General features: G+C 38.6%; 2 protein-coding genes and 1 non-coding gene across 6 annotated transcripts; all 3 read left to right on the top strand.

The window, feature by feature from the left end:
- Positions 1-35,450: 35,450 nt before the first annotated feature.
- NT5C1B (5'-nucleotidase, cytosolic IB) lies at positions 35,451-61,548 on the top strand. Of its 4 annotated transcripts, none has more exons than XM_032172291.2 (10): positions 35,451-35,680; positions 37,526-37,615; positions 37,945-38,124; positions 38,724-38,861; positions 40,132-40,593; positions 40,871-41,038; positions 42,149-42,278; positions 48,205-48,327; positions 48,732-48,916; positions 61,225-61,548. In XM_032172291.2, exons 1-10 carry the CDS (start codon positions 35,651-35,653, stop codon positions 61,546-61,548), a joined length of 1,830 nt encoding a protein of 609 aa, XP_032028182.1. In that variant the 5' UTR covers positions 35,451-35,650. The 4 variants fall into 4 exon arrangements, with proteins under 4 accessions (XP_032028182.1, XP_032028181.1, XP_032028185.1 ...); XM_032172290.2 differs by having other exon boundaries at positions 38,724-38,867; XM_032172294.2 differs by lacking the exon at positions 37,945-38,124.
- On the top strand, positions 41,672-41,776 carry LOC116481409 (U6 spliceosomal RNA). Its single transcript, XR_004251563.1, has one exon. It is a non-coding gene; the product is annotated as a U6 spliceosomal RNA (small nuclear RNA).
- A 3,116-nt stretch (positions 61,549-64,664) lies between the features above and the next one.
- On the top strand, positions 64,665-70,618 carry RDH14 (retinol dehydrogenase 14). Its single transcript, XM_032172296.2, has 2 exons — positions 64,665-65,145; positions 69,536-70,618. Exons 1-2 carry the CDS (start codon positions 64,753-64,755, stop codon positions 70,151-70,153), a joined length of 1,011 nt encoding a protein of 336 aa, XP_032028187.1. The 5' UTR covers positions 64,665-64,752; the 3' UTR covers positions 70,154-70,618.
- The last annotated feature ends 1,471 nt before the right edge of the window (positions 70,619-72,089 follow it).

The following is a 72,089-nucleotide window of genomic DNA, read 5'->3' as shown; positions in this document are numbered from 1 at the left end:
TGGTTTGAATGGAAAGAGTGGAGAAAAACATAAAATTTATTTTAAAATAATAATAATAAAGGGGAACTCCATTAAAATGAAGGAAGATCCAAACTTAACACAGTGATTAGCAGCTCAAGCCTCAAAGACAGGCTGAACAGGGTTCAGGCCTTATACTGACAGTTAATAGTTGTGACAAAGTCAGCCATTCAATTTAAACTCAATAAGTCTTGGTCTCCACATCTGTGAAATGGGAATACAATATTTGCTTCCTGTATTACTATGAAGATTAAATGTGTTAATCCATGTAAACAGCTTTGAAGCGTGTCTAGAACACATATAAAAGCGGGCTATTATGCTTACTTCCCAATGAACTAAGGGAGAGAAAATGAAACTGCAGCCATTACTTAGCTCTGCACTCTAAGGCCCACAGCCTTTCTCTCATATCCCCCACTGCCATCATTAAAAAAAAAATTGCATTTCCCTGAGGACAAATTGACTCACGTGCTTTAACCAGTTATTGAGGTCTGAGTAGCAGTTGCATTAACGGCAAAACCTTTCAGAAAAAGACCAGGAAATATATTGTTACCAACCTCCCACTGTAAAGTGTCAGTACTCAACAAGAATCATAGCTGGATAGAAGGCATCATCACAGATCAGGTAGAAACCTAGGCAACCTTTAATCAAAACATATTTGGCAAGTACCGAAAATGTCAGAAAATGAGGAGATAAGAAAATAGGATAAGGTAAGAAATATGCTTGGGCCTCAAATAGAAATAAGATGGATGGTTAATGATAGGGCTGTGCCAGAAATTGGTAGCATGGATGATTTGGCTTGGATGAACTTGTCTAAAACAATAACTCTTGTTTATGTGCATTTTTTACAACACTTTCCTTGGAAAACATGAAGGTTCTTAGCACAGTACCTCAAGTTCTTCCAAGGAACAATTATAACAAATAGTTTTAGAACTACAACAAGGTTGGCAAGGATGAGAGTAATCAGGGAACTACAAGGACAGTGGGCAGCGAAGGGAGAAATGGCACAGGAACAATAAACTCAGATGGATGGGAACACAAAGAGAGAGGAAAATCACTCCGATAGTGCTGGTCTTCCAAATATTCCCAAAAGGAACCAGTTATTTCTTGATTCTCCCCTCCAGCCTTCTTTCTATCACTTCTTCCTTTCACACCTCACATTAGGAGCATCTAGAGGGCAGGGATCATATCTTTCATCCTTGTCTGCCTGACCATAGGAACTCAGTGGATGGTTGTTGAATGAATAATTAAAATCTAAATAACCTCCATCATGTGGAAGTACCTAAACCTACAAGGTTACATTTTCCAGCTCCATCATTCTCATATACTACAAGTTAACATGGCTAAGCCTCACATTTTTTTTCTAGGAGCATAAACAATGTGGTCATAAATCTTCTTCACATGTTCAGGGTGAGTAGCTATAGAAACAAGTTCTGTGCGGCTAATGGTCTCAATATCCTTGGACTAATTATTTAATCCTTCTTAATATCTGCTGATCCTTATAAAACAATATTACTACAAATTATCTTGTTTAAAGTTTGAGAGGGAATACATGATCTATGTCCCTTTCCATCTAACAAGCCTGCTAAGCCCTCTGTGGTATTTAGTTGACTATTTTTAAAATAATGACATTTGCATAAAATTATATATAAGATTTTTCTTTGGGCATAGGAAAGAAGTCCAGCCTAGAATCTAAAGAAAACAAATGCTAGAGGCAAAAGGTAGTGTAGTTTATCAAAAAAGTCACTGAACAGAGAATTAAGACATTAGAGTTCTGCATATGTCTCAGCTTTAACTTGTCATGAAATGTTGGACACAGTTTCTGGACTTCTTTTTCATTATCTGTAAGTTAAAGTGGCTGGAATAACTTTGAAAGCTCCTTCACAGTTCTAAAACTGAAAGAGTGTGGTCATAATTTAACATGGGACCAAATTTACACTACACATACATACAATGCTCCTGAATAAGAAAGCATAGTATTTGTGCTATTTAAAATTAGCTATTACAAAAAAGATTTAACTTGATATCTGGGGAAAGAGATATCTAATGAAATAATACATAAAGGAAGAAAATAAAAATGAATTTGGATCTGATGAAATAAAAGAGGAAGGGAAAGATTTTGAGGACTTTCCAAAACTGAAGTTAAGCCAAGTTGTTCAATGAAAGTTTAGCAATATTTATTCAAGATAAAAACCACAAGACTTGAACAAGTTGTCCTAATTTTAATACCAAATAGAGGCTTAAAATAGAAATTAACACAATTACTCCAACAAGATGAAGAAATTTTAAAAAATCATAATTTCAAGCAGATCAGTGCTAAGTGAATTACAGAAGATATTAAGTTATTTATGACAAAGAAACTGGTAAGCCTAATACATATATTATAATTATTTCCTATAAAACACTTTGAAAAGATAAAATATGCTTGATTTCTCAAAAAACATAACTATATCTATAGTATTCTCAGAAAAATACATATTAAATAGTGCTCTTGAATTATTTTGAGAAATCTAATCAACCTTCACTTAGCACTGGATCTATGGGGAAAAGTTTTAGTTTCTTAATAAAACAGAATTATAAATGGATTACCTGGTTATGGCCCATTTTTTAAGTTGAGCATTGTAAATATCAGGGAATATTATCCTATAAATCCATAAAAGGAATCCACTTAGAGGCTGGGCGCGGTGGCCCATGCCTGTAATCCCAGCACTTTGGGAGGCCAAGGTGGGTGGATCATGAGGTCAGGAGATCGAGACCATACTGGCTAACACGGTGAAACACCATCTCTACTAAAGAAATATAAAAAATTAGCTGGACATGGTGGCGGGCGCCTGTAGTCCCAGCTACTTGGGAGGCTGAGGCAGGAGAATGGCGTGAACCCGGGAGGCAGAGCTTGCAGTGAGCCGAGATCATGCCACTGCACTCCAGCCTGAGTGACAGAGCAAGACTTCGTCTCAAAAAAAAAAAAAAAGGAATTCAATTAGACCATGAAATCTCCCCTATCACAAAACCCAGTCTCCCTTATAGCTGCAGGCACACCTGGTACAATGTAAAACAGGAGAGCTAGCACACTCTTATTGTTCGCTATGTCAGTTCTAAACCACCCTCATGGATCCCTTCCTTGAAGCTGATGCTCTACGGCCTTCCATCTGTCCATGAAACTCACCATCATTTCCCCATTTTTATCCTTACCTTTCTCCTGAATTTGTCACTTATCCTGCCTTTTAGCATTCAACCTTGGTTTATCTCAACAACACTGTTCTTCTTATAATACGATTCCTCTCACTATCCTGAATTAGCATCCTTGAAGCCTCCAGTTGGCCCCAAGACTGCCTGCCTCAGTGTACTCTATAGTTTGGGCTCCCAGGTGCTGTCCCCAGCCCATGAGAAAAAACAAAGTCAATATTTTTATAATATTCTGATAGGTAGGGTTTATAAACTGGTCTCAATCGCATAATGTTGAAAATGCCTCATCAATGCCTGATTATTTAAAATGTTGACTAAACATATGAAAATAAGAGCATATTCATGAGACAGGGTCATCAACTGTTGTTCATCTGGTCAATAAAGAAGTATTAAGCACGTGCTACATATCAAGCACTGGGCCAGGTGCTGAAATCCAGTGGTGAGCAAGATTCATGCCATGACCACAGACATTTTAAAATCTAGTGAGGACAAATTTTGACAGGTAATTATAAGTTAGGTGAGGCTTCTGAAGTAGAGTGCAAATACTATAGAAATGCATTTTAAAAGGAAATCTATCTTATCTTGGGATGCTAAAATTCTAGGTAAGGGAGTAAGTCAAAAGGGGACGTTATAAATTACTCCATCTTGAAGCCTCAACTTACAAATAAAGTCATTTCGAGCTGGAAAGAAAAAGTGGCCAGCTTGCTCGATGAATTAATGGCTAACTGGGTAATGGCTAACTTGATATACTAATCCCTCTACCTTGCTGTTTACTCTCCACATGGAACCTTCCAAATGAAACAACAGGTTAAGAGGACTGCATTATAGAGATTGGTACATTGTAGGCAAACAATAAAAAAATGTTATGGTAAATGAATATTTAGCAACATTTAATTCAACTGAATAAAAATGTTATAATATAAATAAAAGTAGACAGTATGAAGTAAAATAAATGTTATTATACACTGACAACACAGGTATCCCTTCTGATAGTTAAGATTCAGTTCATCTTCAAAGGACCAGCTAATAATTAATTTTCTCCAAGAAACCTTAGTCTGGTTACAGAGAGCTTCTCAGTACTCCTGCCACCCTGACTATTTGTACCACTCCTCTGGCATTTGATGTTGGCATGCACTGCTGTATTTTCATTTGTATACTGTTTTAAGCTTGAGTTCAGCAGGGACTTCACATCCATACTTTGTGCATAGCCTTTAGCGCTAAACAGTAATCAAGGAAATCATGTCCATGGTAGGCAAAAACCTAGAGTGGTCTCCAAGATTCTTACCAGATCCCCGTTGTGTACATCCTATGTAATGTCCTACCATTGAGTTTGGTAAGAATTTTTGCATATGCAATTAAGGGCCTTAATCAGTTGACTATGAATCAATCAAAAGGAATAGCATATAGGTGGGCCTGACCTAATCAAATTAGCTCTTTAAAAGAGACTACTAGCTTCAGATATTCTCTTGTTGAACTTGAAAGAGCCACCATAAGTTCTGTAGCTGCAAGGAAATGAATTCTTCCAATAGTCATATGAGCTTGGAAAAGGACTCTGTACCTCGGATGTGACTGTAGTTCCTGCTAACACCTTGATTGCATCCTTGTGAGACTATGGGCAAAGGACATAGCTAAGCTGTGCCTGCTTTCTTGATCCACAAAACTATGAGATAATCAATGGGCATTGCTTAAGCCATGAGGTTCGTGGCAAATTGTTATGTAGCAATAGAAAACTAACATAATATCTGTGCTGATTGTGCAAACCTGTGCAGGATGGTCTGGAAAGAGGGGAGCTGTTTCCTTCAAGCACACAGTGACAAATAATATATTAGTCAGCTAGTGCTGCCACAACAAAATACCAGTATGGATGGCTTAAACCACAGAAATGTATCTTCTCAAATTTTGGAGGCAAGAAGTCCATGATCAAGGTGCGAGCTGGGTGGGTTTCTGGTGAGGCCTCATTCCTTGGCTAGCAGATGACCAGTTTCTTGCTTTGTTCCCACATCATCTTTCCTCTATGCAAAAGTGCAGACAGAATCTGTGAGACACTGAGAATCTAGCCAAGCCTGGAGAGACTATAGACCTAAAGAACTTCTTGTCCTTGCTTGCAGATGACATGATTGCATATCTAGAAAACCCCATCGTCTCAGCCCAAAATCTCCTTAAGCTGATAAGCAACTTCAGCAAAGTCTCAGGATACAAAATCAATGTACAAAAATCACAAGCATTCTTGTACACCAATAACAGACAAACAGAGAGCCAAACCATGAGTGAACTCCCATTCACAATTGCTTCAAAGAGAATAAAATACCTAGGAATCCAACTTACAAGGGATGTGAAGGACCTCTTCAAGGAGAACTACAAACCACTGCTCAATAAAATAAAAGAAGATACAAACAAATGGAAGAACATTCCATGCTCATGGGTAGGAAGAATCAATATCGTGAAAAAGGCCATACTGCCCAACGTAATTTATAGATTCAACGCCATCCCCATCAGGCTACCAATGACTTTCTTCACAGAATTGGAAAAAACTACTTTAAAGTTCATATGGAACCAAAAAAGAGCCCGCATTGCCAAGTCAATCCTAAGCCAAAAGAACAAAGCTGGAGGCATCACGCTACCTGACGTCAAACTATACTACAAGGCTACAGTAACCAAAACAGCATGGTACTGGTACCAAAACAGACATATAGACCAATGGAACAGAACAGAGCCCTCAGAAATAATGCTGCATATCTACAACTATCTGATCTTTGACAAATCTGACAAAAAGAAGAAATGGGGAAAGGATTCCCTATTTAATAAATGGTGCTGGGAAAACTGGCTAGCCATATGTAGAAAGCTGAAACTGGATCACTTCCTTACACCTTATACAAAAATTAATTCAAGATGGATTAAAGACTTACATGTCAGACCTAAAACCATAAAAATCCTAGAAGAAAACCTAGGCAATACCATTCAGGACATAGGCATGGGCAAGGACTTCATGTCTAAAACACCAAAAGCAATGGCAACAAAAGCCAAAATTGACAAATGGGATCTGATTAAACTAAAAAGCTTCTGCACAGCAAAAGAAACCACCATCAGAGTGAACAGGCAACCTACAGAATGGGAGAAAATTTTTGCAACCTACTCATCTGACAAAGGGCTAATATCCAGAATCTACAATGAACTCAAACAAATTTACAAGAAAAAAACAAACAACCCCATCAAAAAGTGGGCGAAGGATATGAACAGACACTTCTCAAAAGAAGACATTTATGCAGCCAAAAAACACACGAAAAAATGCTCATCATCACTGGCCATCAGAGAAATGTAAATCAAAACCACAATGAGATACCATCTCACACCATTTAGAATGGCGATCATTAAAAAGTCAGGAAACAACAGGTGCTGGAGAGGATGTGGAGAAATAGGAACACTTTTACACTGTTGATGGGACTGTAAACTAGTTCAACCATTGTGGAAGTCAGTGTGGCGATTCCTCAGGATCTAGAACTAGAAATACCATTTGACCCAGCCATCCCATTACTGGGTATATACCCAAAGGATTATAAATCATGCTGCTATAAAGACACATGCACACGTATGTTTATTGTGGCACTATTCACAATAACAAAGACTTGGAACCAACCCAAATGTACAACAATGATAGACTGGATTAAGAAAATGTAGTACATATACACCATGGAATACTATGCAGCCATGAAAAATGATGAGTTCGTGTCCTTTGTAGGGACACGGATGAAACTGGAAATCATCATTCTCAGCAAACTATCACAAGGACAAAAAACCAAACACCACATGTTCTCACTCATAGGTGGGAATTGAACAATGAGAACACATGGACACAGGAAGGGGAACATCATACACAGGGGACTGTTGTGGTGTGGGGGGAGGGGGGAGGGATAGCATTAGGAGATATACCTAATGCTAAATGACGAGTTAATGGGTGCAGCACACCAACATGGCACTTGTATACATATGTAACAAACCTGCACGTTGTGCACATGTACCCTAAAACTTAAAGTATAATAATAATTTTAAAAAGTGCAGACAGAAAGAGAGAGATGTGTTGTTTCTTCCTCCATATAAGAACACAAGTGCTATTGACTTGGGGCCCTACCCTTGCAACTTCATCTAATCTTAATTGCCTCCCTAAGGGCTCTCTCTCCAAATACAATTACGTTGCAGGTTAGAAGTTCAAAATATGACTTTGCAGGACACAATTTATTTCACAAACAATAGGTAATGCAAGTGGATGGTAGAGGTATGAATGGGTAGCGGAGGAAAAGGGACAATGCCTGAACAATGTATGAAGGAATAGTTGTCAGGGTGCTTACTTGAATATTGCTGATTTAGGTATCGAAATTCTTATTTAAATCTGAGTGCTTTACTAGGATATTGAAGATGAAGAAGGAATTCAAGCTGATGCAAAGTTTTCAGTCTTGGGGAGCTCCATCAGAAGAGATGTAACTGAACTGAAAGAAATCATTATTCCTTAGTGTGTGTTGTACTTTGTTTTGGAAGAAATTATCTAGGGTAGAAGTAGGACAAGAAATTTTGCTGAAATTAAGGAATCAATAAGTTAGACAAGTAGTTGTGTCTACTAGACAACCAAAAATCTTAATTCAAATGAGTGAGAAACTTATGGATTTTTCCATTTTTACTTGTTGGGTTATTCATTTTTAAAATTAAATAAAAATTGTATATATTTATCATATATAACATGTTTTGAAATATATATACATTATGGAATGTCTAAATTGAGCTAATTAACATATGGATTGCCTGACATATTTTTCATGTTTTGTGGTGAAAACACTTAAAATCTACTCTCGTAGCAATTTTCAAGAATAGAGTACGTTGTTATTAACTATACTCACTATGTTGTACAATAAATTTTTTAAAGTAACTTTGTTTTTTGTTTTTGTTTTCTTTTCCTGTTGTTGCTGGTTGGTTCCCAGTAAAAAGTCTACCTATTTTATTGTGTTTAGTACAGTTAAATGTGGAAAAGTTATCAAATATAAGTTTATTGAATTTTGGAATATTTCCTATAGCAGTTCCAAAGTATGTTTCATAAAACATAAGCCTCATGAAGCAATCTGTGACTAAAGGATTTTGTGTTTATTAAAAACTGTAAGTTTCTACCAGAGATCCTCAATGCCCATTGTCTAATTTGAGATTCTAAGATCAATGAGAATAGTCAAGAATAGTGGTTCCACAACACACACTAGGGCCTGTTGGTTGTGGTGGGAGAGGAATGGGGGAAGGAGAGCATCAGGAAGAATAGCTAACAAATGCTGGGCTTAATACCTAGGTGATGGATCATCTGTACAGCAAACCACCATGGCACACATTTACCCATGTAACAAACCTGCACATCCTGCACATGTACTCTAGAACTTAAAATAAAAATTGAAAAAAAAAAAAGAACAGGAGTTCCCAAATTTGGTTTCATAGCAGAATCACTTAGTGCTATTTACAAAAGCACAGATTAATAAGACCCATCCTGGGTTTCCTAACTCAGATCTCAGAGCTGGGTCTGAACACTTGTACATGTAAATTTTCCTCAGGTAAATCTTAAGCAGGTTGGCAAGACGCTTCTCACACTTATTTTGTGCTTTGTCTTTCTATGACCATGATTAATTAAGCTATTCCTACTGGAGGCTGTCATTCCACAAAGGAGAAAATTAAGTTTTAAAAGAATTCATAAGTGACCCTGCCCCATTACCTCATACAAAATGATGGAGCACAATCCAGGACTGTCCTACTCCAAATCATGCTGTTTCCACTACACTAACTTCCTTCCAGAGTCTACAAAATCTCATGTTTCATTCAGGAATCTCTGAATGTATTTAAAGAATATTTGCTTAGTAGCTACATCTTTATCTGCATTACATAAAAAGATGAGAATGCACAGTCTCTACTTCTAAGTAGCTTAGAGGTTAATTCAGGGAAAAAGATAATAGTGAGTAGAGGAACAGAAAAGGAGGACTATGTATTAGTTAGGATTCTCCAGAGAAATAGAGCCAATAGGACATTTATAGACATACAGAAAGAGATTTATATGAGGAATAGGCTTATGTGATTGTGGAGGCTGAGAAGTCCCTCAATCCGTGGCATAGTTCCAGTCTAAACTCAAATGACTGAGAACCAGGGAAGCCAATGGTATAAATCCCAGTCCAAGTCCGAAGACCCAAGACCAGGGCTTGAAGACTGAAGTCAAAGACCTTTGAGAGTTGCTAACTGCTAACACACAATTTGAACAATTTGAACAATTCAGCATTTAACTGATTAGCAGGTGATTAAGCATGACTTTATAGAAAGGGGATGTCCAAAGGCAAGAGAAGATGGGTGTTCCAGCTTAAGCAGAGAGAACTATTTCACCCTTCCTCCCCCTTTTTGGTCTATTCAGGCCCTCAAGAAAAGACCCCCAATATACATCTTAGTGAGGGTGGATCTTCTTTACTCAGTCTAACCAATTCAAAAGCTAATCTCTTCCAGAAACACTCTCACAGACACACCCTGAAATAATATTTTACCATCTATCTGGGCATTATTTAGCCCAGTCAAGTTGATACATAAATTAACTGTTATAAAGGCGAAATATAACAAACATGAATATGACTATGATAAAATGTAGTAAGTGGTTTTAGAGAGGTTCCAAGGAAATGCTTGGCCAGGAGAGTGGAAACAAAGGCTGATGTGTGGAGCAGACGGTAGGATCTTAGCATTATTTGAATGAGACTAGAGGATCAGGAATGGCTTCTTTGAGAAAATGAAAGTGGTGTTTGACCTGGTTCTTACAGGCAACCACTCCTCTACCACTGATAGATGGGAGAACAGCACAATTAAAGAAAGCTCCCTGTCTTCCCTTCCCACCACCACCTTCTAGGAATGTGGCTTCTGGCAGCATGGTCTGTGCCCTCCAAATGACTGGCCTAGGAAGGCTCTCCAAGCAGGCATCAGAAACACAAATGGAACCCTTTGGGTGGAAAATTCTGGGGCCTTAGGTACATTAAGTATGGTGTAAAGTGCAGAAAATAGTAGGGTGTGTGCTTAGGAAGTACATATGCTTTTTGGTTTTAATGAGTTTGTGTCTTGTATGGAGAAGCATGGCTAAGAAATAGAGTGAGTTTTCTAAAGCATGGAAACTGGATTGTACAGAAAATAGTACCTTTTAGTGTCACAGTGTGGACCTCTTAGAGTCACAGTCAGATAAGATTTAACAGGAAGTTCTGGGATAAGGAGGAGAAGGCAAGGAGAAAGGACAATATTCTTGACAGAAGGAACTAAATAAGTAAAATTTTGAGAGAGGGATAGTAAAGGGAATGGTCAGAGATTGAGTAATTCATTAACTTGCTTATTTGAAGCAGAAAGTATACATAGTACTTGCTTCCTGGAGAGCTTTCCTTCTTACGCTCCTCTTCTAATCTTTGCTTCCTGAAAACCTACTTGTTATGGGTTGAATTGTGTCCCTCCGAAAATGCATATAGTGAAGTTCTAACCCCCACTACCTCACAATGTGACCTCATTTGGAACTAGGGTAATTGCAGATGTTATTAGTTAAGATAAGGTCATACTGAAGTAAGGTAAGCCTCTAGTTCAATAGGACTGTTATTCTTATTAAAAGGGGAATTTAGACACAGAGACATGCACACAGAGAGAACACCATGTGAAGATAAAAGCAGAGGTTGAGATAATGCTTCTACAAGCCAAGAAATGTCGAAGGCTGCCAGCAAACCACCAAAGGCTAGGCAAGAGCATAGAACAGATTATCCCTCCCAGCCCCCAAAGGAGTGAACCCTTCTGATGCCTTTATGTCAGGTTTCCAGTCTCCAGAACAACAAGACAATAAATTTCTGTTTTTTTTAGATATTCAACTTGTGGTACTTCATTATGACAGGCCTGGCAAACTAATATATCTCATCTCCCACTCATTTATCCCAATGGCAAATTCTCTAGGAAGCCTTTCTCTTGCCACCCTTTATAAACCTCATTCTTGCCTTCTTACTTTTGGACTCTCAGAGCACAGTGCTTTGCTTTCTTCCTACTCCTCTTATGATGGACACAGCACCCACTGTGTCACAGTTATGTGGGCACTTGTCTTCTCTTCCTGGTAGACTGTAAGTTCCTGGGGGCAATCAGTGATTGAGTCAGTTTCATCAACTTATCCCTGAAACCTGACACCGCACCTGGCACCTGGTATGTACTCAGCACAAGTTTGTTGAATAGAAATGACCTAAAGGAAAAACACAGGGCAAAGCCTGTGACAATATGCTCTTGGTCAATGCTATGTAAACATCATTTTTTTTTTTTCAAATAAAGAGCTACCTTGAGGCTCAATTTTTGGCACCTGCACTGTGACAGGCACTGTGATTGCCCCCAGTGATGTAGAGATGAATTGGAACAGCCCATAAGTTAAAGAAACTGGCAGTCTAGTGAAGGAAACTTTTGAATAAACATTCACAATATAATGTGGTAAGTAGCAGGTTAGGATGAAGCCCAGAATTAATTTATGGGAATCTCAAAGAGGAAGTACGGAACCCACTGGAGAATGGGGGTGAAGGGTGTGGGGAAGCAGTGAATAACCAGAGATGGCGACAGCAGAGCTAAGACCAGAAGCCTGGGCCTCCCTGCTCTCTTTTGGAGGTGGCTGCTAACACACAGGCCTAAATTGTTGATCTTAGCTTTCCCGGCAATGTTTATTTGAACAACTCAGCATTTCACTGAGTAGCAGGTGATTAGGCATGAATTTACGGAGAAGGGATCAGTAGGCGGCACAGTTAGAAAACAGTCACCGCCTGTAGTCAGTGGTTACCCCTACCAGGGCTGAGATCTGAAAAGTCAGCAGGAGGTATGGTTATAATGAGTTTGCAGCCGACTGGAATGCAAGTCAGCGAAGTGCAAGACTGAGGACAAGGAGCTGCCACTGGGAGCTGATCACATGGAATTGACCGAGTGCTTCAAAACAGCTCCTCGAGAGACACAGGGGCCATGGGCTCCTGACACTCAGAATAAACCCTTGCTTCTCTTATTCTAATAATCTTAGAAACTGCTCAATTTAGGATGCAATCGTATCATAAGGCAATGACCCCTCCTTCTACCCCTATCCAAGTATACTGATGTGCTAGGGCTGCCATAACAAATTGTCACAGACTGGGTGTCTTAGACCACAGAAATTTATTCTCTCACAATTCTAGAGGCTGGAAGCTAGAGATCAAGATATCAGTAGGGTTGGTTTCCTCTGAGACCTCTCCCTTTTGCTTGCAGATAACCTTCTTCTTGCTATATCTCCACATGGTCTTCCCTCTGTGTCTGACTGTGTCCTAATCTCTTCCAAGGACCAAAGTCATATTAGAATAGGGCCCACCCCTAATTACCATAATTAACATTAATTACCTTTTTAAAGTCCCTATCTCCAAACACAGTCTTGCTCTGGGGTACTGAGGGTTAGAGCTTCCACATATGAATTTTGAGAGGATACAACTCAGCCCATAACACCAGAATAAGTTCTGCAGAATGGAGCACCTTTGTTTTGTGTTAGACCAAGCTTCTGCTTTTGATGAGGAATCTCAGAATTTTCTGAGTGGGGAGAGTCACCTCCCTAAAGAGTGTTACCATCCCTTCATCAGAAGGGGGTGTTCTCTCAGATAACTAATGGGGCCTGGAAGGACAGGCTCCAAAGAAGGCAGAGGTAGACTGATGGAGATTAATTAAGTGTAAGCATTGGGGCCTGACATCATGAGCTCTGGAGACACAGAGCGTTCTGAGAGGGAAGGAGAAGCAAGAGCTTGAAATTTGGAATATTTCCTATAGCAGTCAGGAAGTATTTCAAGTTAAGCACTTCTGGTAAATTGGCAAGGAGGCTTCAGAAAAAGAGATCTGGATCTCCAAGGTCCTGAAAATCTGTTGTGATTTTGTTTCTCATTCTTAATATTCACTTTCATGCTTAATTTTACATTCATAATTTTCTGTTGTTTCCTTTAAGCTTCAGAATCCTCCAAAAACTCAATCTGCCCCGGAAATGAAGTTGAAACACATAAATTTCTTTCTCACAGTTTCAGACATTAGAATTGTCTACAAATCTAAGATGGAGCACCAGAGTTAGGAGTGCTAAAAATGGTGTCTACTAAGAAGACGAAGCAAAGAGCTGGGAAGTGAAAAATTCATGCAAAATGTGTTTTGTCTCTAGACTTCTGCAGGATTGAGCTGATGAAACTCGTCTTCTGGTGCTGTCTACTCCTCCCAGACCAAAGCTATCTTTGAAGTGTTCACTCTTGGCCTGCTGTCCATACTAAAAAACTTGCCTGCAGAGAGGAGGAAAAAGGCTTTTATCAGAAAATACTTTAAAAGCCTATACAGTGATTTTAAAATGACCTTTAGCAGGAACTGAGACTCTTTTCCTGGCAAGCTGGGATTTCATCTCACCCAAACCATACCTTTGTAAATAAGATCAAAGTAAGACATAGAGGACCACACAATTCATATTTACCAAAACTTGTATGACCCATGCTAATTAACAATCCCAGCTGCACAACCTCACTACACACCATCCAAACTGCCAAGATGAAAGGTCAAAGGCTGCAAGATCTACACAACAAAAGCTGTAATGCCTTAAGGCAATGCTGGCAGTACCCAAAATCTCACTCTTCTCATGTTATTTGGTCTCTAAATGCCAGTCCTTCTAGCTAGTCTTCTAAATGCCACTCCTTCTAACTATTCTTGGACAGTGAGCTTGTATTGCTGGTTTTACCTTAAGATAATTTGAGCTTGGAACTAGTTAAGAATTAAACATGAATGTCAGAAAGGTAAAGACCAGATATCAGATGTATTACTTAAAATCACTAGATAGGAGGGTGTAAATTAAATGAAGTCACAATGAGCTCCTTAATATTGTTCAATTTTCAACATACTCATTAGCAGAATGAACAACTGCAGGCACGCCCAGTCAGGCAGAGTCTACTCTGGTAAGCTAACCACATGGCAAAAGTGCCTTCTGTTGGATAGTTAGATCTGAAAGAAACAGAATTTAGAAGGAATTAACTCATACTTCCTGCTTTCAATCCTATCCATCAGATAAGTCACATCTATCCCAAGGGGAAGAAGTGAGTAGAGGCAGGGAGGGCAAAAAAGACTAGGGGGGTCCCCGTGGCCAGAAGACGGAAACATAAAGCATAGAGTACGTAGGCTTCCACAAGAGTGGCAACAAGCAGCTCATGTCTTAAAGATACTTTGATCTTTCGATCAGGTAACTGCACTTCCAGAAATAAATCCAAAGAAAATACCCAGTGATTCAAACAATTGTGTACCAATATCCTCATTTTAACATTAGAACAGGAAAAAACAAAACAAAACAAAAAGGAAAAAGAATATTATATCTTTATTAAAATGTTTCATAAATGCTTCTAATGAAATAAAATGGATACATGTTGTCATGATAAATTTCTAAAGGCAACAAAATTACATTATGACATAATCCCAACCTATTTTTAAAAGCTTTTCCACAAAAAAAAATAGATAAAAAACATTATAGGCTTATTTTTAAAATATTATTATGTATTTTCTAAATGTTCTATAAAAAACACGTATCATTTATATAATCAGGAAATAGTTTTATTTATCAAATTCCCCAGCTTACCCAATCTACTATGTTTATTATGTATACTAGTTTAACAAAATAAAGAATTTCATATTTAGGCATCAGTCTTCAATCATGCATTAAATAAAAACAAATGTTCTAAACATGTATAGCAAATTACCATATAGATAACAAATATCTATGTCTATATGAATATTCTCATTTTTCCACAATATAAAAGATAAAATACATATTTTTATTCTATTGATGCAATTATCCTAATAAACGAGGACAAATAACTAATATATCTATTGATTTCAGTGAACCTAATTAGTAATCAAATTATTGCCTTTGAACAACACAGCAATATCAACTTTTAATTATTCATGATTAGGGTTGCCAGATAAAATAAAGTATGTCCAATCACATTTGAATTTCAGATAATCAATATTTTTAAAATTATAAATGTGTCCTTTGCAATTTTTTAGAAGATCTATGTAATATTTGGAACATGTTTGTACTAAGAAATTATCCATTTTTTATCTGAAGTACCAAATTTAACTGGCTATCATGTATTTTTATTTACTCAATCTGGCAACCCTATTCATGATGTCATTTTTAAAAGCCACATTCTCTGCTCTGAATATCCATCACTCTAGTTCCAGCAGGGGCTAGAACAACTGAATTTACCAGAAACCAGTTCATCAAGCTAAAACTAGAGCTTTCTAATTCAGAGGGAAACAATCCCAGGGAGGACACTTAAAGAGACTCCAGGCTTGTAAAATTAGCTGTGTATGCTGCATGTTAATTGCCTTTGCAGGCCTCTTCCTGTCCCTATCCTTGTTGCACAGTCCCAAATAAAACAAGAGCAGCAGGGAATCTAGCGCCCTCATTTCCAAAGCAATCCTAATGAAATATGTGGGAGCCCAGTAATCCTCTCATACTCTGACAGCAGACCCAGCTGTATGGCTGCACAGTGAATAAAATGGAAAAGAGTTCAAGAGACTCTAGGAATATGACTTTCCAGCAAAAGGAAACCAGCAGAAACAAGATCTTTAGATAGAGACATTCTTTGCAGTGAGAAATAAGGAAAAAAGGAGGTGAGTGGCATCCAGGAGGTAGCCAGATTATGCAGAAGGTGGCAAGCCCATTTTTACTCCAAGTATGAGGATCATTCATTGAAGGGCTGAGGGATGAGAAATGACATAGCATCATTTATATTTTATAAGGATCACTCTGGTTGCTACACGAGGAAGAGAATAAGTGATGGAGAGCGAGTTGAATTAAGAATTAGTGAGAGCATATAGGGTAGTTATTACATTAATTAAGCTTAACTAAGAGCTAATGGTGGACTAAAGTAAGAAAATAGCAATAAAGGACAGTATTGGTGGGATTCTGGATATATTCCAAAAGTAGAGTTGACATAACTAGTGGATGAATTTATGTGAAAGAAATCAGGTGGGGAGGCTGACTTCAAGGTTTTTGACTTGACAGACTGGGTGAACAGAAGTGCCACTTACTGAAATAAGGAATATTGGAGAAGATGCCGATTTGGAGGTAGAGATGGTGCTAGATATCAAAAAAGTCTATTTTCAGTTTGTTCAATTGGGGGTGCCAGTTCAACATTCATCTGTAAATATTGTATAGGAAGTTGGGTTTCTGAGTCTGGAGTTACAGAGAGAGTTCAGGTCTGAAGAAGTATAGATGACATTTAGAGCCAGTGCCATATATGCACACAAGGAATAACTATAGAAAGAGAGAAGTTGGTGGACAGATTATTGCATCTTTCAAAGCCACAGATGAGATAGAGGGTTATGGATAGAAGATGCAACAAGAACAGCCAGTGATTTAGGAGGGAACCAAGAGCCAGTGGCCAGCAAGCCAAGCAAAGAAAGTGACTCAAAGAAGAAGTGAACACCTGTGTCAAATGCTGCTATTAGGTAGAATAAGATGGGGGCAAAGGTTGACAAAAACTGTCCCAGTAGAAATGCCCCCTCTTAAAGTCTGATGATATTTCAACAAACCTCTTCTGAGTTGTACTATGTGTCAAGCACCACACTAGGAACCAAGGACACAGATCAGTGAGACATAGCTCACTATAAAACCCCAGCGAGGTGGTTTCATAGTCCAGCAGAAAAACTGACAAGTAAATAGGAGCATGCTTGGCTCCTACTGTTCAATCACAAAAAGAGCTTAAGAGTCAAACTGATTAATTATACACCAAGTTCACCCTGCAACTGTCCTGCTTGCACAAAGTGAGGATGAGCACCATTGTCCAACAGTCTGAAATCAATGCCAATTAAATGCAAAACAAAAATAGGAATCATTCTCTCTGCATTCTAATTTTTGCAATTTAAATAGCCTTTACTTTCAAAAACTATTCGTGTATATACACACATATATGTAAACACAAATATATGTATATGTTGCATTTCTTTGCAAAGCCAATGATACCCTTTTGTGTGTTTTTCATATTTTCTTTTAGCCCCATCTTTTGTAATACCATACCTTTATCACTTGCCCTAAGAGCCTGAGGAAAGCTTGTTTCCAGTCCTCTTCACCCAGTCTGGCCTCTCTGTTGAAATTTTCTTATCTAGACTGATTGTCTCCAAACATACTGTAGCTGGAAATTTCCATTTAACTAACTCTATAGTATACCCTAAGAAGCAGAGATCTGAAATAAATAACTCTTAGCCACTAAGAATAAGCTCCATTCTTTTAGCTTGTGTTTTTCACTGATACTGGCAAAGAAGGGCATTTTTTACATAAAGAACAATGCTTGGAAGATCTTTAAGAAATTGAAAAGCTGTGTTTCCAACAGCAGGATTCTTGTAATAACAATTTGTAGATCAAGCCTGTTCTGAGAGAGGCTAAAAGTCTGGGCTCTCCACTGACATAGATGTCCACCTCCCTGTATTCTCCTTCCTCCATGTGAGTGTGAGGTGGAAAAGAAATGTTTATCTTGGTGATCACTCTGTGCTCTAAGAGGGAAGCAACTAAACTAAGATGGTGCTATCAAGCTACTTTCTCTTCAGAGAAATCAAAGGAACTGTGCTTAAGAGGCATATGTTTTGCATCTTAAAAGGACTACCTGCCTCTTAAGCACAGTACCGGGGAATGATGTGGTCAAGAGTCAGAAACTCCAGTTGAGTCCCAGGGCTGCTACTTACTAGAATTACTCAAAGGAACCTTGGGCAAGGGCAGTGTGAATGACAGCTTCCTCATCTATAAAATTAAACCCTGCCTACCTCTTAGGGGTATTGTAGGAGGATATAAATGAGATAATGTGAGTGAAATATTGCACAAACCATGTTGACCCCAATGAAAGCAAGCATTTAACATTGTGAGCTCCAGCACAGAAAGTCAGTCTCAAGGGATCTTTCTCAAAGCATGGGCAAGAAATTATGATTTAAAAGTAATGTTTTCTTCATATAAACATCTTTAGTGATATATATTTGCACCAAACAGATATGTGACTCTGAAAAAAAAAAATAGGAGCTGGTATATTCAGTTTGTTTATTTTATACCACTCGTAAAGAATAGCAGAGTTCCTGTCTCCATAAAAGCTCTTTCTAATCAATAATATGTTTAACCTCAACTTTAAAGAACGATTTAAATTAGCTTGTGATTCTCAAGTTCCTTCTTCCCGGAGAAGCTCTACAGAGTAACTTCCTAAATATTGCTTTTGTCTGGGCCAAATCAAACTGCAATGCCAGAAAGACATTACTGCACAGCTGCATTATATGACAGTGCCATCATAACAAAACGGTGAAAACCAGAGCCATTGTTATTAATAACAGCAGAACCTAATTTCATTGGTTTTAATTTACCATTTTCATGTTTTACAATGACATTATCCAGATATAAATTGTTATGATGAGAAGCCATTCACTAGAGACCCCCCAAAAATGTTATAACTCTGCTTTTTTAAAAAAAGACATTGCATATATCAGTGAAGGACACACTAATAAAGATTGGTCTGGAATATTTCTCTTTATGACGATTGACTTATCAGCAATAGTCACTGCAGCAGAGTTGGAAATTACATAATTGCCAGAAACTGTAGATATTTGACTTGGCAAGAACCCTAGGTTTATCTGATTTATTTTTGTAAGAATTGGGCCCCATGGATATTTAGAAATGTTTCATGAAAGAACAGTAGAATGTAAATGAAACAAGCAAAAATCCTCTTTTCAAAGGCTGCATTTAACTCCATCGTCACTGTTGTGATAACACAAATAAACCAAAGACAAACCTTTGGTGATGGTGTTGGGCAAAAGCACTACTCTAAATTAAAACATTATGAGCTACTAACATCTGGACATTTTCTCCCTCTTCATCGTCATTCTCATCCATTTTCTGTGTGTTGTTTATCAGGGGGCAATGCAGAATGTGACACTGAGCCTCAGTACATATGCACAGTAACAAGGCCCACAAAACACACAGGGCCATATTCATGGGCTGGCCATGTCCTGACCTCTGTCTGCACTCTGTGAGGAGTCCGTCTGTTTACCAAGAGACAAGTGCTTTGCTAACCTCAAATTTTGTGCTCCTGCCTTTGTTTCTCCTGTGCCTGGCACAATGATTGATACAAAGTTCTCAATGAGCATTTTGCTATTGAATTAAAGCACATGAAAAAGGTAGGCAGACTATGAAAAAATGAAATAACATAAAAGAAAGTGGTGAGGTACAGTAATAAGAGACAGAACACAAAGACCTGGTTTCAAGTCCTAGTTCCAACATCAACTTGCTGCGTGACTTTAGATAACTTTTTCTTTCTAGGCCTCAGTTTCCTCATCTCATTTTGCATTAGTTCATTTTTTTTTTCTTTTTGAGACAGAGTCTCACTCTGTCACCCAGGTGGAGTGCAATGGCAGGATCTCAGCTCACTGCAACCTCCACCTCCCGGGTTCAAGCAATTCTCCTGCCTCAGCCTCCCAAGTAGCTGGGATTACAGGTGCTGGCCACCACGCCTGGCTAATTTTTTTGTATTTTTAGTAGAGATGGGGTTTCACCACATTGGCCAGGCTGGTCTTGAACTCCCGACCTCAGGTGATCTGCCTGCTTCGGCCTCCCAAAGTGCTGAGACTACAGGCATGAGTCACCACGCCCGGCCAAGTTCATTTTTCTTGATAGTGTCTGAAATATTATCTACTCAATTAGCACATATATTTTTTTAAAGTCTATTGTCCCCCCAGAAATGTCACACTTCCTCCCCAATACAATAAACTACGTTTATATTCACCATTGCATTTACTTGATAAATTCACTCATTTTGGTGATGTCCCTCTAGAGAATGTCACCTATTAGCTAACTTTTTGGCTGTGTTACCTCACAGCTCTGATGTCATCCTATTTCTGATGTGCACCATCACACAGCAAAATGAAATTTAAGTTTTAAAGTTAAACTAGCCAGAGTTTGGATTCTAGTTCCATCATTTTCTCAGAAAGTTATTTAGCTTTTCTGAAATGTGCATCTGAAAATGAGATTACTATTTCCTTCATCACTGAGTTGTTGTAAGGCTTAAATAAGATAAATACGTAACGTAGCCATCTAGCACCTAGCAGGTTCTCAATATATGTCATAGCTTATGATTTATGTGTTGCCACACAGATCCTATTGCAGAAATGCATGTATATTCCCCTTCGTTCCTATCCCACAGCTTCCCAGCCTGAGATCAGGCTTTAGAATGAGTGAGTTAAACAGATCCTGGAGACAGAGAAGGTCATTCATTTCATCAGTTAGTCACCCATCCTTCATTCCTTCAAAAACATTTATTGAGGCCTGTGATAAAGTATCAAAGTAAAAAGTACAAGCAAGGGTTTCATGATGTCACAGGACAGGCAGACATATAAAATGACAACTAAAATGTGGTGGAATATGTTTGAAAATAGAGGAACGCACGTGATGTTATTGGAGGAGCATCCAAACCTGGTAACAGCTGCCATTAGCTTGGCAGCTGTTTCAAAACTCTCTTGTCTGCATTAATGAAAGAGCTGGGGTAAAACCCAGATCTCCCTCTTGAGGCTATCTTTTAAAGCAAGATAAAAATTTAATAAAACATTGACTTCCTTCATAGAAATATATGAGCAGGATTTTAATTGAATAATTATTTCAGACACCTATGTATATACAAGAACTAATTAAAAAGTTCTTTTAATGAAAATATATAGAACTTGTAGGCTTTTCATTACCATAAAAATGTTCTTGAACACAAATATTTCAGATAGCCACAAGATCTTCACAATATATTCAAAGTAAACGTGAACACAGAAAAGTTGGGTTGGAATTGAAGGTACCAATATAAACCCATAGTTTTTAATGCCATAGACAGGCAGTTAGATAAAGAGATATGGGAATAAGCGTGTGTGTGTATGTGTGTGTGTGTGTAAACCAGAGTTCCATCCACTGACAGGGCCTAGAAGCAAAAAGAACACTTAACGCCTACATATTGACTTCTAAATACTATTGTTCACCAAAAAAAAAAAAAAAAACTAGAGCTGTGAAGAAATGGCTAATTCAAGGATGTGAGAGAAAAAGCACAAGGTAAGTTTGGAAAATTTTGTTATTCTAGAAAGTAAGAAAGTGCTGAAAGAAACATGGGGACGGCCGGGCGCGGTGGCTCACGCTTGTAATCCCAGCACTTTGGGAGGCCGAGGCGGGCGGATCACGAGGTCAGGAGATCGAGACCACGGTGAAACCCCGTCTCTACTAAAAATACAAAAAATTAGCCGGGCGCGGTGGCGGGCGCCTGTAGTCCCAGCTACTCAGAGAGGCTGAGGCAGGAGAATGGCGTGAACCCGGGAGGCGGAGCTTGCAGTGAGCCGAGATTGAGCCACTGCACTCTAGCCTAGGCGACAGAGCGAGACTCCGTCTCAAAAAAATAAAAAAAAAAAAAAAAAAAAAGAAACATGGGGACATTTCAAAAGCAAGAGAACCCACTTGACAGGGCTTCCAATGGCCAAATCTGGGACAATTTGAGCATCTACATAAATCATGAACTATACCTATTGAATAAATAAGAATCTATGAGTCCATACTTACAGAAATGAGTAAATGTGAGAGAATAGGAAGTACTTTATTGAAATAGAATACCATCTAATTAACATAAAAGGAATAATAGAGCTAGGAAATCATCAATGGAAGCTAAAACTACTGATGAAAGTTTGGTCAGGATTTACATACTTCATCACAATTGCATATTACTTACACAGGGACAATTAGTAACTGAGAAACTTGGCAGAAATTCAACCAAGTCACCAAATAATATTAGGACAACTTCACATTACCATTCAGAACGACACAACATCACTTCAGTGGCATTCCTGCCCCAAATCCATAACCTGAATCCAATAACAAGCAATTGTCAGAAAACCCCAAAGGAGGGACATATTACATAATATTTTGCTTATAATTTCCAAAAAGTCAAGGTCGGCTGGACACCGTGGCGCATACCTATAATTTCAGCACTTTGGGAGGCCAAGGTGGGCTGATCGCCTAAGCCCAGGAGTTCGAGAAAACATGGTGAAAATCCTCATCTTTACAAAAAATACAAAAATTAGCTGGACGTGGTGGCACATGCCTGTAGTCTGAGCTACTCGGGAGGCTGAGGTGGGAGGATCACCTGTGCCTGAAAGGTCAAGGCTGCAGTGAGCCATGATTGTGCCACTGCACTCCAGCATGGGCTACAGAGCGAGACTCTGTCTCAAAAAAAGAAAAAAAAAAAATCAAGGCTGAAGAAATATACCAGTGATAGAAGACTAAAGAGATGAAAACTAAATGCAACGTGTGATCCTGGATTTGATCCTAAACAGGGAAAATAATAACTTTAAAGAACCTTGTATTGAAGCAGTTACCAAATGTGAATATAGACCATAGATTTGATAATAATATTACATCAATGTTAACTTTCAAGTTTCTGATAGCTACACTATGGTTATGTAAGAGAGCATCCTTGTTTAGTAAATGCACACTGAACTATTTATGAATAAAAGGGCACAATGACCACAATCTGTTCACAAACTAGAAAAAAGCGTCTACGTAAGAGGAAGAAAGAAAAAAAGAGACAGAGAAATTAAGTGGAATAAAATATAAACAATTGGCAAATCTGAGTTAAACAAATCTAAGAATTCCTTTTTATAATTTAATTTCAAATTAAACTAAAATTCAACCCTGTATTATTTATTTATTGAATGAACAGAATTCCTGTTGTCAGTTAATGGTCTAGTAGAGAGAAAGATATTTAAACAAACACATGAAACACCTTATCAGTAGAGATTTTTACTCTCAGCACAGTTGTGGCCTAAAATAAGAAGTGATTACCTCGGCTTGGGGAAGTCAGTGCACCTGGTGTCGAAGTTTGTATCAGAAGCGAGAAGGGCAGGAACTAGACAGTGAGCAGGAGGAGGGTGCAGATTGAAGAAACATTACAGAAGATGAATCAGTAGAACTCAGTGACCAAATGAACAGTTTCATGGTGGAGCCAGGAGAGACTTTGCATGCCTCTCCAGTCCTGCTCAGGTAACAGAGCTCACTGGAATAAGAAACAGAGGACAAAGAAAAAATTTTGGAGGTAGATAATAAGTCCAGTTTTGGGCATGTCAAGTTTTAGGTATTCCTGGGTCATCACGGCAGCACTCATACGTATATTTACTTAGAATATCCTCTGCCAAGCTCTAAAGGGGACTAATCAATTACTGAATGTGTTTTGGCTGAGAGTTGGAAAAATTCAAATGGGCATAGTCTCAGTAGAGTCCAGGGTTGATGAAAATAGGATTGGGAGTCTCATTTTATGGTCCTAGAAAGTGCCTCCTCAAACCCTTGTCTACCCTGTGACACAGAAAGTCTTTCTAATTGGGAACACATGATTTTTTACTCATTCTTTTATTCATTCAGGAAACATTTTGTTCAAACACTGTATTAAACACTGGGGATGCAGAGATGAATAATGCATAGGCTCTGTCCTTGAAAGGCGTTCACAGATTAGTGGAAAAGAAAAACATAAGAACAAGTAATTATAACTTGGCAGGCCTGGGGCTTAGGACAGAGAATGCACAGGGTGCCACGGAAGGGCCCACGGTAAGACGCTAGACATGCGATGCAGCTGTGTGGCTGATTTTTACTGGTATTAAGGAAGTCAAGCCAAAAGATGCTAGAGAGAAACAGGATGTGACAGGGAAGAAAATGCAGCAATCTGTGATTAATTTGGGATCTTTCCTGAACTATTGATTGGGAGGATGGTGGTTCTGGCCACAGAAACAGAAACACAGGAGTAAAAACAAGCTTTTTAAAATTTTACTGAACAGGAAGAAGTGGGAAGCCAAAGGAACTAAGTGGAAAAGAAACCGAAGGTCATTGATGCCAAAGCCAAACGTTAAAAAACTGAAAAATGTCACTAGAGTGAATTCTATCCGTTTTCATCACCAAAAATACAGAATCCAAGCTGGTCCAGACTTGGGACTCTACTCTGAGCTGTGCTGCACTGAGGACATTGCTGAACTACATTTTGCAACAATATCGGGGGTTGGGGGACCTCTAGGAACAAGCTGCTCACTCCTCAAATATAATAGCAAACACACATATTTTCTCACCACTGATGGGGCTTCTGCCAGGAAATCACACAGACCCAAAATAAAAAACAGGCCAAAGGAAAACAAACAGACAAGACACACAGTCTGTCATCCATGGGGCACTGGGGTTCAGGGCAGGGCCCTCCCTAGGTGGTCACAGGGTCCAGATAAAACCCTACCCAGAGTGCCTGAAATATGTTTATGCAGGTGAATCAGGAGGCACGGAACCTGGGAAGACTATGGTTACTGAGTGCCTGTCCTGTGCCAGGCATTGTGCTTAATCCTTCACATTCCTCATTTCCTTTCTCTCTATGAAGTCACTATTACTATCATTCCTACTTTACAAATGAGGAAATGGGCTGTGAGGCTAAGAAACTCTCAGAGACACATAGGAAGTGGCAGCACTAATATGAAAATCCACGTCTGCAGAGTATGAAGATGTTTCTTTTCTTGGCAACATGTTGCCTGTCTCAAGGAGGTGAGCACGCCACTTGGGAGCTCCTGGTGCCTGAAAGCTCCTACAAGGACCACACCCACACAAGAAATCCCTTGGTATCAATGCAGGCAAGGTGTGATTAACTGTGTGTACGTGCAGATGCCTTGAGCCTATCTGTTTGATTATTTTCCTTTCTTAAAAGCTACCTAATAGAGACAGTCTCCTCATCCCCACAGTCCCTTTCGGATCATAGGTTCTCCTAGCAAACTGATAAACTCCTGAAGAACCTAGGCCAGAAGTTATTTTCCTGTGTTGTTCTACTTAAGGCCTGGCCCTGGACAGCAGAAGTATTAGGACATCATACAGAACCAGTCAACACAAAGACAGCTTCTGTGAGATCCAAGACATGATCTAAACACACCACGATTCCAGGTGCAGCAGCTTAAGTGCCTATGTAAGTCCTACTTAGCACCTGTTCATCTGGCTGGCGTGGAGCAGGAAACTGGATTATTTTCCCTCTTTTGGATGAGGCATAGCACGCTGATTAATGATGTGAGGGAGAATGAACCAAAGACGGGAGTTCTGCACACAAATGTCTTTCAGGAAAGCTATCACAGGCGTAGGGAAAGAAAGGTGAGCATTGTAAGGAGGGGGTGGCAGACAGCATTTAGTTGATTAGGGTTTGGTTAATGCTGGTGAGTGTCGAGCATTCCAATTCATGGCTATTACTAATGGGAGAAAGGGGTTATTTGTTAATTTTACTGACTAAAGTGAGTGTTGAAGGCAAGATGGAGGGGAAAAGGTGAACATGCACCATTTTGGCTAAGCCTAATAAAACATGGAAAACATTCCTCATAATTTTCTTAAAAAGAGGAAGACATTGATTTTGCACTGGCACCAAGCTCCCTTACCTTTATGAGGAAGTGGTCATCAATTTCCACTTAGCCTGCCCAGTTTTCAAGTCCTTTGGCCATCTTCCAAGTGACCTATTTATTTGTTCATCATGCAGATTTTTGGTGGGATGTGTTATAAAGAACTTCCTGTGAACTTCCTATGTGCTTTTCTTTGCATGACCACATTCACGTTTCACAAAAAAATTGTAAGATGTGCATAGGCATTTAATTCCTATTTTACAGATGAGAAGACTGAATTTCAGAGCCCTAATCTATGCAAATAAGTGGCACTTTTATTTTTCAAGACCTTATATTTTATACAGCATCTTTACATTTGAGACTACCTTCCCCAGGATATTTTTAAAAATTCTTTTCTTAATGATCGCCATTCTAACTGGTGTGAGATGGTATCTCATTGTGGTTTTGATTTGCATTTCTCTGACGGCCAGTGATGATGAGCATTTTTGCATGTGTTTTTGGGCTGCATAAATGTCTTTTTTTGAGAAGTGTCTGTTCATGTCCTTTGCCCACTATTTGATGGGGTTGTTTGTTTTTTTCTTGTAAATTTGTTTGAGTTCATTGTAGATTCTGGATATCAGCCCTTTGTCAGATGAGTAGGTTGCGAAAATTTTCTCCCATTTTGTAGGTTGCCTGTTCACTCTGATGGTAGTTTCTTTTGCTGTGCAGAAGCTCTTTAGTTTAATTAGATCCCATTTGTCAATGTTGGCTTTTGTTGCCATTGCTTTTGGTGTTTTAGACATGAAATCCTTGCCCATGCCTGTGTCCTGAATGGTATTGCCTAGGTTTTCTTCTAGGGTTTTTATGGTTTTAGGTCTAACATGTAAGTCTTTAATGCATCTTGAATTAATTTTTGTATAAGGTGTAAGGAAGGGATCCAGTTTCAGCCTTCTACATATGGCTAGCCAGTTTTTCCAGCACCATTTATTAAATAGGGAATCCTTTTCCCATTGCTTGTTTTTGTCAGGTTTGTCAAAGAGCAGATAGTTGTAGATATGCGGCATTATTTCTAAGGGCTCTGTTCTGATCCATTGATCTATGTCTCTGTTGTGGTACCAGTACCATGCTGTTTTGGTTACTGTAGCCTTGTAGTATAGTTTGAAGTCAGGTAGCGTGTTGCCTCCAGCTTTGTTCTTTTGGCTTAGGATTGACTTGGTGATGCAGGCTCTTTTTTGGTTCCATATGAACTTTAAAGTAGTTTTTTCCAATTCTGTGAAGAAAGTCATTGGTAGCTTGATGGGGATGGCATTGAATGGCGATCATTAAAAAGTCAGGAAACAACAGGTGCTGGAGAGGATGTGGAGAAATAGGAACACTTTTACACTGTTGGTGGGACTGGAAACTAGTTCAACCATTGTGGAAGTCAGTGTGGCGATTCCTCAGGGATCTAGAACTAGAAATGCCATTTGACCCAGCCATCCCATTACTGGGTATATACCCAAAGGACTATAAAACATGCTGCTATAAAGACACATGCATACGTATGTTTATTGCGGCACTATTCACAATAGCAAAGACTTGGAACCAACCCAAATGTCCAACAATGATAGACTGGATTAAGAAAATGTGGCACATATACACCATGGAATACTATGCAGCCATAAAAAATGATGAGTTCATGTCCTTTGTAGGGACATGGATGAAACTGGAAATAATCATTCTCAGCAAACTATCACAAGGACAGAAAACCAAACACTGCATATTCTTACTCATAGGTAGGAATTGAACAATGAGAACACATGGACACAGGAAGGGGAACATCACACTCTGGGGACTGCTGTGAGGTGGGGGAAGGGGGGAGGGGGGAGGGACAGCATTGGGAGATATACCTAACGCTAAATGACCAGTTAATGGGTGCAGCACACCAACATGGCACATGGATACATATGTAACAAACTTGCATATTGTGCACATGTACCCTAAAACTTAAAGTATAATAATAATAATAATAAATATTTTCTTAAAGTACAAGTGTTTTTTACTTTTTAAAAATTTTTTCCCAATCCGTCAAAGGCGTTCTATCTAGTGTCCGTGGACAGAGTTCTCTGGTGCTCTGACTACATAGTAACCCCTGAATCATGTGGATGGTCAAGATGGACTAATTCAAGAACTATGAACTTCAAAGAAAACTTTTTTCTTCACTGATGACTTCTGAGAGACATGCTCACCTCTCCGGATAACCTTCCCAGAACTTGTATTTTTCATCTTTGACCTACATGAGTGGAATATTGATGTAACTGCCATCTGGGAAGAAGCTAGTAGATACACATTGACCTCTAGTCGATATTTTGGACAAGGAATTTTCACTTACCAGCGTTTGGCAAGAGTATTCTGCATATGCACCATGAGCAGGGCCAAGCTCATGAGAAGCTGCTCCTTTATCATGATCTGAGACCTGTGGAGACTTTCAGAGTGATAGGGTTTGGCTGTGTCCCCATCCAAATTTCATGTTGAACTGTAGCTCCCATAATTCCCACGTCTTGTGGGAGGGACCCGGTGGGAGATAATTGAATCATGGGGGTGGTTTCCACATACTGTTCTCCTGGTAATGAATAAGTCTCACAAGATGTGAAAGGGTTTCCCCTTTCGCTTGGCTTTCATTCTCTCTTGCCTGCCACCATGTAAGAAGTGCCTTTTGCCTTCTGCCATGATTGTGAGAACTCCCCAGCCACATGGAACAGTGAGTCCATTAAGCCTCTTTTTCTTTTTAAATTGCCCAGTCTTGGGAATGTCTCATCAGCAGCATGAAAATAGGCTAATACATAGAGATACAGTCTCATTGGATGAAGCTCATACTTAGAAACTATAATGACTTTACTTATCCAATTTTTTGACTATCCAATTAATTACATAGGATTCCAGATGGGCCTATTGTTAAGATAGGTATAAAAGACAGGGCCACTGTAGAAGAGAAAGTATGATTAAACAACTGTCACTTCGCAACTTCAGGCAGGTTGTTTCACTCTACACTGCTTAGTGATTAAAAAGTACTAAATAGTATAAAATGCAATGTGTCTAGCATGTGCTCAAAAATATTATTTCTTATTGTCCTTATTTTCTTAACATGAAGATTTCAAGCCACCCCATAGAAGCAGCATTCCAAGAAGATAGTCACTGCAAGCCTTGGGAGCCCTGGGCTCAAGGACTCACATAATGTTATTTTCTCTCATTATATTAGTTAAAGCATATCACAAGACAGAGCCAAATTCAAAAGTTGGGAAATAGAATCCAGCTCCTGATGGGAACAGCTTCAAATTATTGTTCACCATAGACCCTAACCACGAACCAGTACTTTGGGCCAAGCACATTATATGTGCTACCCATTTATTTCTTCCTAAAAACCCTCCAACTAGGTACAACAACCATTTCATAGACATAAAATAAAAAGATTTATCAAAGTTAAGTAACTAGCCTGATGTTAAGCAAGTGGTTAGTAACAGAGTTGGTTTTAAAACTCAAACTTATTTGACTCCAAAACCAATACTGTTACTTTAGTATATTTAGAGACCAACCATGAAATACACTTCCATTTCTACAGAAAGGAACTAAGAAGGATATACCACTTTATCCTTGTACTTAATTTTAGGACTATCCCAGTGAAGACATCTTGAGTTTGTAAACCTTCTCTGAGGTATCAATGTGCTCCTAGATCTGTTCCATGTCCACATCAACAATCACAGACCTCAGAAAGGTGCAGGAGAAAGTACACAACTCCTCCAAAAATATCCACACACGCACATCCAGGGGACTTAGTGACAGGCTCTAACACATCCATACATGTTACATTTCCTAGTCTATACTTTTAAAAATAGAATATATCTTCAAATCAAGTGCCCATACTACCCCCAGATAGTCCATATGCACTGAAACAGATAATGGTGGTCACCACTTTGCAAGCCTGGGTTTTATTTATTTCGTTCCCTATTTTGAGGATTCACTTAGGCAAAGTCAATTAAAAGAGTGTGGAGGACAAAATTCTAAGATGATCTCTCCAAAGACTCTCACCCTTGTATAATTCCCTGCCCTGGGAATACAATGGGGCATCACTCCCATGATTATGTTATTATACATGGCAAGACAGATTTTGTAGATATAATTGAGCTTACTCATTAGTCGATTTTGAGTTAATAAAAAAGAGATCATCTCAGTGGGCATAACCTAATTATCTGAGCCCTTTAAAAGGAGTTTTTTTCTGACTAATAGGATTCAGCACAAGGGAGGTTCTCCATTAATGAGATGGAGGGGGCCATAGAGCAAGGGCCTGAGAGTGGCCTCTAGGAGCTGAGGGTGATTCCCTGGTTGACATCCAACAACTTGGACTTCCGTCCTACAACCAGAAGAAACTGAATTCTGCCAACAACCCATATGAGACTGGAAGTAGATTCTTCCCCAGAGCCTCCAGGTAACAGCGCAACATGGCTGACGCCTTGATTTTACCTTTAACAGATTCTACGCAAAGAACCCAGGTGAGTTTCCCCAGACTTTTAACTTAACAGAACTGTGTGATAATAAATGCACATTATTTTAAGCCAGTAAGTTAGTAGTAATTTGTTACATGGCCATGCAAAATTAATACAGCAAGCTGATCTAAGTGACAGGTGGAGATGAGAAGAAAATGTGACCCTTTCCCCTTCTCCACAGCCTTTCTGTGAGCCTCAGGAATTATGCATCTATGCTGACTAATCTTAAGCCTGATATTTCCAAAACTATCCACCCCATGACCTAGATTGAGTCCAGTGCTAATCATGTTAAATTTTCTAAGACAGTCTTCATTTGAAATATCACATTAGCCCACATGTTATTAAAATCTGAAAGTGTAGTTACTGCTGCAATGGGGTATCTAGTTATTGGTTATAGGATCACAGCAATGATTTTTTCAAAATTTTATATTCATAATTCACTAAAATATAATGATAACAGCTATTGTTGCTAGGCACCTTATTATACTGTCAATAATCCTCATAGCCTGTATGAGAAGTAGATGTAACTTTTCCAATTTTGATGGCAACAAAACTGAAGTTTGGATGGAGTAAGTGATCCAAACCTATATACTAGCTAAGGTAAGATTTAAACCTAGGTCAGTCTTGCTCCAAAGTTCAGAACTCTACTGGGTAGTGATTCATCGATCTGTAAAATGGGTTATGAAGAAAGTAAATTAATGATTACTCAGGGCTGGGCAGGGGATAGGAAGATAGGGGTTACATGTAGAAGATATTGAATTTATTTTGGGGATGTTGAAAATATGCTACAATTCAGCTGTGTTTATAGTTGCATGACTACAAGTATTTTAAGAACCACTGAATTGTACATTTTAAATGGGTGAATTGTATGGCGTGTTAATTATATCTCAATAAACCAGGATTTTTTAAGGCAGTGAAAGTGTTTTGTTGGGGAAATCTAGATATATGAGGCTTGCAAAAGAGGCAAGGAATGGGAGAAAGCCTAGGTCATGGAGAGTCTTGGATATCATACTAATTTGTTTCTTGGGGGGAAAAAAGGTTCTCCACAAAGGGTTTCAAATAAGGGAGTGAAGGAATCTATTAGTGTTTTAGAAAGATCTCTTGAGTGGCTATATAATGATGGATTTGAGAAGGACACAATAGTACAGTTGAGGAGGTTGGTGAGGAGACTCTTGCATAGCTCACTGGAAAAGATGAAGACTTGGCAAAAGCTAATGGAATGCAAGGGTGCCTGGTGTTTGAGAGACACTGCTGAGAAAAAAGACATGCAACTTGTAAGAACCTCAGATAAGGGAGAGAAAGGAATGTAAGACTGGGGTTTCTAGCTTAGGAGTTCAGCTTCTTGAGCAGGTGCTGCCTCCCCTTTGTGGAATCTGGGAAACTGGACCCAAGGCAATGTGGGGAGAGGGAGGAAAGAAGGTAGGCACCTTAGAAATTCTACTGAGAGCCTAGGGCTCAGCCCTCCAGTCAAACACAAATGATACTGATACCTGGGTCTTACATTCAGAGATTCTAATTAAACTTGTCTGTGATTGTGACCTGGAAAGATCCCAGGCACTGGGATGTTTAACAGCTCTCAGGTAATTGTAATGTGCAGCCGAGGATGTGAACCTCCAACTTGGACAGTTCCTTTCCAGCTGAGGCAGTCAGAAAAGGACACAGCTGTTGCTGGTGAACTGCTTACAGTCCAGCCAATCAGACAGGGCCCTATAGAAAAAAGGTGAGGCTTTGTCTTGAGCACTGGAGTCTGACAGGCCCATTCTAGAGACTGTTTCACTAATGATAGTCTTTACTACGAGAAATAATATTTAAGATGGTCGAGGATTATTTGATGTTGTTCACATGGAGTCGATGGACCAGCTAGAGCTTACCTGTGAGTAAGAAGAATTCCTAATTACTCTGGCTTAGTGATTACCAAAGTGTGGTGCTCAGTCCAGCAGTAACAGCTTTATCGGGGAACGTGCTACACATTTAGGTTTTGGGCCCTATCCAGGTCTGTTGAATCAGAAACTCTAGGGGGAAAGGCCCAAAAATTTGTGTGTATGTGTTTTCTAAAAAATTCATTAAACTTTTTAAAATTTTTGAAATAATTGTAGATTCATAGGCAATTGCAAAAAAAAATTACAGAATGATCCCATTACCCTTTGCCCAATTTAGACATCCTACAAAACTATAGTACAATATCACAGCCCAGGTGTTGACACTGATACAACCAAATAAAAAACACAGACTTTCCATCACCACAGAGATCTCTCATTTTGCCCTTTTCTATTTACACCCACTTAACTTCACCCACCTCGTCATGCTGGCAACCACTGACCTGTTCTCCATTCTATAATTGTTGTCATTTCAAGAATGTTATACAAATGAAATCATATAGTATATAGCTCTTGGGGACTGGCTCTTTTTTTTACCCAGCATAATTCTCTGTGGAGTCATTCAGGTTATTGTGTGTATCAATAGTTTGTTCCTCTGCATTGCTGAGTAGTGTTCCATGGTATGAATGTGCCACAGTTTAACCATTTTCCTGTTGCAAAGTCACTTTAACAACCTCTCAAAGTAATGCACTGATGCACTCTCAGGCTTGAGAACCCCTGATCTCTACAAAAAAAAGCTTTAAAGGACAGGAAAGAAATACAGCACTTTTCTGGGTTTTCTTCCCATGCACTAACTTCGTGGTCCTCCTCAAAGGCATAGGGAAATGACTTTTTAAAATTTCCACCATGGCCGGGCGCAGTGGCTCACGCCTGTAATCCCAGCACTTTGGAAGGCCGAGGCAGGTGGATCACCTGAGGTCAGGAGTTAAGAGACCAGCCTGACCAACATGGTGAAACCCCATCTCTATCAGAAATATAAAAATTAGCTGGGCATGATGGTACAGGCCTGAAATCCCAGCTACTCGGGAGGCTGAGGCAGGAGAATCGCTTGAACCTGGGAAGTGGAGGTTGCAGTGAGCTGAGATCATGCCATTGCACTCCAGCCTGAGTGACAGAGCAAGACTCTGTCTCAAGAAAAAAAAAAAAAAAATTCCACCACTACTGTTACCATGTTCTGTATCCTGCTTATCACTGTTAAGCAAATGCATTTCTTAAAAGATTCATATATTTATTCAACAAATATTTATGGAATTACCTCCTAGTAACTATTCTAGGCAAGAAGAAAGCAGCAGTAGAAAAGATATATAGGTCGCTTCTCACAAATAGCTTTCACTCCAGTGGGACCAGAAAAGACAATAAGCAATTAAAGTCTTGTGAAACAAAGTCAAGTTGAAATAAATGTTATGATTGAAAATAAAGTGATGTAAGGGTTAAAAGATGAAGGAAATGAGGTATCATTTTTAGTAACAGTCAGAGAAGTCCTCTCTGAGGAGACTGCTTGACAGCAGAGTTAAAAAAATAAGGAATCAAGGCACGTGAATATATGGGCTGCTGCAGCAGATGGAGCAGCAAATTTAAAAGTCTTGCGACAAGAACATGCTTAACCCATTATATGGTTTGGATATTTGTCCCCTCCAAATCTTATGTTAAAAGATGACTCTCAATGTTGGAGGTGAGGCCTAGTGTGAGGTGTTTGGGTCATGGAGGTCGATCCCTAGTGGATGGCTTTGTGCCCTACCATGGTAATGAGTTACGAGGATATCTGACTGTTCAAAAGAATCTGGGACCTCCTCCCTTCTCTCTTGCTCCTGCTCTCGTCGTGTTACACATTTGCTCCTTCTTTGCCTTCTGTCATGATTGGGAAGCTTCCTGAGGCCTCGCCAGAAGCACATGCCAGCACTACGCTTCCTGTATAGTCTGCAGAACTGTGAGTCGCATAAACCTCTGACTCAGGTCAGTTCATGCTTTTGCCTAGGCTTCCAGACTGTGGAGAAAGGGACTCCAGCCCACAGCCCTAGATTTGGGATGTTAGGTTTCCCTAAGTGAAGTCCTACTCATAAAACCTGTAACAGAAGCCTTTGTTCTCTCCCTCGAAGGAGTGCTAAGAAGCCATAATGAGTTTATAATCCTGACTAGTAGAAATAAAACACCTTATTACAATGAGATGAAATTCACATTAGCTGCTCTGGCCCCAAACATAGCATACTAAGAAAATAAAGACGTGCTCTTGGTACTTAGGGGTGTGATTTTATAGAGAAGATAAGGTTCTCTGAAGTTACTCTGAAATGTATAGCACTTACAACTTTGATTGTCTACATAACTTATACAAATATTATACAATAACATCATAACCATGCAAAAACAAATGACCCCTGTACAAATTTTGGGTAGAATGGTGGGGGTTGGGTGTACAGTGGGGAGTAGGGGAGAGATGAAATAACTTAAACCCAGGCACTCTTTCCTACAGCCTGAATGTTTTACTAACTAAAAGACTCCTTGGATAACTTAAATTAAAACCATCAACAACTTCTGATATTCAACCTTAGCTATCAACTTGTCCCATGAAAACAGGCTGGAAACCTGCCTCAGTCCTTGATGATTTCACCAGCTCAGGTTGGCATGGCACATGTCTCCTATCTAAAGCTTGAGTGAAGATAAAAGGAGAAAACTAAAATGGAGAACATGTTTGGATTCTGTAAACCAGAGTTAGGGGCTACTTTTTACAAATATCAATTTTATTTGTAACTGTATTTTCCCTGTTACTTGCCAAAATGAATCACAAACTCATTTATGGATCCAATCATTTATCCATGTTCACTCTCCCAGACTTTGGGGGGCTTTCCTCAGATCTGGAAACTATTTTTGACAGCTGGGATTTTGTTCTAGACATGGAGTTTAGACTTGAGTTTGAGTTTAGCTTTAGTGTTTAAAGGGTTAAGGATGGGGCAGCCCAGGGTTAAGGGTTAAGGATGGGGCAGCAAAGGTAACATTCTACACTGAGTCTAGCCATGGGGAAAGGGCTTTGACAGTGTCTTCCTCAACAGGTTTTGCCATTGAAAGAAACACGAGACATTAAAGCTAAACTCGAACTCACGTCTAAACTCCACGTCTAGAACAAAATCCCAGCTGTCAAAAATAGTCTCTAGATCTGAGGAAAGCCCTCCAAAGTCTGTCTGGCAGAATGAACATGGATAAATGATTGGATCCACAAATGACTTTGCCATTCATTTTGGCAGTACCAGGAAACAGACAGCCACAAATGGGATTTATATAATGAATGGCAGGGAAATGCTTAAAAAGATTTAAAAAGAAGGAAGTGGTAATATTGATATTGCTACATATTGAACATTTGAACAATGTTTAGACATCGATTTCTGAAAACAAAGATAATGGCTATGAGCAGATACACTCAAAATGAAGAAACTTTTTTTTTATTTTTTAAGAAAAGGTTACTCACATATTCATAGAGTCAGTTTGTTACTATGGAATCACATATGATGTCATAAATTTGACATTCTAAATGCAAAGCTAGACTGAGCAAGGGAAGTGACAGGAAATGGAGCTGGGGAGACAAAAATCTGGATAACAACAAACGAATTTCAAGTTAAAAAAATGAGTCAAACATCTCTCAGACAGAAAAAGGTGAGTGAATTGAGTGTCTTAGAATCTTGCCATGGGGCTGAAGAAATGTGGATATCAGTCCATCATTTGCCTCTGCAAAGGCTCTGCAATGATCAAATAATTTCAGATAATGGCTTCAGGTAGAGGAAAAGAGAAGGGAGAGAATAAAGGCAATGGAAAGAGCAGAGAAAAGGGAAGAAGGAGAATTTTTTAAAAAATGAAGACAGCAAAGAAAAAGATTAAAACATGTAGTATATAAATGATTCCAATAAGTCAGTATTCATTTAGCATATACTCATATGTTAGTAGTAAAAGGTAAAAACAGTGGCTGTCTTTGAAGAATGCATGGCTTAGTAGGAAAGAGAATAGACAAAGGACAACTCATTGCTCCGTAAAAGTATGTACAAAAGACACAAGCAACACAGGGCAATATTTCACTCTGGGAACTTCCCCCAGGTCACACTGAGCTGGGTTTTGAAGAACACAAGAGAGAAGAGGAGACCATAAGGAAACAAGGCTGGAGTATGCAGGCAAATACAAGTCACTTGGTATTAGCAGAACATAGTGATAAAGTATAGAGTGAAGGGCATGCAAGTAGCAGGTACACGGAAAACATCATGAGTCTCCTGGTCAAACCAAGTGAAGAAAGTGTTTATCCAGGAATGAAGCATTACTAGATTTACATCTTGTAAATATTACTCTAAATAAATACGGTGGACAGATCTAGAAGTGGAGAGGATTTAAGGCCATGAAACCTGTTCGAAAGGCTATATTATAAAAATGTAGTCCCAGGATGGTCAGAGGCCTAGAACAAGGCAATGATAATAGAGATAGAAAAAAGGAACTGGATTCAAAATATCACCTGGAATTAGAAGTAAGAGGATATTATGGTGACTGCTATGTATGTGTATAACGGGGGTGAGGGTTGATGAAAAGATTTTAAAATTAGTTCAGGAGCCATACAGCTATGCCATTCTCTCATGCAACTAACATTTTCATGCAACTAACATTGATGAGATTTTTCCTGCGTGCGAGACACAGAGCATAAACGGATGAATATAGACTGCTCTAGTGGATCTTGGTCTAACCTAGAAGTTGTGCTCCTTAAACATGTAAATAACACTAATCTTGATCACATTGCAGCTACTTACTTAGCACGAAACAGTTCAAATAATACTCCAATAAGTATCTCCTCCAAATGAAAATGAAAACATAAATATTTGAGTAGAGTTCCATAAAGTGAGTTATCTTCTTGTGCTCTTTTACTTGGTTTTCCCTAACTGTTGTTAATTTGTTGGTAAGAAATCCCTTTCCACTCTAGATCTATGAGTAATTAGATGATTGGAACAGAAGACATGACTTTCAATCAATTTGTATGAGATTAAGGTCCTTATATTTAGAAATCAATCTAATATTGGCGAGGCTAGATCCACAGAAAATTTGAGCTATAGTGATGATGAAAACAAGAAAAAATTGAATTCTAAATGGCAAGGAAAAGTAAGTTCCATAAGTAGCAATCTTCAGAGTAATAGAGAAAAAAAAAAACAAACTTATTCTACATAAACTTCACAATTCTCTAGTATTTCCCATGTTATCAGTCTTTAAACAATAAATGCTTTATATCTCAAATCTATGAACCAGCAAATTTCTATATTAAAACTTGTTTATATAATTCTTCTTAATAAAATATGTGTTACCTTTTACTCATGCTTGTTAGAACAGGGGAAACTAAGGTCTAGAGTTTATACCTTTTTACATTGGCAAATAAATAAATTCTAGGTTTTCTTTATCCTTTTATTCCGAAAGCCAAAGTTCCTAATGCCTTGAGATTAAAAATTAATAAACATTCTTTGTTTCCTTGTCAAGAATGAGCCCGGAATGAGGTCCTCAACAGAGAGTCTAGAAGCAGAAAAAAGAAAGGAATCTGACAAAACAGGAGTTCGTCTGAGCAATCAGGTGAGCCGATCTCTGTAGCAGAGGTGAGGTAATTAAGGAGCAGAAAGCATAATGGAAAATGTTAGGGGGCAGGGAGTTCTGGGAGAGAAGACCAAGCTGTTGAGAATTGTATTAAGGCGTCCCTAATGTCGTTATGAGGAGGTTAAGGAACTAGGAGAGGATGGGCCCTGCCTTCCCCTCCATCCATACCCTAGTGTTCACTTAGAATGTGTGGAACCACAGCAGGCTCCTCTGCTCAGCCTACACAGGGAGGAGACTGGTCTTTGTTCAAATCAGGGAGGGGAGGGGGTCTGGCCATGGCATTGACCACTTTCTGCACAATCTTTCAGATGAGGCGTGCAGTCAATCCGAATCACTCGCTGAGATGTTGCCCCTTCCGGGGTCACTCGTCGTGTAGACGCTGCCTTTGTGCAGCTGAGGGAACAGCCCTTGGCCCCTGCCGCACAATACGTATTTATATTCACATGTGCCTGTTGTGGGAGCAGGGCCAGCAGATCACCATGATGAGGGTGAGCAGAGATCACACTACTGATTCTGGAGGGGAACCACAGACAATCTGGGTGAGGGGAAGAATATGGCAAATATAAACTCTTTTACTTTGCTGCTTCGTGGTCTCCTTTATTCTTGTTTCTCCTAAAAGAAAAGTTTGAGGGCTCCATTCCTTTTAAGCAGCTGCCTTAGAGTCCCCCTGCAACCTCAGTGGGGCACCAGCTGCCCTCACCTTTGCAGTCTGGTAAAAAATGGTGGATATATTGTTTCAGCATCTGTTAACAGGCTTATCCTCGAGAGAAGTGAGCAAAAGGGAGGAACAATGGTGAACCATACTAAGTTCCATATAAGAGAAGTCACAGTGAAAAAATATGTTTGTATCTTGGTTTTGGATGCTCTTTCAAGTGGACCCCCACATAGATGCTCCAAACAGAAGTGAGGACTAGACCAGAGTTAGAATAGTACACAAGAGTTCAGGTTGAGTTAAGAGTCATTGAGGCCGGGGATCTTCTCACTGGGTGCTGCTATATTCAGCCTGACATGACTATTCTGCAGGCACATGTATAGAAGGAGCTGCTGATGGGGTTTTACACCCTTGGGCTTCTTCTTTCCATCACAGGGATCACAAGAATCATCACTGCGGAAGACAGACTCTCGAGGGTACCTTGTGCGCAGTCAATGGTCTAGAACATCCCGGAGCCCATCCACCAAGGCTCCATCCATAGATGAGCCTAGAAGCAGGAACCCCAGTGCTAAGGTAGAGGTAAAGATGAAAGGGAGGAGTAGATGATAGAATAATAACAATGGTTAACATTTATTGATGCTTTCTATGTGCCGGGCCCTGTTTATGTGCTTTACATGTGTTAGCTAATTTAGCCCTCAAGAGAACTCCCTTCCGCCCATAAATCCCATTTTACCACTGAGAAACCTGAAGTACAGAGGGAATTTGTTTAAGGTTTCACATTAATAAGTGGTAGAGCTAGCATTAAAACCCAGGGGCTCTAGATCTAGAGGCTGCACACTTCCTCCTTCCTTCCTTCATTCAACAAATAGTAATTAACTGTGATTCTTAGAAGAAGGAAGGAAATGGTCACCACAAGAGAAAAAGAGTGTCAGATTGTGTGGGGCTTTGAGTTTTTAATTAGGCCTGACCACATAAGCAATTAAAAAAAAAGTTTTGAGATTAAGATTTTGGAAGCAGAGCGAATGATCCAGATCCAGCCACTGGGAGAGTATGCATTCCTACCCAATTCATCATCTCTGTCAGATTTGACTCAATCATCTAAACAAAAACATGCTTTTTTGAGTCATGTGTGAAACAATCTGAAATCATATATGGATACCTAATAACTTCTTGCTCACCTTAGTAAAGGAGTTTTTTCTCTAGAATGGCCCTCTCCTGTTTAGGAAGATGATTCTATGTAACTGTGCTTCACTGGCACAAGGAGCTCTGAAGGCCCTGGGGAGATGCTCCAGTCTCCAGACAAGAGACTTACCCAGCCATCACTGCATCATTCACGTGGGGAGCGGGGAGAGACATGCCCTGAGGTGCTATGTAGAGTGTCCTTGTGAGAATGTCTGGCCCACTTTGCTCATGGAGTTAACTGGAAGTCGCACACTAAGGCACTGGCCAAGCAAGATCCATTCTGCACGCCCTCTGTCCTACCTGCAGGCCTCTGACCGAGTAGGTATATGCCGAGCAGGGAACAGAACTTTGCAAACCATGCGTCAGCTGCCTAAGGCGGAGGAAGAGGACTGGGTCCTATCTACTCCAAACAAATAAAAATGTGTGAAATGCTTATGGGGAAGCTAGGGGAGAATGAAAGCAGACAGTCTCTGTGTCTGTTTAACAGAAATATCAAGCAGCTGAGGCCTAGAAATGTCCGGGTCCCTCAAGCCCTACTTAAGGAGCTGAGATGAACCAGCACCCATCCAAGGTCTAGGAATGGAATAGGCAGAAGGGACAGATCTTTGACGGGAGATGGGCAGGCAGGCCTCGACTTCAGACGCCCATTGTCTTGCTGCAGCTCCCCAGCAGCTCCACGAGCTCCCGGACTCCATCCACCTCCCCAAGCCTGCATGACTCCTCACCGCCGCCACTATCCGGGCAGCCCTCGCTCCAGCCACCCGCGTCGCCCCAGCCGTCCCGGTCGCTGGACTCGCGGCCTCCCACGCCCCCAGAGCCCGATCCTGTCTCCCGGCGCAGCACCAAAATGCAAGAGAATCCGGAGGCCTGGGCCCAAGGCATCGTGCGGGAAAACCACCAGACCCGGGACTCGCAGCCGCGGGAATATTCGTGCACGTCCCCCACCGAGTGGAAGTCCTCCAGCCAGCGCAGGGGGATCTACCCCGCCTCCACCCAGCTGGACCGCGACTCTCTGTCCGAGCAGCAGCAGCAGCGGGAGGACGAGGACAACTACGAGGCTGTCTACTGGGCATCCATGAGGTCGTTCTACGAGAAGAACCCGAGCTGCTCGCGCCCCTGGCCGGTGAGCCAGCCCGCCGCCCCTGGCACCCGGGGCGCCCCTCCTTGCAGCCCGCAGCAGAGCCTCTTCCAGCCGCCCTTCTCTCCACTGCGCAGGGAGGTCCTCCCCTGTCTCCCGCTTCTCCTCCCCAAACTTCGGGGAGTCCCAGCCTCAGCTGTCTCCAGCATCCCGCTTCTCCAACCAGGGGCCCGCTGTCCTACTCTCACCCTACCCTGGAGGAGCCCCAACCCTGTCCCCTTCGTGGCTGTGACTATCCTCCCGTTGGCGTCCCTCTCTGCAGCCCAAACCCAAGAATGCCATCACCATTGCTCTCTCATCCTGCGCGCTCTTCAACATGGTGGACGGCAGGAAAATCTATGAGGAAGAGGGTCTGGAAAAGTACATGGAGTATCAGCTCACCAATGAGAACGTCATCCTGACCCCGGGCCCGGCGTTCCGCTTCGTCAAGGTATTCTGCAAGCTGTCTTTGGCCCGCCAGGACCCTCGATGGCGAGGGAGGGACCCAGGCCAACCCTTGGGAGGGCATCCAATTTCCCAGATGATTCCTAGCCCACCCTGTCATTCTTGTCTCCTTCTACCTGACCCAGGTCAGTTTATGATTTCGCACAGCCTTCCAGACTGTGGAGGAAGGGACTCCAGCCCACAGCCCTAGATTTGGTATGTTGGCCTTCCCTAAGTAAAGTCCTAATCATGAGACCTGTAACAGAAGCCTCTCTCCCTCGAAGGAGTGCTAAGAAGCCATAATGAGCTTACAATCCTGAGTAGTAGAAATAAAACGCCATATTACAGTGAAATGAAATTCACATTAGCTCTTCTGGCCCCAAACATAGCATATTAAGAAAATAAAGATGCCCTTGGCACTTACGGGTGTGACTTTAATACAGAAGGTAAGGTTCTCTGAACTTACACCGAAATGTATAGCACCTACAACTTTGATCTGCTCATATAAATATTACACAACATCATAACCATGCAAAAACAAATGACACCTCTACAAGTTGTTGGTAGAATGTACTTACGAGACATAGTAAAAGCATAGGCAGGAGCCACAAACCTAAAGATACATGTTAATACACAAAGTACTCTCTTTGACAGAATATATACTAAAATTGGAACAAAACAGAGACGATTTGCATGACCTCTGGGCAAGGATGACATGCAGATTCATGAAGCAGTCCATATTTTTCAAAATTAAAAAACAATCATTAGATGATCGATAAAAGCAGATTTTAAAAATCAATCAAACATAGACAAAGCATAAAAGGGTTAGCCTGACCCTACTCTCTACCTGTCCCCCAGAGATAATTCTAGTGAACCCAAAGTTGAAACAATTTTCAACAAACATTACTCATGTATTGTGAACATTAACTGAGTTCCTATGAATGAGAGGTTGATAATACAGAAATGCATGGGATAAATCTTCCTTAAAGGAGCCAGAATCTCTCAGTGAAGATTCTTCAGAGCTTGAATTTGACTCTGATGAGATGCTTCCTCTCTGGCCTCCCCAAATCCACCCTGCCTGCCCCTCTTTACACACATTCATTTTTGTAACCTGCAGGCACTACAGTATGTCAATGCTAGACTCCGTGATCTATATCCTGATGAACAGGACTTATTTGATATTGTACTGATGACTAATAACCATGCCCAAGTGGGAGTGCGGCTTATAAACAGCGTCAATCACTATGGTAAGTAAAATAAATACCATGTGGAAGACTAGCTCTCCGCTCTGAAAGAGAGAAGCCATGTTATTTTGCTAACTGTGGCTTAACCAAATGCAGTGTCTTTGATACTGACACCCCCTTCTGCGCCAGGAATGTTTATTTGCCTATGTCAGAACAAGAGAGGCCATGCTCATTTTTAACTTCGGCACAGAGTTGGGCTCAAAGCTCTGGACTTAACTTGTCAAGTGTGAATTTCAAAGTCTTAATCCTAGGTCCTGCAATATATTTCTCTGTTGTATGTTTTTCACTTCTGAACTTGACTTCAAGGAGCCGTCAACCCAAAGGCTTTTACTGTGTGATCAAACTTCTTGCTCACCACAGATTCGTGTTAAAGGTTTAAAGGTTTTCACCTCTCCTTTCCACTCTTAAAATCTGATTGTCCCCGGCTGCTCTCTCTCCCCACACATAAAATAATTTACACAGAGCATTTGATTGATTCTAGTCTCTTCAATGTTTCTATCAGTGTGTTGGGGACTTTAAGAGAAAGTTCCAACTTTTCCTATTATGGAACTACCTGAATTATTTCAGGCACAATTAGCCTATATTCTAAATGGGTATGTGAAGTTGAAATAACATTTAAATTGGGCATATTTATAAATAATCAAGATATAAGTTGTGAGTTTTACTTTATATTATTCTAACTATAAGGCTGGAATCATTGAAGCACATTTTAAAAATTTTTGCCTTTTAAAAGTGCAGTCTTCATAGTGTTATGAAGTAAAAAGAGAGAACATAAAAATTTAACATAGATGAGTGGCATATAGCAATCACCTAGTAAACAACAGCTAGTATTTAACAACACATAGCCTTAATTGATTTAGTAGGTGATTGAGGTCTATCTATCCCTCACCACGCTGACCTATCAAGGCTGGAAGCATAAGAAATCAGTTATTTACCTGTTAATTCTGCTGATGAACTGATTGTGTACAACCTTCTCATGCAGCTTGTTCATGGAATAAAAATCTTTTGACCCAGAAGAGTTAGTTACTTCCTTCTCTGGGTACTGAAAGCAATTCGTATCTCCATCTGCCAGGGTCTTTATTATAATAAATGTTTTACATGCCAGGCTCCTCAGTGAACTGTGATCTCCTTAAGAAGAGGGATGATGCTTTAATCATTTCTGGAGTCTTAGTGTCACCAAATAATTTCTGGGTGATGAAATTCATATGATTTAGGGATTTGTAGAGTACACTTTTGTGCCACATATGCCCAATATTGACTAAGCGAAAAAAATGAGAGCATTTTCTAATACCAAAGCAGATACTTCCACCAAGACAGTTAATGGACCTGACCTACTCTCTTGGTCCATACAGATGACAAACAACTAACTAGACACAGTATTCTGCTTTATATCATGTGCAGCTACCCAGTTTATCATATATCTAAAAAAAAAACCCTTTGAATTGGTACATGATATTTTATCATATGGATAATCCTATACTTTATATAACTACTGTCACATTGTTGAACATGTTTTGCTTTTATAAATAACCCTAAACTGAGACCTTTCTATAGAAATCTTTATCAGAATTTCAGAATATTCCTTTTTAAAAAATAAGGAATCTTAGGTCAAAAGGTAAAAACCTGTTAAAAGCTCTTGATACATATTGCATATCATCAAATCACTTTCTAGACAGCTTGTACCAATGTATACTTTTACCGATAGTATATGAAGGTGCATATTTTATAAACCTCTTACAAACAGCCAGTTTTTTTTGTAATTGTTACTGATTTTAAAAAGCATTTGATGTTATATTAATGTTTAATGATGATAATTCACTGTTAAATGACTAAATCGCATGACATGAGGGTTTGGTGTAGAGATTACTTCATTACCTAGGTAATAAGCATATTACCCAATAGGTAGTTTTTCAGTCCTCATCTGCCTCCCACCCTCCACCTTCAAATAGGCCCTGATGTCTATTGCTCCCTTCTTTGTGTCCACCTGTACTCAATGTTTAGCTCCCACTTATTAGTGAGAACATGTGGTATCTGGTTTTCTGTTGCTGCATTAATTCACCTAGGATAATAGCCTCCAGCTCCATCCATGTTGCTACAAAAAAGATGATCTCATTCTTTTTATGGTTGTGTTCCATGGTATATATGCACTACATTTTGTTTATCCAGTCTATCATCAATGGGCATTTGGGTTGACTACTTGTCTTTGCTATTGTGAATGGTCCTGCAATGAAGATATGTGTGCATATATTATTTTTTTTTTTTTGAGACGGAATTTTGCTCTTGTTGCCCAGGCTGGAGTGCAATAGCACTATCTCGGCTCACTGCAACCTCCGCCTCCCTGGTTCAAGTGATTCTCCTGCCTCAGCCTCCCGAGTAGCTGGGATTACAGGCATGTGCCACCACGCCTGACTAATTTTGTATTTTTTTAGTAGAGACAGGGTTTCTCCATGTTGATCAGGCCAGTCTCAAACTCCCAACCTCAGATGATCTGCCCGCCTCAGCCTCCCAAACTGCTGGGATTACAAGCGTGAGCCACCATGCCCTGCCATGCATATATTCTTATGGTAGAACAATTTATATTCCTTTGGATATATACCCAGCAATGGGATTGCTGGGTCAAATGATGATTCTGTTTAAAATTCGTTGAGAAATCTGCAACCTGCTTTCCACACCAGCTGAATATAAGTGTTCGTTTTTAACCACAACCTCACCAGCAGGTCATTTTTTGACTTTTTAATAATAGCCATTCTGACTGGTATGAGATGATAATCTCATTGTGGTTTTGATTTGATTTTCTCTAATGATTAGTGAGGTTAAGCATTTTTTTCATATACTTGTTGGCTGCATGTGTGTCTTCTTTTGAGAAGTGTCTATTCATGTCCTTTGCCCATTTTTTAATGAGGTTGTTTGTTACTGCTTGTTAATCTGTTTAAATATCTCACAAATTCTGGATTTTAGACCTTTGTTAAATGCATAGTTTGAAAATATTTTCTTCCATTTTATAGGCTGTTTGTTTACTCTGTTGATAGTTTCTTTTGCTATGCAGAAGCTCTTTAGTTTAATTAGCTCCCATGTGTCAATTTTTTCTTGTTGTTGCAATTGCTTTTGGTGTCGTCATCATGAAATCTTTGCTGGAGCCTGTCCAGAATGGTATTTCCTAGGTTTTCCTCTAGGGCTTTGGCTTTGGGTTTTACATTTAAGTCTTTAATCCATCTTGAGTTAATTTTTGTATCTGGTGAAAGGAAGGGGTCCCATTTCAATCTTCAGCATATAGTTAGCCAGTTATCCCAGCACCATTTATTGAATACAGAGTCCTTTCCCCATTGCACGTTTTTCTTGACTTGGTTGAAGATCAGATGGTTCTAGGTGTGTGGCTTTATTTCTGGGTTTTCTAACCTGTTCCATTGGTCTATGTGTCTGTTTTTGTACCAGCACCATGCTGTTTTAGTTATTGTATCTTTGTAGTATAGTTTGAAGTTTGGTTATATCATGCATCCAGCTTTGTTCTTTTTGCTAAGGTTTGCTTTGGCTATTCCAGCTCTTTTTTGATTCCATGTGAATTTCCAAATAGTTTTTTCTAATTCTGTGAAAAATATCATTGGTAGTTTGATAGGAATAGCATTGAATCTGTAAATTGCTTTGGGCAGTATGGCCATTTTAACAATATTGATTCTTCCTATTCATGATCATGGGATGTTTTTCCATTTGTTTGTGCTGTCTTTGATTTTTTTTCAGCAGTGTTTTGTAATCCTTGTAGAGATTTCTCACCTCCATGGATAGCTGTACTCCTAGGTATTTTATTTTTGTGTGTGGTGATTGCAAATGGGATTGCATTCTTGATTTGGCTTTTAGCTTGAACATTGTTGGTATATAGAAATGCTACTGATTTTGCATATTAATTTTGTATCCTGAAACTGCTGAAGTTATTATCAGAGCTAGGAACTTTGGGGCAGAAACTATGGCATTTTCTAGGTGAAAAATCATATCATCTTCCAGGAGAGATAATCTGATTTCCTCTCTTTCTATTTTAATGTCTTTTGTCATTCTCTTGCCTGACTGCTCTGGCTAGGACTTCAAGGACTATGTTGAATACAAATGGTGAGAGTGGGGGTCCTTGTCTTATTCCAGTTCTTCTAGCTTTTGCCCATTCAGTATGATGTTGGCTCTGGGTTTGTCATAGATGGCTCTTATTATTTTGAAGTATGTTCCTTTAATGTTGAGGGTTTTTTTGGGGAGGGGATTAACATGAAAGGATGTTAAATTTTATTGACAGCCTTTTTTGCATCTATTGAGATTATCATATAGTTTTTACTTTTAGTTCTGTTTATTTGATGAATCACATTTATTGATTTGTGTATGTTGAACCAACTATGCATCCTAGGAATAAAGCCTACTTGATCACGGTAGATTAGCTTTTTGATGTGCTGCTGGATTTGGTTTGGTAGTATTTTGTTGAGGATTTTTGCATCTGTGTTCATCAGGGATATTGGCCTGAAGTTTTCTTTTTTCTGTGTCTCTGACAGGTTTTGGTATCAGAGTTATGTTGACCTCATAAAATGAGTCAGGGAGGAGTCCCTCCTACATAATTTTTTACAATAGTTTCAATAGGATTCATACCAGTTCTTCTCATATGTCTGGTAGAATTTGGCTGAGGATCCATCTGGTCCAGGGCTGTTTATGGTTGATAGGCTTTTTATTACTGATTCAATTTAGAAACTTGTTATTGGTAAGTTCAGGGTTTCAGTTTCTTCCTGGTTCAATCTTGGGAGGTTGTATTTTTCTAGGAATTTATCTATTTCTTCTAGGTTTTCTAGTTTCTATGCATAGAGGTGTTTGTAACAATCTCTGAGGAGTTTTTGTTTTGTTTTACTATTTCTGTGGGGTTGGTAGTAATGTCACTTGTGTCATTTCTGATTGTGTTTATTTGGATTTTTCTCTCTTTTTTTCTTTGTTAGTCTAGCTAGCAGTCTATCAATCTTATTTATTCTTTCAAATAACAAACTTTTGGTTTTGTTGATCTTTTGTATTTTTTTCACATCTCAATTTCATTCAGTTCAGCTCTGATTATGGTTATTTCTTTTCTTCTGTTAGCTCTAGGGTTAGTTTTTTTTCTTTTTTTTTCTAGTTCCTCTAGGTGTGATGTTATGTTGTTAATTTGTGATCTTTCTATCTTTTGATGAAGGTGTTTCATGCTATAAACTCCCCACTTAACAGTGTTTTAGCTATGTCCCAGAGATTCTGGTATGTTGTATCTTTATTATCATTAGGTTCAAATAATTTCTTGATTTCTGCCTTAATTTCATTGTTTACCCAAAAGTCATTCAGGAGCAGATTGGTTGTTTACTTTCCATGTAACTGTATGGTTTTGAGATAGAGCCTTTATTATTTTTTACTTTTTTTTGAGACAGAGTCTTGCTCTGTAACCAGGCTGCAGTGCAGTGGTGCGATCTCAAGAGCCACATCTTAATAGACCTTTACAGTTAGTGAGGAGGCTGCAGTTCAAGAAAAAGTACCCTGTTCTAGCCTAGACAAGAGTCAAACACTTGGGCTCAAGTCTGCTCTATGCATCTAAATCAGTGTGTTAGATAAGTCTTTATGTCTAACTTTCATTTCCTGTAATGAAGATAATAATACTTTCAGTATGTTTGTGAGAATAAAATGGCAGGATCTATGTGAATATACTATGCCCATAAACTATAATGTACCAAATACAACCACTATTACATAAAATAGTTGAGGAATTTTAAATATTGGTGCCATAAGATGATTTTTAAAGTTTATTTCTAAAGTAACTTTCCTTTAGGTTCACAAATAAAGCCAGATGAATTCACAAATAAACTCAGTTATCTCTAACGTAACTTTTACTTGGATTTACAGCATTTTTGTCTTTAATTTCTGTCATAACAAAGTCTTTCTTGGCGGATAATAGGCTTACTGATTGACCGCTTCTGTCTGACCGGTGGAAAAAACCCCATTGGCTATTTGAAGGCATATCTTACCAACTTGTATATTGCTGCAGATTCTGAAAAAGTGCAAGAGGCAATACAAGAAGGTATTAGTCTGATTTTATTCCTCTAGTTAATAAAGAAGTTTACACTAATGGTTACTTACATTAAGTTTCACATATGATTATGAGGCTTATGGTCTTGTTGGATATTCTTCTGAAGTTTTTCCACATGGGGCAACACTTAAGTCTGTCCTTTAGAGCTTTGACTTTCCTGGAAATGGACATCCTCAGTAGTTGTCCTACAATCCATTTTACATGTTCCCATCACTATAGAAACAGAGGCAGTGCATAGACAACTGTTCTGAGATCTGTGGTTGTGAAGACGAGTTGAGCCATCAGGTAATAGCTAGAGAGAAAACATAAGGTCTGGGAGAATTTGTTTTTTTAATGGTAGAAACTATAACTCATGGACCTGAGAAGAGTATTAATCAGTCTCCATGATCTATCAGGTATTGCCTCTGCGACAATGTTTGATGGAGCCAAAGACATGGCTTACTGTGACACTCAGCTCCGTGTAGCCTTTGATGGGGATGCTGTCCTCTTCTCTGATGAGTCTGAACATTTTACCAAGGAGCATGGGCCGGACAAATTCTTCCAGTATGATACATTATGTGAAAGTAAGCCTCTTGCTCAGGTAGGTTCAATGAGTGCTAATTAATTTTTATGTACTTATTTATTTTCTAATACATAAATATCAATATTGGTCCATTCTGATGAATGTTTAAGTTATTCTAGGCAGGGCACTCCTTCTTACTGCCTTATCTTTGAGGCTTTCTCTCTTTCTTTCATGAATTGATCACTTTGATGCATTCACTGCTGACAACTTTATTTTTAATTTTAACATTATTTTATCTATCCTTTTGGAAATGCTTGTATGATCTTCCCATAATAAGAAGTCTACCCTCTCCAAATTGGGAGTAACAGGAAATACTGCTTATCAATAAGCCATTTCTACATAATAAATTCTCAAAATAGGGTCATTTCCAATAGATTAGAGTAAGCATTTGTTGAATCTCTGTCCTTGACTTCAAACCCAAGAAAGGCATCGCTTAATTGAGAAAATACGCACAACTAAGAATTTGAATTGAATCAAATAATGATCCTCAAACAAGTGCAAACTATGAATGTGTAATCAAACTGAAACTAAATATTTAGATTTTTTTGGATTAGTGCTGTTGAGTACCTTTCAATCCATCCATGAACTGAAGTGCTAAAATCAAGGTCGAAAATGAACAGAACCTATAACTTTTGAACAAAAGGAAATCTGAAATCAAAATGTCACTTAATCTGAATCTAAACTGATAGGTCTTTTAATTTTATTCTATCAATTTTCCCAAGAAATTTAATTGTCCTTTTTCTCAGTTCTTCCTGAACTTAAGTTAAACTTAAATATTGTTATTTTTATATAAATTTATAAAAGTATGAATAGACTAATTGAAAGTTGAAAAGTTTTTCTACTTAGTCACCTCTCATTAAAGCAAGCAATATTTAAACTATGGGAGTGTGTGTTCAACTTCATATTCTCTTTCTAAATAGCTCCTTTGGAAACCCTGACCTAGTGTTATAAAGTTCCGTATTAACAAAGCTTACTATTGAGAAGAAAATTCTTTGTTATATTTTATATCAATCCACTCTGCTGAAATTCAGAGCCTTTCACCATTATTGAAATGTGGAAATCTTCCATAAAAAGAACACTTAAACAAAAACACTTCAAAGAAAGCATTACTTCCAGACAAATGTTGAAGTAGTATTTTCTCATCTGAAGTAAATAATCTAAATTTCTTTTAGATTTTACATTTTTCACTTCTTTTCTCATTTTGTACTTTGTCCTTTTTTTCAGCTTTATTGAGTTCTACTTAATTTTTAAAAGTTGCACATATTTAATGTATGCATTTTGATGAATTTGGACATATATATACACTCATGATACTTTCACTACAAATAAGGTAATAAACACATCCACCACTCCCAAAAACTTACTTTTCTCCTTGTGTTTTAAAATTTTTTTTGTTTTGTGGTAAGAACGCTTAGCATAAGATCTATCCACTTAACAAGTTTTTAAGTTTACAATACCATATTGTTAACTATAGGAGCTACATTGTAAAGCAGATCTCTAGAATTTATTCATCCAGGTCTCATCCATTTTGTTACAAATGGTAGTATTTCCTTCTTTTTAAAGGCTGACTAATATTATGTTGTGTCTCATCCCACATTTTCTCTATCCATTCCCCTGATGATGGACATTTGGGTTATTTCCAAATATTGGCCATTGTGAGTAATGCTGTAGTAAACACTGCAGTTTACATAGCTCTTTAAGATCCTGCTTTCATTTCTTTTGGATATATACTCAACAGTGGGATTACTGAATCCTTTGGTAGTTGTTCTATTTTTAGTTTTTTGAAAAACTTCCATTCTGTTTTCTACAGCGGCTATACCATTTTACATTTCTGCCCACAGTGTATAAGGGTTCCACATTCTCTACATACTCCCCCAACATTTGGTATCTTTGTTTTTTTTTTGTCTTCTATAATAACCATCTTGACTCGTAAAATTTGATATTGGATTGTGGTTTTTATTTGGATTTCTCTGATGATTAATGTGTTGAGTACATTTTCATATACCCGTTGACATTTGTATGTGTTCCTTAGAAAAATGTCTATTCAAGTCCTTTGTGCATTTTTAACCAGCTTAATTTGTTTTTATTTTGCTGTTGAGTTGTAAGAATTCCTTGTATATTTTGGAAATTAATCCTTATCAGATGTATAGTTTGCAAATATTTTCTCCCATTCCATAGGTTGCCTTTTCACTCTGTTGTTTCCTTTGCTTTGCAGAAACTTTCCAGTTTTATGTATTCTCACTTATTTTTGCTCCTTAAATTGCCTTTTTCTCCCATTAAACAATTAAAACTGTGAATCCCAACCCTACTTATTGCAGGAATACTCAACACATTTCTAGTATACATGCTTTCCTTTATTATGCAGTACTTCTGCCAGTTTAAAAAACATGCCATTTTTTTACATAAAAAGATGATTTTCCATAAAGGCCAGAAGGCCTTGCCGGGTGTGTTCCACTGATGAGAAAGAATGTATGAGGTACAACTCCTACTGAAGACATTCAAGTATGTTGCTAGGAGGGTGGTGGTTTGGTCATGGCAGTATCTTAATTTTGTCAAATGGAAGAGGTCTGAAAGTTACCAGCAAATGGGACAGCTGGAGAGGATTAATTTAACAAGTCTGAATGTAGTTTATGAGCCTCCAATCTCCAGTGTAGTACAGTGACAAGTAACTGATATGTCCTGATTTGATCCCTATCTCTGGTCTCACCATTCTGGAATAATGGTCTCTAAGTGTGTGTGTGTGTATCAGAATTTTTGAGGTATATTTATATAGAGTAAAATTTATAATTTTAAGTGGATAGTTTTAACAAATATATATAATTGTGAAATAACCACTAACATAAAAAAACATACTCAACAGTTTCATTAAATCACTAAATACCCTTATGCCCCTTTGTAGTCATCCTAGTACCCTATCTCCACACCCCATCAACCACTGATTTCTTTTTCTATAGTTTTGCCTTTTCCAGGTGTCCCATAAATGGAATCATACGGGATGCAATCTGACTTCTTTTATTTATTATAGCATAATGCATGTCATTGCATGTATCAGTACTTGGCTCCTTTTTATTGCTGAGTAGTATTCTATTCTGTGGATGTACCACGTTTTCTTTATTCATTTACCTGTTGAAGGAGTAGGTCATTTCTAGTCTTTGACATTTATAAATGAAGCTACTTTTAAACATTTGAATACAAATTTCTGTGTAAATATAAGATTTCATTTCATTTTTAAATAGCTAGAAGTGGAATTGCTAGGTCATGTGGTAAGTAGTGTATGTTTTATTTGATGAGAAACAGTCAAATTATTTTCCCAAACGACATAACATTTTGCATTCCTAAAAGCAATGCATGATTTTGTTGCTTTGCATTGTTGCTGGCCTTTGGTAGTATTCAGTATTTTTCTTTTTTTTTCTTTATTTAAGCAATTTTAGTGTTTATAAAAAAATTATCTCATTGTAGTTTTAGCTTGCATTTCTTTAATGACAAATGTTACTGAGCATCTTATCGGTGCTTTTTTCCATCACATATCTTCTTTGGTGAAGTACCTGTTCAAATATTTTCCTTATTTTATTGGGTTTTTGGTTTGTTATCAACTTCTGAGAGTTCCTCATATGTTTTGGATACTCATCCTTTATCAGGTGTGTGTTTTACAAATATCTGCTCTCAGCCTGTGCTTCTCTTTCATTCTAACATCTTTCAGTGCTTTTCAGTGAGCAGAAACTTATAATTTTGATGAAGTCAGATTTATCAATTTTTTCTCTTAGAAATTGTGCTTTTAATGTCACATATAAGAAATCTTTGCCTAATCCAAGGTCACAATGATTATCTCCAGACTTTTTATATAGAAATTTTATGGTCTTAGGTTTCTTACTTAGGATTATCATCTATTTTGAGTCAATATGGTATTTGTGCAAAGCACAAGTTGTGGTTCTTTTTTCCTGCTTATCCTAATTTCCTGGATATCTTAATTGTTCAAGCATTATTTGTTGAAAAGGGTGACTTTCTGTCTTGTTCCTTTAATACAGATATTCATCCTTTTATCAATATTACATTGTCTTGATTATTGTAGTTTTATAGTAGTTCTTTTTTTTTTTTTTTTTTTTTTTTTTTTGACAAGAGTCTCACTCTGTTGCCCAATCTGGAATGCAATGGCATGATCTCGGCTCACTGCAACCTTCGCCTCCTGGGTACAAGAGATTATCCTGCCTCAGCCTCCCGAGTAGCTGGGACTATAGGCACCCACCACCACACTCGGTTAATTTTTGTATTTTTAGTAGAGACTAAAATACCATATTGGCCAGGCTGGTCTCAAACTCCTGACCTTGTGATACACCTGCCTCAGCCTCCCAAAGTGCTGGGATTACAGGCATGAGCCACTGCGTCTGACTACAGTATTTCTTAGGACCAGGTGGTGTGAATACTTCAACTTTATATATATATATATATATACATATATATGTATGTGTATGTATATACATATATATATATATACACACACACATACAGAGGGAAAGAGAGAGTACAGTCTGATTCCCTTGCACTTTCATATAGATTTCATATAGATTTCATATAGATTACAGGCATGAGCCACTGCACCTGGCTACAGTATTTCTTAGGACCAGGTGGTGTGAATACTTCAACTTTGCTAAAATTAAAAAAAAATATATATATATATACACGTATATATATGTGTATGTATATACACATATATATATATACATACAGAGAAAAAGAGAGAGAGAGTACAGTCTGATTCCCTTGCACTTTCATATAGATTTAAGAAGTTTATCTATTTCTGGGGGAAAAATTTTTGCAAGAATTTTTATTTTTATTTTTATTTTATTTATAGCTAGATCTTGGGATAATAGGTATCTTAACACTATTAAGTCTTTCTGTCCATGGACATGGTATTTCTCCTCTCCTCATTTATTTAGATCATTTAAATTTTTTTTTTTAGTCTTTTGTAGGTTTCAGCACACAGATATTATATCTTTTTATTTATACCTATGCATTTTGTAATATTTTGGTATTATAAATGGTACTTTAAAAACACTTACTGTCCAATTATTTATTGCTAATACATAGAATCACAATTGGTTTTTGTATTCTGCAACCTTGTTCAATTTCCTTGTTAGTTCTTGCAACAATTTTGTAGACTGAGATTTTCTAAGTCAACAATAATGTTGACTGTGACTAAATACAGTTTTATTTCTGTGTTTCCATACTGTATATCTGTTATCTATCATTCTTGCCTTTTTACCTTGCTAGTACATCCAGTACAATGTTCAGAACAGTGATGAGGGTGGAAACCCTTGCCACATACCCAGGTCTTAGGGGGACATCAATCTTTCACTCTTAACTGTTATCCATAGGTCTTTTCTAGATGCCTTTTGTCAGGTTGAGGGATTTACCTTCTCTTTCTAGCTTTTTGGGAGTTTTTATAATAAATGAAGGTTGAATTTTGACTAATGCCTGATTTGCATCTATTGAGAAAAATCATGTGGTTTCTCTCCTTTAGTCTGTTGATATGTAAATTACATTAATGGATTTGTAAAAGCTGAGGCAGCTTTGCAGTGTTGGTATTAATTCAAGTTGGTCATGTGGTATTATCCTTTTCATATATCGCTGAATCTAATTTGTTAATATTTTGTATTATTTATTCATTTATGTATTCATGTTCATCCTCTATAGTTTTCTTCTCTTGTAATATCTTAATCTGACTTTAGTAACAGGGTAATACTAACCTCATAAAATGTGATACAAACTATTTAAAATGTTTGGTAGAATTTTTCAGAGAAGCCATCTGGGCCTGGACTTTTTTCTTTGTTGGAAGGCTTTTAATTACTGATTGAATTATTTTGATAGCTATAGAACTTCCATTTTTCTTTTTCTTGCTTTTCTCATTCTTTTCTTCTCTCTGTTTATGAGCTTGCATTTTTCAAGGAATTTGTTCATTTAAATGACTGAATTTATGGACATAAACTTTTAGTGTTTTATTAATATGTTTTAAACATTTGTAGGATCCTTAGTGATGTGTCTCCACTTTTATTTCTGATACTAGTAATTTGTGTCTTTTCTTTCTTTTTTGTTGTTGTTTTTCTTGGTCAGTTTGGCCAGAGGTAAATCAATTTTCCTGAGCCAGCTGTTCCTAAGTTTTCAAATGTGGAAGCTGAGATTGTTAATTTGAAACCTCTCCTCTTTTCTAATATAAGCACTTAATGCTATAAATGTTCCTCTAAACACTGCTGTAGTTGCATCCCACGAATTTTGATAGATGATGGTTTTTTTTATTTAATTCAAAATATATTTTTTAAATTTCTCTATAATTTCCTCTTTGAAGGAAATAGGTTAGAAGTAGGTTACTTAATTATCATATATTTGGAGTTTATTCAGATATCTTTCTATTGTTGAAACAAAGCTTAACTCTGTTGTGTTGTGATTAGAAAACATATTTTGTATCTCAATTATTTAAATTCGTTGTGGTACGTTTTATGCCCAGAATATGGTCTATCTTGATGAATATGTCATGTGTATTTGAAAAGAATATTATGTTGTCATTAAGTATTCTATAAATGTCAATTAGATTATGTAAATTAACTCAGGTCATATTGCTTGGGTTTTTTATATTGTCGGTAATTTTCTGTCTACTTGTTTTATGTACTATTGAGAAGGCAATGTTGAAATCTCCAAATATATTTGAGAATTTATCTATTTATCCTTTCAATTTTATCAGTTTTGTATCATGTATTTTGAATCTCTGTTTTTAGGTGCCCACATATTTAGGATTATTATATTGTCTTAATCTTAATTAATACCTTTTCATTATGTAATATTCATCTGATACTCATATAATCACTCCAGCTTTTTTGGGGGGGCTAATGTTTGTATGATATGATTTTTCTATACTTTTATCTGTGTCTTTATATTTAAATTGTGTTTATATTTAACTTATTTTTCTTATAGATATTACAGTTGGTGCTGCTATTTTATACAATCTGGCAATCCTTGTGTTTTAATTGCTATTTTTAGGACATTTAAATTTAATGTGATCATTGCTTTGGTTGGATTAAAATCTACTATCTTCCTATGTTTTTTCTGTGTTCCAACTGTTCTTAGTTCCCTTTTCCTTTTCTTTTTTCCCCTATTTACTTAAAGACTTATTGTGTGTTTTTACATTCCATTTTATCTCCACTATTGGCTTATGACTCATTTAAAATTTTTTATTAGTTACTCTAGTGTTTACAATATACAACTTTAAGTAATCACAGTCTATTGTCAATGTTATACTCTACAACATCATATGTACTGTAAGAACCTTGCAACAATGAACTGCCAAAAACTCTCCCCCTCATGTTTTGTGCTACAGTTGTCATATATTTTTATTTTATCTATGCTATAAACTTTCTATACTTTGCTACTGTGAACCTCAAAAATCTGAAACAGGTCTCAGTTAACTTAAAAAGTTTATTTTGCCAAGGTTGAGGATACACACGCATGGCACAGCCTCAGGAGGATCTGACGACATGTGCCCAAGGTGGTCACAGCACAGTTTGGTTTTATTCATTTTAGGGAGACATGAGATATTAATCAACATATGTAATATGAACATTGGTTCGGTCTGGAAAGGCAGGACGGCTTGAAGCAAAGGTAGGAAGACTCCAAGCAGGTCTGAGTTTCTGATTAGCCTCTCCAAAGGAGGCAGTCAGATATATAGTTATCTCAGTGAGCATAGGGGTTACTTTGAATAGAATGGGAGGCAGGTTGTCTCCAAGCTGTTCCAGGCTTGACTTTTCCCTTTAGCTTACTGACATGGGGACTGCAACATTTATTTTTCTTTTCCACTACTATTTCTGTTTTTGGCAATTAAATATCTTCTAGTAAATAAGGATGAGGCAAAAACAAGTATTTCATATTCAAATTCCTTTTAATCATTTTCAGAGATCTTCCTTTCTTTGTGTAGATCAGGTTTTTCTCTGTTATCATATTTCTTCTGCCAGGAGATCTTTTGTTTTATTTTGTTTTGTTTAACATTTCATGTAGTACAAATCTACTGGTACTAAATCTCTGTTTTTCTTTGCCTAAAAAGTCTTAATCTTATTTAGTTTCTAAAACAATATTTTATTTTTACTGAATGTAATATTCTGGGCTTACTGTGTTTTTCTTCCAGCACTTTAAAGATGCTCTTCCATTGTCTTCTCATTTGTATAGATTTTGATGACAAATGTTATGAATTTTGTATCTTTGGTCCTTAGTATGTAATGTGTCTATTTTTCTCTGGCTGCCTTCATAATTGTCTATATTTCCTTTGGTTTGAATATGAGAGGGGAGTGTGTGTGTGTGTGTGTGTGTGTGTGTCCCACAGCATTTCAATGCTCTGCTCTCTTTTCCCCACTCTTTTTTTCTCTTTCTCTTTTCAGTTTGGGCAATTTCTATCGACTTGTCTTCAAGTTCACTCATTCTTTCTTTAGCTGTGTTGAGTCTACTGACACGTCCATTAGGCACTCTTTATATAGTTCCATTCAACTCTCTTATCATTTCAATCTCTTTGCCAAAATTGCTAGTCTACTCATGTATGGTATCCACCTTTAAAGTAGACATTTAAAGATATTAATCACAGTTATTTTCAATTCCCTCTGTTATATTTGTGACACTTGGGTCATTACTAAGTCTAGTTCTTTTAATTTCTCCTGAAAGTAGATTGTTCATTTTGTTTTGTTCTGTTTTACTGTGGGACTAGCAATTATTGTGATAGATTGAATCAATCAAATCAGGTATTAAAGTTGTTTTAGGTTTTGTGGTTGCTATGGTTATCTTCATGACACCACAGGATCCAAGTTTGTCTGGTATCAACTTTGTTCTTAGGGTGCAAACTGGCTTGCCAGAGGGTTTTTCTCAAGATTTCTAGTCGACTTTCAGCAGCAGGCCTTCCCTGTGTGTCTGCTGCAGAGAAAGTCTCCTCGTTCTTACCCCTTCCCAGCTATTTCTTCTATGTTCCTAGGGCTTAGGGATGAATATCCTGGATCTTGCCATGCCCCAGTGATAGCCAATAGCTAATGGTACCAATCCTTGATAGTCTCTTTTCCTCCCAAAGTTAGAATGTTTTCTTCTGTAACAGTGGATCTTTACTCACACCCTGGAGGATAACAGTGTTTGAAGCTCTTCTAGCAGTCTAGGCTCTTTGTTCCTGAGGGTCTAAGCAACTAGGGGGAGTTTTAGTCTTTGCCCCCAGTGGCAGGTGCTCCCCTCCCCCACACCTGTACCATCAAAGGATGGCTTTATTCTATCACCCTACTGCCTGCAGTCTTTGTCATCAGCATCTAGTGAAGTCCATGGAGAAAAGCCTAAAAGAGAGTGTGTACTTCTTGTGCCTGTGGATCCTAGGGCTTCTATGCTCTCTCATTGGTGGACCCTAGTTCTTTGTCAATGTCTTTTTTAAATTACTTGAATTGCTTGTACTTGCTTGTATGGAATCTGGTATAACTTTCTTCAACACTCTACCAAAAGTACGCAGTTCTTGCACTCCATGTCTTCTTGAAGATGACTGTTTTTCCCTAGTTTTCATGCTAGTTGGTTACCCTGCAATCTCAGCTCTTTGATGGGCTCAAGAAAAGTTATTTTTTAGATTGGGGTTTTCTTATTATTAGGGTGGGAGTAACAGTCTTTCCCTAGTATTTGCTTTTTGTAAGTTTCCCTAGTATTGTTATATTTTTATTGATAAATTATATGCTGCACTACTGTGCAAATATATAAATTACAAAACATACCCCAAAATAGAAGTAAAAGAGAATGAGATGGATACTTGGCTTGAATGTGGTGACATAAACTCAGCATTCTCTGTTTCTTCCATTTGGAAATCATCCAAAAACAGCAAGGGAAACTGTGCCCCTCTGTGTTTTAAAGACTAACTGCAATGAGGGTGGTTCCTGCCAACAGTCACTATGAGTTTGCTGCTCTTGTCATAAAAACAGTCCCAGTTTTTTCACCTATATGTATGGCCTCTTACTGGTAGAAAGTAAATTTACTTGTTTTTTTCTAAGATATACAACCCTAAAGAAAATTTAAGCAAATGGTTACACAATAAGTCATGTTTACAGAAAACAGTTTGTTTCCATGACAGCAAAGAAGGGAGCCTTTGAATCATGAAAACAAGTCAGCCTCCAAATACTACCCTTGACCTTCCCCTAGAAACCCACCAATTGTCCCAAGAAAAACCAGTCTACTTCAGTATAAGCAATAATAAAAAGAGAACTGACATTGAATACATTCAAAGATACTATGAGAAAAAGGCAGATTAAAAAAGAAAAAAATCTAGTAACAGATGAAGAGCTCTTACAAGAAAAAGTTGACATAATACAGATAATTATGACTGAACATTTGCCATGACTTTTAAAGACTTAAAGCAAGATCATAAAGTAAAAATGCAATAGTCAAGGAAGGGATGATAAAATGTGAAAGTTATAGAATGCTGTAAATCTTTCCTCCCTTCCAATAGAGTTATTACCCATCTGGTACAGATTAAAAATACAATTACATATAGAAAAATGACAGAAATAGATAACAGGTAAAGAAGACCCAGCATATGCCTAACTGGAATCCCAGAAGAAAAACTTTAAAATCATGTTGGGGGAGGGGGATTGACGTTAAATATAAAGATGCAAATTAATGTAAAAATATAAATTAAAAACTGCTAAACTATCCAAAGATGTTTATATATATTGAATGATTAAAATATTAAAGATTAAAAGCCCACATTGTATGATAGAGGTATAGAATCAAAATGACCATCACTGAGACATGGCCTAGTGAAATTATCGGGCTTCAAAATGAGGAAATAATTATCTGGGCTGCCTACTCATATAAGTGGTGGAAGAGGAGGGATGGGAATCAAGAGGCCCTCAAACTTCTCAAGAGCAGCATTCAAAAGCAAAAGACAGTGGAGCACTACTTATAAGATCTTGTGGAGAATCTTATATATAAATCATGGATTCTATATCTAGCCAAAAGTTTATTCACAGACAGAGGAAATAGATATAGAGTTGAGAATATACTATATTCTCAGGGATTATTACCATAAGATGTTTTTGAGAAAATCAGTACTACAGGACAAATTTCGGCCAACATGCAGAGGACTAGAAGCACAAAGACACAAATGGTCATATAATATACTTAACCATAGAATTAAAACTAAAACAACTGTACAAATGAACAAATTTGTATGGTGTATAAATTATATAGCTAACAAAAAATGGAAAAATATGAGGAAAGAAGGTCTACGGAAGAAGTATGCTGGAATTTTCAGTTACAATAGCCAATCAAAGGATGACATGTAAACTTGATAAATAGAAATAAAACAAAATGTAATAATGCAAAAGAAACACCATGGAGAAGTAAATAAATGACTAAAATTAGATGGTGGAGAAGAAATAGAGGACTACAGAGACACTGAAGAAATGCCCTGTTTTCATTATTTCTCATTATGAAGAATAATAGATCTGGGATGCTTTTTAAAATAGAGGACTGAGGGTACTATAAAAGGTTATAGTTGTAAAGGTAATTTATAGAAGGAAATAATGTAAACCTTCTTAAATGTCAGAAGAACCACCCATACACAACTACAAAAAAGAAAGACAGATTATTGAACAATCCTTTAAAATTTTTAAAACATGGAAAATGCAATAAAAACCACAAGACAGAAACAATCTCAAGCACATTTGTAATATGAATAAATGTAAATGAACAAAGACTTAACTATTGTTTTGAAAAATAAGATTTTCAGGTTGTATCACATAGCAAAATCCAATTCTAGGGTCTATACAAGAGATACTAAAACTAAATGTTTGGAAAGGTTAAAAATGAAAGACACAGTTAGATTCAAGCCAAACAGCATTAAACTAGACAAAAGCATACACTTTATAAAGTTAAAATGCACAATTCACAAAAAGCAAATTAAAAGAGTGGTGCTTTGGTAACTAATTAGAGTTATTTAGAGTGACTTTCTATTCCAGCTTACCATGGATAGTTTATCTCTGTTGTCCTAGCTTAATTATTTTTTGAACATTCTTTAATACTTAAAGTATATAGGTTTACATGTTAAATCATATGGTCATTTTAGGCACATTCCAGGAATGCAAGGATGGTTCTATATCAGAAAACATATTCACATAAATTCCTATTGAGTTTTAGCATGTTGCCATCAGCTTCATAACACTGCATGTCATGCTGTATTATATCCTTTGTATTGTATCGTATCATATAGATCTCTGCTTTTTAACATTCACTTTCTTTGGCTCACTGTATCACAGCTGTGATATATGTTCCTTTTACAGGGTCCCCTAAAAGGCTTTCTGGAAGATTTAGGCAGACTGCAAAAGAAGTTCTATGCCAAAAATCAACGGTTACTTTGTCCTATCAGGACCTACCTGATTACAGCTAAGAGTGCAGCCAGTTCAGGCGCCTGTGTGCTGAAGACCCTTCGACGCTGGGGTCTAGAGATAGACGAAGCTCTTTTCCTTGCTGGAGCCCCCAAAAGTGCCATCTTAGTGAAGATCCGGCCCCACATCTTCTTTGATGACCACATGTTCCACATTGAAGGGGCACAGAAGTTAGGTTCCATTGCAGCTTATGGCTTTAATAAAAAATTCAGTAGTTAGGGGCAGGGAGGAGAAATGAAGTGGTGATAGTCTGGTATTACAGAAGCCACTTCTTTTGGCTCTCTAGGATAATTAGATAGGTATTTCAGAAAATTGGATCTTAAAACTTTGCTTCTTTGGAAAGGTTTTCTCTTGATTTTTTGGAAAACCTTTTGAACCCTCAAGTTACCATCAAACTACTTCTCTTTGAACTACCAATACTGTTGAATGCCATTACACCTATCTCTGTGTAAGTCATAATGATGACTCTTTAGGGTAAGTTTAGAACTTGAATATTTGCATGCTTAAGGGACTGTTTTAGAAGCTTACTTAGTTTCATAAAGCACTGCTCATTTTTGGATGTTTGTAGATAACAATGAATTGTTACCCATCAGCATTGTAGAATAGTGTCTTCAAAGGCAGAAGGAGTATGGTTAAGTACACTCTTGAAAACTGGAGCTTTGTATTCTGTGACTGCTATGGCCAGCTTTTTAACCAAAGCAAAATGAGAATTTCATTCTACCTGCATGATTATAACAATTTCAATACTGCTCATTTAGAAATAAATCATCTGGTTGTTCCTCCAGGGTACTTTCTAAGATAAGTCTTAAACAGAAACTCCTAAGAAAGGTTCTCTGAAAATTATTTGGTGGGTTAAATGCCTCTGGTCCACAGAGTTTCATATTTGAAGTCTCTGGCTTTGGGCCTGGCAAGCTGGCACATCTGTATTTGTATGGGGAAAAAAAAAAAAAAAAGACCCTAAGCTACCACTTCAAAAAGTGACATGAAGTGTAGTATCCTGGCCCTTCATTGTCATTCTCTTGTGATTTTTGTTTTGTTTTCAACAAAAATTGGTTGGTCATTAAATATATCATATGTTAGGCACAGTGACCTGGTTATTTTCACATGTTACTTCATTTTCTTATCAAATTAAATGTTTGTGACATAGTATTATTATTACCTTTCTTTTTATCAATGAGGAGACTAAGATTCAAAAAGATTAGATAGCTTGTTTAAGGATATGGAGCTAATGAGTGTTAAGACTAATTAGATTCAAATTCAAATCTTACTTCAAAAATTATAATGAGGTCTCTTTCCTCCCTTCCAAATAGAGTTATTAATTTCATGGCCTTTGGACCCATCTGGTACAGATTAATCATTTCATTAAGTTCCATGCATAAACTACACAGCAGTTACACTGCAGGTCTAAGGATTCCTCCCTCCTCTTTTCCTCCTACCCTCTCCTGCTCTCTCTACCTCCACCTTCATCTCTACTCCACGTGTACATATATATTCCACCCCTGGCTCTAGATGAGAGAAGACCACAGCTGAAACACATCTTCTGATGCTCCCTAATTTTATGTAAACCAGTCCAAAATATATCAGTTGTGACATGTGACACTTACTGAGTACCTACCATTTTGTAGGTATCCTCCCATGCAAAGACCACAAGAGGTACGCAGACATAATCCTATCCTCTAGGAAACTTAAAACCTTAACAATCTGGTCAAGGAAGTCAAATGTGCAAACTCAAAACAGCCAACACTAGAAGGCTGTTTGTCTTCAGTGCCAGTGAGGGTCACACATGAAGGGAGCAGAGTTCTTTATAGGCTGGAAGTGGTCAGGAAAGAAAGACTTGAGGTAGCCTGTGATTTTGATGGATGGGCAAGATGTGAATGGGTAGAAAGGACAATAAAGTGGAAACAGATATGCTGGGGGATCACTGAGTTTGAGTAGCAGCTTCAAATTGGGGATAGGGTGGTGTAGGACCACCTCTCATGATTCCTGTTCCTGGTGCCTTGTATAATCCCCAGTAAGAGTGCTCTTTCCCACCTCTGAGCTCCATTCTCATTACTCATAAGAAACCTCCTGGAATCCATCCCTTTTTCTTTGTATTCTATTAGTGGCATGTTACATCCTTCCCAAATGTAAGGGAGTGGAAAATGGATTATCACAATTATGGGGGAGTTTGTCTCAAACTACACAAGCTGTGGTTCTTTGTCCTTGTCTGAAGAACCTGCAATGGGTGGAGGGTGGGAAGTGGGAGATCACAGTTTCAGAAAGTAAGCACCCTGAGAGCAGAAATGGTGTCCCATTTCTCTGTGGCTCTAACAGGGAACAGGCAGGGCCAGGCACATATTGGATGGAGAGGCAGACGAACGAATGAGTCTTTAAAAGTAGCTTGGTCTACAGCTATGAAGTTTGTAGCTTGAAGAAGGGTCCCTGTGACACTAACCCTGATATTAATGAGGCATTTTACAGTGAGCCAAGCACTTTGCCTTCTATCGCTGCGTGTAATAGTCCTATGGAGAGGGCAGGGAGGCATTTGTAAATGGCCTGCTCAGAAGCCTATATTTACCATAAGTCCAAGCTTTTCCCATTGTACCTCTGCCAGTGTCAAGATCATTTGAAAATGACTTTCTTTTTTTTAATAGGGACCAATGACATAATGTTCAGTGGTTCTCAAAGTGTGGTTCCCAGATCTGCAGCAGCAGCAGCACCTGGGAACTTGTTAGAATGCAAATTATCAGGCCCCATCCTGTACCTATTGAATTAGAAACCCTAATACTGGGGCCCTGGTTTTTTGTTTTCGTTTTGTTTCATTCCCCCACCCTGAACCCCCACCCCAAGTCCTCCAGATGATTCTGATATGCATTTAAGTTTGAGAACTACTCGCCCATTCTATTTCCAGCTGATTCATGTTGCTTAATTCTTTGTCTTGTCTATGAAAAACAGTCCTACCTCAGACTTCAGCTTGTCAGGGCCCATTCCTCAGAAGGTGAATTGAACTGAATTTACAAGTCCCAGGAGCCCTCAAAGGAAAACACACGAAATGCCCTGAAGAGTGGCATTTCTAACAGGGCCTGTACAGAGATCTGTAATTCAAAGTACTCATCAGACATTTCCATGGGGAAGTCCGCCTCTACACTGGGATTTCAATACGCATGAACCCCAGCAGCCTGAATACTGTGCTGGTTGCCCAGCCTCCATCTTTAGGCTGGGAGCGGGTTCCACGGAGGGCGCAGGACCCAGGGCGTTGAACTCTCCCAACCAATCAGGCGCCCCCCAGAGGGAAACTACAAGTCCCAGCATGCCCCACGCGCACCGTCAGGGGCCGACCCGCCGCGCCGCAGAGTTCTCCGCGTACAGGTGGTCGCTTGGGTTCCGGCAAGGTGGTGGCTCCGGAACTCCCGTGGAGGGGCCGGTGGGCCCTCGGGCCCCGCGATGGCAGTGGCCACTGCAGCGGCAGTACTGGCAGCTCTGGGCGGGGCGCTGTGGCTGGCGGCCCGGCGGTTCGTGGGGCCCAGGGTCCAGCGGCTGCGCAGAGGCGGGGACCCCGGCCTCATGCACGGGAAGACTGTGCTGATCACCGGGGCGAACAGCGGCCTGGGCCGCGCCACGGCCGCGGAGCTACTGCGCCTGGGGGCGCGGGTGATCATGGGCTGCCGGGACCGCGCCCGCGCCGAGGAGGCGGCGAGTCAGCTCCGCCGCGAGCTCCGCCAGGCCGCGGAGTGCGGCCCAGAGCCCGGCGTCAGCGGGTCGGGCGAGCTAATAGTCCGGGAGCTGGACCTTGCCTCGCTGCGCTCGGTGCGCGCCTTCTGCCAGGAAATGCTCCAGGTGTGGGCCTCGGGGGCCGGGCTGGTGGGGAGGGCCTGGGCACGGGGTGGGAGGGGACTGCGGGCTGGGGCTGAGCCGCGAGGGACCGCCCTGGGGGTTCAGGGTGTCACCTTGGGAACCGCTGAGGCTGAGAGGAGTCCAAAAAGCCACTTTGAGGCTGCCAGGAAGCTGCAGGGTTGAGAAGGAAAGAGAAACTAACTGGGAGGGCTGCCTTCTGTCCTCTAAGGATGTCGAAAAAGAAATGGGCCCAAGAGAATATAAATAAACCAGTTTCTGAACATTTCATTTCGTTATGTGAGGACCGCCCCGGAGTAGATCCATGGCCTCTGAATTGTTTTTCCTGTGTCAGAAGTGAATTTGCACCGAGCTGTCTTCAGAACCCCAGAGCACTGGGGGAAGTTGCTAGCCAAGGACCTCTGATCAGTCCTTTTAAAAAAAAGTTCTCCCTCCCCCGGCCTCTGCCCCTTTTCTGCTGGGGTAGGGAGCTCGCTGCCACAAGTAAACTCAGCACCATCCTTAACAGGACTGTGGCCTGATTTCCAAGTAGAATACAGCTTGGAACCCAGTGGTCATGCTCCATACAGGGACAGGAATAAAAATAATACCAGCATTACTGAAGATCTGTATGCCAGGAGCTGTTCCAAGCATTTCAGATTTTCCTTTATGTTTTAAATGAAAATGAAGTGTCCTTGCCTATAACTGTCATTGAAGCTACACAGTAACCCTGTGGAGTAGGCATTATTATCCCTATTTTACAACGCGAGGAAACAGGCACAGGAAGGCTAAGAAACTTGCTTGTGGTCTGTCTCCAGAACACTTGATTTTAACCCTTGTTTCCTCCTGCTGCGTGGTAGTGAGGTGTGAGGATTTATTTGTGCAAATGGTAAGTAATTCCACATAAGTGGATGTTCTCTGTTGAGATTGAGGTAGAAGAGTTTCTTGCAGGGATAACTGGCATTCAGAGGGCATTTGTTCAGAAGAGTGAAATTTAAAATTACCTGGGACAAGAAAGGTGCCTATATGACATGGAGTCTCTTGAGTCTAGAGAAGAGGTTCCCAAATTTTCTCAGTAATTTTTTCATGATGCCCTTAGGCCAGAAATATTTCCCAGTTCATTTATTACGTAGTTAAGTCCAAACAACTGTAAAACCAAAAGTATCTGATACAGGTCTCAATTTAGAAAGTTTATTTTGCCAAGGTTAAGGATGCACCCGTGGCAGAACCTCAGGAAGTCCTGAGGACATGTGCCCAAGGTGGTTGGGGCACATCTTGGTTTTATACATTTTAGGGAGACATGAGACATCAGTCACATGTGTAAGATGTACACTGGTTCTCCTGGAAAAGTGGGACAACTCGAAGTGGGGGCTTCCAGGTCATAGGTAGATGGGAGACAAAACGTTGCATTCTTTTGGGTCTTTGATTAGCCTTTTACTGAATACAATTTACATGTGCAGGAGGGATAGAGGAATAATCACTTATGTCTTAAACTGGCTCAGTGAGTCTGCATTTTCACATAACCAACAGGGCAGAGGCAGCAATCAGCTAAGCATTTATGTCAGGTGAGCAGAAGGATGACTAGAGTTCTTTCTTTTGGCACTTGTGAAGATGAGCTATCAATTTATTAGTACATTGCCAGGGTGAAATTCAACAGAACTATTTTAGGGTAAAGATCTTGAGGCCCATGTGGGCAAATTGTGAGGGTTGTAGCTATCTTATTTAGGAATAAAATGGGAGGCAGGTTTGTCTGAGGCAGTTCCCAGCTTGACTTTAACCTTTGACTTAGTGATTTTGGGTTCTGAGATTTATTTTCCTTTGACACAACCTAATAAGTAGTTATGTCCTAACAACTTAGTAGCTATTTGAGAAGATAACATAATTGAAAGAAAAAATAGTATTTTTATTTTGTTCTTAAACAACCATGACTACTAATGGGAAATGTATCCCTGTTGGTCATTACACCAGTGTCTGAAATCTTGGAATCAGATTGGACACTGCCACCCTCGTTTCCACCCTCGTTTCCTGTTCTAGGTGGATTTTTAGCATTGTTCTTGTTTTTTATTACAGCAACTGCTAACAGCTGCTTAAAAGTCAGCTCCACAAAGAAATAATGTCATTGAAAGGAATATAGCACAATGTAATGTTCAAGCTGTGACCTAGAGCTAGTAGTTTTTGAGGTATTGAGCAAATATCACTGTGTTTCCTTCGAAAATTTAAAATATTCCACAACACCCTGAGAGTTTGCTGCAATGCTGTAGGCCACAGTTTGGGAGCTGTTGCAGAACTAGAGAGTTGGTTTTTTGTTTATTGTTAGTATTTAATTATGTGTAACACAGGTTAAGAAATAATACTCATCAATGAGATTTTGGAAGCATTAAAAATGGATCTATCTGTTCCTCTTTAAAATATAGATGGGGCTGGGTTTGCTTCTTGGGCACTTGAGGCAGAACTAATTAAAAAGTGAGGACGCAAAGAGATAACTAAGTTGTCCTTGCTTCTAAGTATTTCTGTTCCTGCCTGGCTCTGAAGTTAAGTGACTATAATTAGAAGGAAAAAAAAATGGAAACGTAGATTTCCCACAGGTTGGTATTCTTGGTATTTATTTCATTTATCTCCTAGAATTTAAAAAAATAGTAAATGATAAAATTTTAAAATAACACAAGCCCAGCAAAGAATGCTGGCTAACAAATGATTAATTCAGGAAACTCTTCCAAAGGATTAGTGAAAAAGAATACTCCTTTCTTTCCCCCATGAGTGAACTCTTGCCTTCTTTTTGAAGTTGACTATTGGAAAACCCAAAGATGCTGAGACAGGGCAGAATGAGAAATAGTTAATCCTGTGACAGGTGGGTTTCGATAACAGTTGTGAAATGTAACACATTTTTCTTTTCACTTACAGTTGGCAGAAGGGCCAGTGAAATTTGAAATTTGACCTCATATTAATCATGGGTCATCACAGTGTCTTTACACTTGGAACATGTGCATTTCTTTGTCCATCAAAAGAAACATAGAACAACCGAGAAAAGGCTAGAGAAGACCATCTTACATGATTTAAGGAATAAAAAGACTTCCCTATGAGAACAGTCTAAATTTTAGGACTTTAATTTGGAAAGATACAGAAGCATATGTTCAAAGTATAAAATGTTGACTCTACAGATCTAGAGTCCCCTTTACGCTGGATATTTTTATATTACCTGTTTATTTTTTTCTTAATCTTTGATTATTCTTTATGAATCTCGATTTATTCATGATGTTCTCTCCAGTGTTAAGTTTGCATTTCTGACCTTTTCTATTGCTTGTTTCAGTTTTAAGGAAATGACTTGAAGTTGTTCCACCCCCATGGTGTCATTTACCCTGAGAGAACTACAGAATAAAGCAGCCATAAGTTTGCCCTTGGTGTTGATAACTAGTAGCTCTGGGAATAAACTATGCTTACCTGTTTTCTACAGCATATAGTCTGTCTAGCTTTCATTGCCTCTCTAGCTGTTTTGAAAATCCCAATTAGAAAGCCATGCCAGCTTACTAATTAAGAAAATAGGCCTTGGTGTCAAAGACTTCATCTTCAGACCTGATCTTATTTTGCTACTTAGGAGTTCTGATACTGGGCAAGTCACTTAGCCTGTGAGCTTCATTTGCTTATACAGTTGTTGGAATTAGATGTGGTGACATGTGAAAAGCACAAAGCCAGGCTCCTGTCAAGCTTCTGCATCTGTTTTTTTTTCTATTTTTCTCTCAATTATTGGAAGCTCATAGAAGCATTTTGTAGAATTTTAGTAGTTTGCAAGTAGTTTTAAACACTTTATCATAGGTACACTTATAATTTTGATATGATCTCAGTATTAACCTGATAACTCCCAAATTGATATTTTCCTAGTTCAACTGAAATTAAAGGGAGAAATATGGGATTATAGGAGTGCCTTGTCCTCAAATTGACTGTATTTGTGTTTTGAGAAAGATCTTGGTACTGATCACGTAGTCAACTTTCTAGTGCAATGTTAAAGTTTATATATTTGTAAATGTTATTGTTATAAAAGCATAAAGCCAGAAATTAAGTCTTAGATTTAGTTTCTACATCCTTTATTGGAAGATGACTGTGGATAAATATCTTTCTATATATCATTTTAATAAATGAGAAAAAAGAGCTGTTGAATGAAAGATCATGAATATCAGTATTTATCTGAGGAACATCCTGCAGAGGAATCCTTTTCCCCATTTATTAAACACAAAATTGCCAGTGTTTCAAGTAGTTCTTTGATCGATAGACCAACAACTGAAATTAAATGCTTTTAGTCTCAAGTTCCCATTTTTATTAAAATGTAATTATCATGAACAGAAAAAGCAATACAAGGCATGTGATCTTAATAATTCTGCCATTCTCTTTTTGACATTTAAAGGAAGAGCCTAGGCTGGATGTCTTGATCAATAACGCAGGGATCTTCCAGTGCCCTTACATGAAGACTGAAGATGGGTTTGAGATGCAGTTCGGAGTGAATCATCTGGGGCACTTTCTACTCACCAATCTTCTCCTTGGACTCCTCAAAAGTTCAGCTCCCAGCAGGATTGTGGTAGTTTCTTCCAAACTTTATAAATATGGAGACATCAACTTTGATGACTTGAACAGTGAACAAAGCTATAATAAAAGCTTTTGTTATAGCCGGAGCAAACTGGCTAACATTCTTTTTACCAGGGAACTAGCCCGCCGCTTAGAAGGCACAAATGTCACCGTCAATGTGTTGCATCCTGGTATTGTACGGACAAATCTGGGGAGGCACATACACATTCCACTGTTGGTCAAACCACTCTTCAATTTGGTGTCATGGGCTTTTTTCAAAACTCCAGTAGAAGGTGCCCAGACTTCCATTTATTTGGCCTCTTCACCTGAGGTAGAAGGAGTGTCAGGAAGATACTTTGGGGATTGTAAAGAGGAAGAACTATTGCCCAAAGCTATGGATGAATCTGTTGCAAGAAAACTCTGGGATATCAGTGAAGTGATGGTTGGCCTGCTAAAATAGGAACAAGGAGTAAAAGAGCTGTTTATAAAACTGCATATCAGTTATATCTGTAATCAGGAATGGTGTGGCTTGAGAACTTGTTACTTGAAGAAAAAGAATTTTGATACTGGAATAGCACTGCTAAGAGGTACATGGGGGTATTTTGGAGTTACTGAAAAATTATTTTTGGGATAAGAGAATTTCAGCAAAGATGTGTTAAATATATATAGTAAGTATAAAGAATAATAAGTATAATGAAAAATACAATTATATTGTAAAATTATAACTGGGCAAGCATAGATGACATATTAATATTTGTCAGAATTAAGTAACTCAAAGTGCTATCGAGAGGTTTTTCAAGTATTTTTGAGTTTCATGGCCAAAGTGTTAACTATTTTTACTATGATGTTTGGTGTTTGTGTGGAAATAATCTGCCTGGTGTGTGCACACAAGTCTTACTTGGAATAAATTTACTGATGATAGAAATTCTTAACTGTGCATTTCTTTGGAGGCTTCACTGAATACAGTCCTTTATCATGTCACCATTAGCCTCTGCTGATCTTGGTCTGCCCAGTCTCTTCTTGCCACGTATCTTGTACACTGCTCTGAGAGATAATATTCCTAAAACCCAAATCTATCACATTCCTGCTTAAAAAACAGTGGGTTTTGAGCCTTTAAAAAAAAAAAATCTGCAGAATTCTTTCTTCAAAAGAAGTGTTTCACTGAAACATAGAAGCTGGAGGGGTAAAGCAGGTTATTGCAGTGCTGCCAAGGTGGAGTCCCCCAGAGCAATTCCTAAAGGGATTTCATAGAATATAGTGGTTTATAAACCACTTTTATTTAGACTAAAAAGATTAAACTGTTGAAGATAGAGTTGAGGCTCCATGAGACGGCACCATGCTTACCCTATACTCTCACACTCAGCAGTGTTCAGTAGAACTTTGCAGTGAGGGAAGGAATACTCTGCGTTGTCTGATGTGGTGGACTCTAGAAACATGGGATTATTAAGTAAGTATTTCAAATTCAACTGAGAACTGAATTTCCAATTAAATGTAATGTTAATTTAAATAGGCACATGTCTAGCAACTGGTATCTTGGACAGGACATCTCTGGTCATCCCATCAGATAATCCAGTCCTGATTTTAGAACAGTCACCTACTCACTTGCTTTGGGCCTTTCTTTATACTGTTCTTTCAGTCTGGAATACCCTCTCCTTTTTCCTTGGAAATACGACTTACCCTTTAGGTTCCTTTCAAATGTGTTCCTTTCTCCAACCCCTGTAGGCAGAGACAATTCTCTCTTCCTACTTTTTTTTTCCTCTGATCTTGGTACTTTTACTAGGAGTTTAGTGCACTAATTATTCATTCACAGGTTCAGTTAGATAATCAGAATAGAAATTCTCTAAGGAAAAGAGATTTATTATTAGCCTTCCTCCCTCAAGAATCGAGTATAGTGCCCAGCACACAGTAAAAAAATCAGTAAATAATGGTATGCAAAAGAATAATTGAGCCCAAATAGGAATATTGCAGGCATCTGTGTTACAACATCAAAAGTATCTACTTAATTTTAATTATTTGTTTCACTATCTCATATCAGAAAAAGGAATTATAACACTAAAGTATAGACAGTTACACTGAATTTAATGACTATTTAGCCCAGGGATAATGCTTGGTTATTATTTTTAAGACCATTTATAGTATCAGCTTATAAGTATCAGTTATTTTCAAGAATGGCAGGATCTTGGCGTATCATGCAGAAGGTCTGTTTTCTGTTAGAGCATTGCCTTGTGAATTGGAGAAACAGTGTATCATCACAGGTGCATCTCTGCAGGTGTAGTGGATATAGCTGCATCATGTTCTTTGAAACATTGTATTTTTAAAAAGTAATCCTACAAAGAGACCTGCTGAACTTAGAAGTATAGGCAGGAAATACACCAGAATGCAACTTGGAAAAATGG

The sequence above is a fragment of the Hylobates moloch genome, unplaced genomic scaffold (assembly GCF_009828535.3).
Source record: "Hylobates moloch isolate HMO894 unplaced genomic scaffold, HMol_V3 SCAFFOLD_13, whole genome shotgun sequence".
Classification (NCBI taxonomy): Eukaryota; Metazoa; Chordata; class Mammalia; order Primates; family Hylobatidae; genus Hylobates; species Hylobates moloch.
This window is presented reverse-complemented; position numbering and strand designations above follow the sequence as displayed.

Bases quoted from the DNA above. Each gene is read 5' to 3' on its own strand.
- NT5C1B (XM_032172290.2), top strand. From the start codon at position 35,651: ATGAGTCAAACATCTCTCAGACAGAAAAAG. The intron at 38,868-40,131 runs GTAAAGATGAAA...GTCTTGCTGCAG, and splicing joins ACCCCAGTGCTAAGGTAGAG to CTCCCCAGCAGCTCCACGAG. The intron at 41,039-42,148 runs GTATTCTGCAAG...TGTAACCTGCAG, and splicing joins CGGCGTTCCGCTTCGTCAAG to GCACTACAGTATGTCAATGC.
- RDH14 (XM_032172296.2), top strand. From the start codon at position 64,753: ATGGCAGTGGCCACTGCAGCGGCAGTACTGGCAGCTCTGGGCGGGGCG. The intron at 65,146-69,535 runs GTGTGGGCCTCG...TGACATTTAAAG, and splicing joins TCTGCCAGGAAATGCTCCAG to GAAGAGCCTAGGCTGGATGT.